Source organism: Mercenaria mercenaria, chromosome 18 (genome assembly GCF_021730395.1).
Source record: "Mercenaria mercenaria strain notata chromosome 18, MADL_Memer_1, whole genome shotgun sequence".
Classification (NCBI taxonomy): Eukaryota; Metazoa; Mollusca; class Bivalvia; order Venerida; family Veneridae; genus Mercenaria; species Mercenaria mercenaria.
Genome location: NC_069378.1, coordinates 26,119,052 through 26,191,140, shown reverse-complemented (window position 1 = coordinate 26,191,140; position 72,089 = coordinate 26,119,052). Strand labels below are relative to the sequence as shown.

General features: G+C 34.6%; 4 protein-coding genes across 4 annotated transcripts; 1 reads left to right on the top strand and 3 right to left on the bottom strand.

The window, feature by feature from the left end:
* The first annotated feature begins 6,876 nt into the window (after nt 1–6,876).
* Nucleotides 6,877–9,096, top strand: LOC128550704 (uncharacterized). The gene is made up of 2 exons (XM_053530275.1): nt 6,877–7,034; nt 7,603–9,096. Exon 2 carries the CDS (start codon nt 7,634–7,636, stop codon nt 8,624–8,626), a length of 993 nt encoding a protein of 330 aa, XP_053386250.1. The 5' UTR covers nt 6,877–7,034; nt 7,603–7,633; the 3' UTR covers nt 8,627–9,096.
* A 25,388-nt stretch (nt 9,097–34,484) lies between these two features.
* Nucleotides 34,485–36,514, bottom strand: LOC123539033 (uncharacterized). The gene is made up of 2 exons (XM_045323501.2): nt 36,310–36,514; nt 34,485–35,756 (listed from the first exon to the last, which is right to left on the bottom strand). The coding sequence occupies exon 2, from the start codon at nt 35,683–35,685 to the stop codon at nt 35,014–35,016; it is 672 nt and encodes a 223-aa protein (XP_045179436.2). The 5' UTR covers nt 35,686–35,756; nt 36,310–36,514; the 3' UTR covers nt 34,485–35,013.
* An 18,447-nt stretch (nt 36,515–54,961) lies between these two features.
* Nucleotides 54,962–58,254, bottom strand: LOC123538952 (macrophage mannose receptor 1-like). Its single transcript, XM_053530538.1, has 2 exons — nt 58,178–58,254; nt 54,962–57,627 (listed from the first exon to the last, which is right to left on the bottom strand). Exon 2 carries the CDS (start codon nt 57,553–57,555, stop codon nt 56,743–56,745), a length of 813 nt encoding a protein of 270 aa, XP_053386513.1. The 5' UTR covers nt 57,556–57,627; nt 58,178–58,254; the 3' UTR covers nt 54,962–56,742.
* A 6,584-nt stretch (nt 58,255–64,838) lies between these two features.
* LOC128550530 (snaclec coagulation factor IX/factor X-binding protein subunit A-like) lies at nt 64,839–65,276 on the bottom strand. Its single transcript, XM_053529741.1, has one exon. The coding sequence runs from the start codon at nt 65,274–65,276 to the stop codon at nt 64,839–64,841; it is 438 nt and encodes a 145-aa protein (XP_053385716.1).
* Nucleotides 65,277–72,089: the final 6,813 nt, after the last annotated feature.

Sequence of the window (72,089 nt, the reverse complement as noted above, 5' to 3'; positions counted from 1 at the left end):
ATGAAAATGCTACCTACATGTCAAGCATAGATCTGTTATGTGATTTTAGCCAAAAAATGCAAAGAAAATAAGGAAAATAGCTCTACAGAGCAAAAACACTGAGGACTATTTGTGTCCGCCATTATGCGACTACCATTGTTTTCGCGCCATTTTTCTATTTAGTGTCTGTATGCCTATTAGTCATTACACTTACGCATAATATAGAGGATATTTGTTTGTTTTCAGTGTGATATTGATTTATTGATCGCGGCCGATGAGGCCGCGATTATTTTGAATAGGACAAGTATTTGCACGCTGGGGAAAATATTTCATGATGGACCTGTCAGTTCTTTACTTATGGGTGAAACAGGTCTCATAAGCGTAAATACGACTAGCTTCTACTGATTATAAAAACATACCGTACGATTTGTTGTGAATTAACTGTTGTTGTACTTTTAGTAGTTCAAACGCCACCCTTGTTTAAGAGCAACATTTAAAAAACACGTTTCTTTCATCCTCAAGTAATAAGTAAGTAGACTCGCCCAGTTTAATCAATCTAGACGCATAATCTAACTATACGAGCGTCAATTTCACCCGATTTACATTCGGAACATTTTCACGCGTTTCGGGCTTTATCGTATGTTTAACATGGGATTTTTGAACCGTCCAAAGATGTTGGAAATGTTTGTCTCATTGTTTATTCTTTTTAATAAAACTGTTACTGCTTTTATTGTTTACCACTTTCTTTCCACCCTTGCCCGAAAAAACAGTAATGAGTTTGTACACTGTTCAGACAACTGTGCTCTGTTGAAATTTAACCAAACACAAGTTTACCTGCATAAACAGAAAGCATGATATGTCGCCATGCGCGGATCAAGAGGGGGGGGGGGGTACCGGGGGTCCGGACCCCGCTGGAAAATCTTTAAAAAAGGAAAGAAGACAAGAAGGAAAGAAAATGTTTTCCAAAAAGGCAACATTAGGACTGCATGTAAAGTATATGCGGCTGCTGCTACATACGACCCCGACATAATTCATATTATTTATCTAAAAGAAACTAAGAATTTTACCTTCAAGAAAGCTTGATTTTATCATTTTCCCAAATTTAACAAGTTAGTCCATAAAACTGTCCCAGAATGCAAAAAATGAAGTGCTAAATTTCAAAATGTCCAGGGTGGGGGGGGGGGGGGGGGGGGGCAGGGGATCGGCCCCCCTCTGGGAAAATTAGCTGTGCCCGTGCATGGTCACTATACCTGTCCAGTACTGGACATTACGGTAAACGCTTCTTTCCTGCACAAATGACAATTTTGCAACTTCTGTCCGGTTTGTACAAATTTCTGGCCGCGATAAACCATTTGACTTGTATCTTCACTGGTAAGGGAGACAATCCAATATTTTCATGAGCGCGGAGCCATCCTTGACTATCTGTTACTGTAGACGCTATTCAAGGGAGGTTACTGACAACGTCATATTGGCAAGGGAAGTAATCCCGTTTTGTTTACATTTCAGAAAAAGTAATCCGGCAACAACAACAACTGTGGGTGATATTGATTTATATCTCACTGCAATTTTCCTGTATTTCACCAATAAACATAAAATAAGATGTTTATAACTACTGCCACAATGATATATTTGAAAGTTGGGTATTGGGTGATATAGATTTTATTCCGGACCTACAAAAATGCTTTCAATTGACATTTCTAAAGAGATAATTTCATTTTCTTCCCCTTGTGTAGTATAAAAGTGTATCCCTGACCATTCCAGTATTTTCCTTCATATAAGAAGGACATGTCTTTCAGTGACGTAATCATTTTATGTTTTTTTTTTTTCATAGTGTTCGAAGCATTTTACCCGAAAGATTCATCCTTTTTCCATACCAGTGTACTTTAGTCATATATTTGAATTGTTAAAGATTATTGGTACTAATCATCTCAAATTTTCACTTTAATGTGTGCATTCTTGATAACATTATTGCAATATAAAAATAGGCCTTACTGAACACATGAACAAGTTTTCTTTGCAGAAACTGGAAGAAAATATTCAATAATAGTCTGCATAAATCTTTGGAAATGTTTTAGTACTAACATCAATATAGGATATTATAATTACACTTCTTATTTCAAAATAGACAATACTGATTATCAATACACTTTCACATGCGTTCTTATTTTTCTCAGATATTTGTAAAATATGTTAAAAAGTTTATCAAAAGAGGATACCATGTAAAATTGTGAAGCACAGTGCATGTCTGGTGATTGACCCATCTGCAGTTAAATGCTACGCTTTCCTATTTGATGGTGTGGTGACTTATAAAGTGTCAGACTCCTTGATGCTTTTTTTAATCCTACAAGAATTGACGCAGGGATTGGAATTTTGTCTGGCAGCTTTCTTAGTCGTGCCATTAAAAGTAAGACTCTTGGTGCCCTGACTTCAGACCTCAGTTTTATGTTTTACTTGATATGATCTGGTATGTTGTCACTAATGTTTTCTCAGCGAGGAGTGCTTTTATTTACATTGCATTGTATAGCTTGTTGAAAATAGTATAAGTGCGAGGTAGGCATGTCCTAAACACGTTTAAAACCCAAGTTTCTTTTATATAGGTTACTGACCGTTCCGAAGCAGTGCCACTATTTACAACTTGTTGTCTGTCCGTCTTGTATTTTGTGTCGCGTATGGTGACTTGTTTGTTGAAAGCGTTTCTTTCCTCTTCTCCTCACTACCCCAATCATCCCCTCCAATCATTTCCCTTTGCATAAGCGCTCCCTTCATTTTACTATGAGTGAGCTATAGTGCCCACCCTAATTTTGGCTGCCGGCATTCCTTAGGTGGTGCCCGACTGTTGTCTTTTCCTGCTTATGTTTGTGCGTACGTGTGTGCTTGTGCGTTTGTGTGTCTCGGGCGGTGCCCAAGAGAATTCTTATATCTTTCTTGTCTGTTTATTTATCTATGTATGTTAGTTATGTGTGAGTATATGTGTGTGTGTGTGTGTGCGTGTGCGTGTGTGTGTGTGTGCGTGAGTGCGTGCGTGCATTCGTGCGCGCGAGTGTGTGTGTTTGTCTTTTGTACGTATGTGTCTGCGCTGCTGTAGTTGTAGGATAACTGTGTTTTAGGAACGTAGCATTCCCTTTTTGAGTTTTCAATCTTGTTTCACTTTTCCTTCTACCCTCTCTTCCCACATTTTTCTAACCCTAACCCTCCTCCCCCTTGCCTCTTCCTGTTATTTGCTTTTATTAGTTACAACTGGCCTACTTTGCAAATGCTTGGCACTATAGGTGTGTTTTGGGTGCTCAGTGCTTCCGGGAAATCTACTCCTACCTTTTATCTTTTGGAGTTATCTTTTATTACTTTTAATTTCTTTTTGCCATTTTTATATGCTATTTCGGAATTCTCCGGCCTCTTATGTAGTTCAAACGAACAAAAAATCTTGATCGCTTAGGGACAATATTAAGTAATCTTAAGGTAATTGCCAAATGTCATTACTGTCGATCTATTCTAAATGGGTTGTATCTAATAATCATCATGGAAAATTCATATTTTATTCAGATAGAAAAAAAGAGGAAAATATTATTTGTTTCACAATTTGCTCGTTCCTGTGGCGGTAAGATGCGGTAGTTTTCCTTAACAATGATGTTTATGATGAAAATATAGTACTTATGTACTTCATATACCGGATTTAAATGAGGTAGGTAAATCAAGCTGTAGAAAGTTTACTAAAGCATTTACCACAGGGGGTGGGGGTTGGGGGTGGCAAGACATTGACTATCAAATAGACTTTCATGCAGTGGCACAATCTAACAGTAATCTTGGGTTTCTCGGACGCCATGATTCACTTTGAAACTGACCCATTCGATTTTCTTGCATTTTGCACCTACAATATTCTACAAAAAACTTTTATTTTAGAGGAACTCTCACGCACAGATAACCCCGTCTGACAATGAATAAATGTAACCAGACTCCATTCGAGCCTGATGTTAACAAAATAAATTTTCAAGGGGATTCTTTCGAAGCATAAAAGCAACCAGGTGAATTATAAAAGAAAAGTCTGATTGATTGATGCTGGCTAAAGCGCAACACACCTTACGCCGATTTGAAGAATAACTCTTTTAAAAGGACATTGAATCGACGCCATGAGTAACACAACAAAATTAAATTAGAGTGTTCACGCCAAATTCGGTGCTAGCCGACGAGAGTGATATTGCACGTTTATTACCTCAAATCAACATACTCGATCAAACCCAATTATATTGCTTGGTTTAACTTGGTATGCTTTCAAATGATCTATGGTATAATGAAGAGCTACACGAAGCCAAACATTTGAAACGAACACTTGAACGCAAATGGAGAAAAACAAATATGACAGTAGATCATAGGATATACAGAAATCACTCTGCTTCAGTGAAAAATTTGTTAAAACAAACACGTGTTAACTTCTATTCTGAAAAGACAGAGTCCTGCGGACGCAATCAGAAAACTTTATTCAAAGTGACAAAGAATCTTCTTGGTAGAGACAAGGTGACCGTGCTGCCAACATCTTCCTCTTCCAAATAACTAGCGCAAAATTTCAGCGATTTCTTCATCGATAAAATTGATGGAATAAGACATAAAATCAGGTCAGAAACAGAATTACCAACCGGTGCGGTTACCAGCGAGGATATTTCGAACACGCAAATAGATAAACTTATTGATTTTACTCTAGTCTCACAGGATGAAGTGAAAAAAGTTATTTCAAAATCTGCAAGTAAATCGTGTGAGCTAGATCCACTTCCGACATGGCTTTTGAAAGAATGCTTAGTAGAACTGCTACCATCTTTCACTAAAATATTCAATTATTCTTTGGAGAAAGCATATGTACCGAAATCCTTCAAAAGTTCGTTGATCAGACCACTCATCAAAAAGTCAGATCTAGATGCAAATGTTCTGAAGAACTATAGACCTGTCTCTAATTTACTGTACGTGCCTAAAATACTTGAAAAGGTAGTCGATGCTCGTTTGGAAAGCCACTTGTCTTTAAACAGTCTCCACGAAGAGCACCAGTCTGCATACAGAAAATTTCATTCCATTGAGACTGCAATACTGAAGGTTCAAAGTGACATTCTTAACTCCCTTGACCAAAATGATGTAACAATGTTAGTGATGCTTGACTTGTCAGCTGCTTTAGATACCATCGGCCACAAGACACAATTGCACCGCCTCTATAACCACTTTGGTATCGCTGGGAAACCACTCGAATGGATAACTTCATATCTGAGCGACCGCTACCAAACTGTGACCATGGATAGTGAATTGTCAAAACCAGTGCAAATGACATACAGTGTCCCACAGGGATCCGTTTTCGGACCGAAATTTTTCACAATGTACACTAAATCAGTTGGTACAATATGCAAGAAACATGGACTAAATCACCATTTTTACGCCGACGATGGACAGCTTTATTTATCTTTCAAACCAACAAATCCTGTCACCCAGAAAAATGCTTTACGCTGTGTTGACAACTGTCTCGTAGAAATTGTATCTTGGATGAACAGCAACATGTTGAAAATAAATGCCGATAAAACTGGTCATTGTATTTACCTCTCAATGAAACAAAAAACATATTGAATCGGTTTCTGTGAAAATTGGAGATGAGAACATTAAACCATCGAAGTGTGTAAGGAATCTTGGTGCTTTTCTAGACTCCAAAATGAGCATGGAAAACATATTAACTCAGTTTGTAGATCAGGATACAGACAGGTACGTCAAATAGGCCACATCAGGAAATATCTAAATACAGATGCTACAAAATCGCTAGTAAATTCACTCATCACTTCACGCCTTGATTATTGCAATGCGCTCTTGTATGGTGTTCCGAAGGCTTTGCTGAATAGACTTCAAAATCTTCAGAACACTGCAGCTCGAATCTTAACGAGAATATCGCGTTATGATCACATTACACCGGTATTAAAAGAACTGCATTGGATACCAATTACTCACAGAGTGGACTTTAAGATTCTAGTTCACACATACAAAGCATTGGATAACCAATCACCGATCTATGTTAAATACTTGCTAGAACTCCATCAGCCAGCAAGAAATTTGAGATCCAAGAACAACTCGAAACAACTAGTTGTTCCAAAAAGCAAAACTGTGGCTTACGGTGATCGTAGATTTTCATCAGCTGCACCGAAGTTATGGAATGCTCTTCCGGCTACCATTAGAGACGCTAAAGGCTTGGATGCTTTCAAAAGATCGTTAAAAAACACCTTTTCTTTAAAGTCTATTGAAACTAACTTTGCACTGGAAAACAAGCTGTATATGACTTTGCAATAGAAACTATTTACTTTTGCTTATTATTTATAATATGTAGTACAATTTTAATGTATAGTAAAATCAGATTCAGGCTAAATACCTTTTATTGCTGATATATTTTGTTTTGTATTGTGTGTCCATATCATTCTCTGATATGTAGTTTGTACAGCGCTTTTGAACGTTTATTTTATGGATGAAAAGAGCGCTATAAAATATCTTGTAAATAATAAATAATAATCTATCTTAAAATCATTGTACTTACTATTGAAACAAATCTTTAAGTGACGTTTGCCTGCTTTAAATCTTCATCGATTTGATTTAATCTTGATATAAACTAACAGAGTTCTGCTTAGGCATATTCTATGGGGCATGAGTGATGTAGTTCCTTTCACGAAAAGACCCTAACTGAATCTGACATTATTCAGATTGATTCCATTCTAAGTTAACCACTGCGACACAGATGCCTCATTATGTCTATTCAATATAAACATATCTTCAACTCTACCTACAAATCCCCCTAAATTTATGCACAATACAGTGCAGTTTGTCGTTGAAAAATAATATTTATCGTATGATCAACTTCTTTAATCTCACTAGAAAATCACGAACTAGTTTGAGCTTTAACCTGACATACCTTGTACATTACTTATTACATATCTGTTGTTACGCACAAAGTTAAAGGTTTAGATGATATACAAATATTTCAGGTCTCTTAATTACCATTTGTATATTTACGGATCTAGGAATAACAACTTATTTTTTTCTGATTTCTTGTGAGTATATTTTATTTATGTTTTCAGAACAGAATAAATTTTAGGATGCCAAAAAGTTAATCCGTCATTCAATAGTGTTATTCAAAAAGTTTAAGGTTTTGTTGTACAGTTTCTATTGAATCAAATGTTCTGTCATTATGTTTTTTTGGTTGGTTTTAACGTCGCAACGACAAAATTTTAGGTCATATGGCGAGTTTTTAAGAATAGATGATAAAACATTCTAAACACGAGCGTTTAAAACAGGGTATTGTTTCTAAAATGAAATATCAGATCTGATTTTACTTACAAGATGTATCAATGCTTCAATTTTATCAACTAAAATGTTTTATCAATAAAGTTGTCTTAAACACTTCATAAATAGACATAAATGTAGATGTTAAAAGTGTAGATGTTAAAATGTTACTGTGTAATAAACAGGTATAACATCTGAGTACAGGAAAAATATAAAACATTAAAAGAATAATAACAAGTGTTAAGAAAATAGACCGACGACTATACCATATAAAAGACAATGACAATAGTACTAAAATGACTTAAAATAATTGTGCCTATATTTCTCTAACTTCAGATATTAAATTTCACAAAGAGACGGTTTAGCTATGCAAGAACTGGTTATCACCTCGCTAATTGTAGCCCATTCTTTAGCCTTTACAGCTGGTGCCACGTCTAACTTGAGTACTACTGCACCATACGGTAGCAATGGTACAATAAGTGGACAAACAGTAGTTGATTTAGGAAATCAGTCAGATCAACCAGTTCTTCGACTAATTGGTACACTCATAATGAACTTGGAGAAGGAGGTCCATTCTCAAAAGAACATCTACTTACTAGAGTTAATATGTCGTTTGCATTACTGTACAGAATGGGGCGAATGGTCAGAATGTAGTGCCAGCAACTCCGGTGAATTTGGTGTCCGAAACCGTACCAGACTTTGTGGATTTAACACAAGCTATTGCCGACGCCTTTCAGTATCCGAAGTCAAGTATGAAACAGATGTGTGCCAGAACCCTTGTCGTCCACACAACTGCACAGAATGGGGAGTATGGTCCAGATGTAATGCGATCGACAGAAATGCTTTAGGAAATAGTACACGAAGCAGACGATGTGACTTTCCATCTACACTCTGTGAACAGTACCTCGAATCGAAAGACGAGTTCGAGTCAAAAGTATGCGAAAACATCTGTCCTAACGCTTATACAACCACAACTCATGGATACTGTTTCAAAATCTTCGCCCTGGTGTATACACGTGATGCTGCTGAGGCTACTTGTCGAAAGGATGGTGGACATCTCGCCAATGTTGACTCAGAACTTGCAATGCAGGACTTGAACAATTTCATTCTCAAAAGTTATGGGAATAAAGGGTTTTACTGGATTGACGGCCATAGATCTGTGCAAGCAGGGTCGTGGGAGTACGGATACACACCAGAAAACTCTAATTTCACCATCTGGGGAGATAACGAACCTACTAATGGGCCTTATGATCTGTGTAGACGGTATCAATGGATGAACTACAACGGAACTAAAGCTTGGCGGATGAGAGACCTTAGCTGCAAAATTACTGCCTGGTTTCTCTGCCAGATCATATCTTAGAAATAAAACAAACTGTAATTATTCAAGAGATTATTGATGAAATTTTGTATTACAATGAATTAGTTAATTAATATTTCCGAAACACATTTAAACGTTAGTGTATGAAACAATTTTGTTAGAAACATCATATATGATTTTTTTAAATGAAAGGTAACATTAACCTATTTATAAATCTTGTAATATAGCAAAATATCAATGTTCAGTTATATAATAGAACCCTCTGTACATGATCAAAAAGAAACATTCATGAAAGTTGGTTTTTGGCCAAAAATGTGATCATAATGACCTCTTTGGTCAAATAGTTATGGATGCTAACTGAGAACCACCTCTACAGCTTTGGATTTGACTCTTGTCAGCTAGGTGCTGAATTCTTTCACCTACGGAAGCTCACATGCATAAGATTAATTTTCAGTGTCAACATTTGTTCTGTTTTGGTTTCTTTTTATTCTGAATAAATATTTGTAACATTCCTTGTTGTCTGAATCGTAATTAATGTATGAATTATTGTTGGGTTTTCAATGTTTTTTTATTTCTCTGTATTTTTTTGTTATTTTGTTTAAAGTATCATTAAATATCATATTTATAATGTGTTAGTAAAACTCTTGCATTGCACGAAACTCACAATGATGCAACAACATAATCCTTGACTTCCTTTAACCTTATACATGTATATGTTCCACTAATGTGTGGCTGAAAATCGGTTTAAATTGCCTGTGATAAAAAGTAACCATATTCTGTAAACAAAACAAAGAAAATAACCAAAAATGCTGTAGGTCCCTCCAACTCCATACTTTGCCATTTATAATCGTTCACTGTTACGATGATATTTTTGATATATGTATTCAATCCCGATTAAACTTTGATTTTAGGCAGAGGAAAAGAGAAGTTTAAATGAAGTCATTCCATGTGAATTCCATATTTGCCGATTTCAGATGTTGGTTTACACGTTCATGGAAGTTTTTAACCATAAACGGAAGAACTGCAACAAACAAAACATTATTTTGATAAAAGTAATTTAACTGCTTTGTTTTCACCTTGGACAGCCTAAAGGTATCAGAAAAATGTATGTTTTGACATGGAAACATAGTTTTCTTATTATTAGCAATGATAAAAGCAATCATTAGTTATTACATTCAACGAAAATAACCCCGTGGAGTGAAAACATGTAAGGATAGTTTTCAATACTTGGCAGCCAGCTTGGATTTTTTGAACCCGTACCATTGTTCGACACCATCACCCTCTATTTTATTGCATTCCTGACCTTTCTTGCACAAAGACACGTCATTTAAGACTGTATAATAAAGTACGTTTATGGTCGTGAATCCGTTTAATTCGCAGGGACTTGCTCCTTGAAACTTTTTTGAATGCTATCGACCCCAAATATCGAATCGGGATTGGTTTAACGTGAAAACGTTTAGAAATCTTGGGTTTGGCCTCTTTATGCAGGGTTAATGTTACAGTTACAGAAAATTTTTTTCACCTAAGCCGATGCTAGGGGAATGTGAGGAGTGTTGCACTTTTCACAACCTCTCATGAGCAGATTTAATTAAGACGAGTTTGCAATTATTTAGCGATCAATGCATCCATACGAACTTCTTATAGATTTTATCATCTACACAATAGTTGTTATGCCATATGATATATTTGGTTCGATTTAACATTGCTACGACACTATTATAGGTCATATGGCGACTTTCTAGCTTTTATGGTGGAGGAAAACCCCAGGCGCTCCTCCTTGCATTATTTCATTACGGACAGATACCTAGGTAGAATCACCATGCTTCATCATCTTGAGACTTCAACGCCCAGAGTAAGGCTTCAACCCATATCGGGTTAGGGTCATGTGCCAGTGACCTCAACCACTCGGTCACGAAGTCCCCTATATAATATTTTTGTTTCATTGCTAAAAAAATAATAATAAAAGAGGTTTTCTTTTTAATATTGACCACCTTGAGGCAAAACTAGCAAAAATCTATGCTAAAGTCGATCGGGCAGAATACGGGAAAACTAACTCCCATTATACATACGAGGAATCTTTCAAAATCTTTCTGAAAACTTGGCTTTTCTGAAACATATCGCGAATTGGCAACTGGTGCATTTTGACACTGTTGAATGCATTTAAAAGAATAAATACTAACAAAAAAGAACAACACAAGGGTTAGAATGAATTTTTTATCATGTACTACCAAAACAATGACTGTCAGTAAAATGTCGAATAACCAACTGCCTACCAGTAGGCAGTTGGTTATTCGCATGTGAATTGGCAACTGGCTCTCCAGAGTGTTTCCAAGACTGACCTATACGTTGAAAGTGTCGGATATTGATAAGAAAGAAACAAATATATGTAAAATTGAATTATTTTATTCTGATGTGTCTGAAAAATTGGCTTTTCTGAAACATATCGCGAATTGGCAACTGGCTCACCTGGTGCATTTTGAGACTGTTGAATGCATTTAAAAGAATAAATACTAACATAAAATAAAAAAACAAGTGTTAGAATGAATTTTTTTCTCATGTTCTACCAAAACAATGGCATTTTGTAAAATGTCGAATAACCAACTGCCTACCAGTAGGCAGTTGGTGATTCGCACGCGAATTGGCAACTGGCTCTTCTGAGTGTTTCCAAGACTGACCTTTACGTTGGAAGTGTCGGATATTGATACAAAAGAACAAAATATATGTAAAATTGAATTATTTTATCCGTATGTGTCTTAAAATCGGCTTTCTGAAACATATCGCGTATTGGCAACTGGCTCTCCTGGTGCATTTTGAGACTATTGAATGCGTTGAAAGAAATAAATATTAACATTAAAGAACGCAACAAGGACTAGCTTGATATTTTTATTATTATCGGCCTAAACAATGACTGTCTGTAAAATGCCGAACAGCCAACTGCCTACCAGTAGGCAGTTGGTTATTCGCACGCGAATTGGCATCTGGTTCTTCTGAGTGTTTCCAAGACTGACCTATACGTTGAAAGTGTCGGATATTGATACGAAAGAACAAAATATATGTAAAATTGAATTATTTTATTCATTTGTGTCTGAAAAATCAGCTTTTCTGAAACATATCGCGAATTGGCAACTGGCTCTCCTGGTTCGTTTAGCGACTGTTGAATACAATTGAAAGATTAAATACTAACATAAAACAACAAAACAAGGGTTAGAATTAATTTTTTATCATGTTCTACCAAAACAATGACTGTCAGTAAAATGTCGAATAACCAACTGCCTAACAGTAGGCAGTTGGTTATTCGCACGCGAATTGGCAACTGGCTCTCTGAGTGTTTCCAAGATTGACCTATACGTTGGAAGTGTCTGATATTGATATGAAAGAACAAAATATATGTAAAATTGAATTATTTTATGCATATGTGTCTGAAAAATCGACTTTCATGAAACATATCGCGAATTGGCAACGGGCTCTCCTGGTGCATTTTGAGACTGTTGAATGCATTTAAAGGAATAAATATTAACAATAAAGAACGAAACAAGGACTAGATTTGTTTTTTTTATCATTTTCGACCCAAACTATTACTGTCTGTAAAATGTCGAATAACCAACTGCCTACCAGTAGGCAGTTGGTTATTCACACGCGAATTGGCAACTGGCTCTCCTGAGTGTTTCGAAGACTGATCTTTACGTTGAAAGTGTCAGATAGTGATATGAAAGACCATATGAAATGTCATATTGAATGATTTTATCCGTTTGTGACTGAATAAAAGAAGCTTTTTTGAATTATATCGCGAATTGGCAACTAGCTCTCCATGTACTTTTTGAGACTGCTGAATGCATTTTAAGAAATGAAGATTAATATTAAAGAACAAAACATGGATAAGAATGATTTTTATCATTATGTTTTAAAAGGTAATCAGACTTGCTTATACATTTTGAATAACCAACTGGCAACTAGTAAGTAGCTGGTTATTCGAATGTTCAACTACCAACTACCAACTGCCTACCAACTTTACTGTCAATTTTTATTAAACTTAAATACAACTATGGCTGATTTTTGGCTTGAAAATTTTGTATAATACGCATGGAATTGAAATTCTAAAAATTTTGATACCTCAGTTTTATATCATTTTATATATTAATGCAGCGGATTACACGCCATAAACGCTATTAATTCGCTTCCTTTTTCAATACATATGGACAATGAAGTTAATTAATAACGCGTTAAATATCGGCTTGGAATATTTAATGTATATTATTTGAAAAACAACAAAGTTTAATTAATTGTTGGAAAACATGTGGATAAATTGTTTTTTTGACATTGCCTTTTGTTAGCTGTCAGTATTGTATAGATACGCTTTACATATTATAAAGCATGCATAAAACTGTTCCCTTTTTCGTTGATTATTTCACTCTTACCGTTACCAATATTTTAGATTTGATTCTTTTATTACTTTAATAATTAATCATATTACCGGAACTTCTCTCCACAATTCAGCGGAACCATAATGGGAGTAAATTTTGCCTAGAGTAAAGGCTTCCAGTGTGTGTAGAGCTGTTCTACTTAAGTGATGCTAATGTTCATGTGGAAAGAATGTACGATAAAATTTGCGAAATAATACTAATGCTTTGCGTATTTCTAATTTTTGGGTTGGGTCACTTATTGTTACTCTGTTGAAATCTCGTATTATGCAATAAACATTCCGGAGATATCATCACCATTGGTATGTTATCAAGTACACTTCATATTTTGTATATAGCCCGGATGGAAAAAATCAAAGGAAAATCCGATGTTTTTGAAGAAAGAGTATGACTTGTCTGTGTTTCTTTTATGCACATTTATAGTAGCAATATACATCCTCTGCATGCAGTTATGAAGAAAACACATATGCTAAAGTGTCAGTTTGCAAAAGGATGGTCAGTAAATATTTTCTTTATACGTTTTCATTCCGGCTCCGTTACTTCAATAAGTCGCATATTTCTAGTTATTTTATGTACAAAAACGCTTTACAGTTTATTGACAAAATGAAAAACAAAATGAAATCCAAATGATAGTTTTACTATGATGCCTTACATTCTAAACATTGAAAAACATACATATACCATAATCTCGTTTTAAGAAGCAAACAGAGTTTTAGTATAAGACTATGTATTGAAGTGTTAATGAATAACTCCGGATGGCCAAACCCCGGATCCCCAACCCCAACGCACTACCCTTTACTCAGTTTGAGCAACTTGAATAAATCCTAGACGTCTCAGTGCTAGGATAAACTTATAAGATATCTTTGTACGGCTATTCCGGTACTTATCAATATGCACACTAGATTAGAATCAACTTGCTTCGAGTGAAAATACCGAAATGGTACATGGTTACATTCTTCCTTTGTTTCATATAAACAATTAAATCTTGAGACTTCATTTTTAGTGCTTTACAGCAATTCAGTGACATAAAAGCACATATATAGCCATTAGATATAGCATGTTTTCTCACCAAAAATTATATATATATTGAGATGTTAGGTTACATATATTAAAGAAACATTATCTGTCTGAAAAACATCATTCTCTGAACATATTCCCATGAAATTTGTCATTTAGCGGAATTCACAGTGAAAGTGATCTAGAACTTCTTTCAGTACAATAAGCAATAAAGCTAAGCCAAAGCTATAACTGTGACATCCTTATCTGACTCATATACAAGATCTCATCAACAACATGGAACTACATTTTGAATTACAAAACCAGATCATCTAACATCATCTTAAATGCTTGGTGAACTTCTCTTTTCGTAACACTGGTGCTCATTGTCCCTGCACAGTTAGCGGGGACCGATGCTCTATGCTAACTGCCAAATGCTAAATAAGATGTTGTTAATGCTAAATGTCAATAGCTTAATGTTAATGTCACATTCTTAATGCTAAATGCTACATATAAAATACTATATGCCGTATACAAAATGCGAAATGTTATAAAAACTCTACATGCAGCCACAGGAAAACACTGCAGCAATTACAAGACAGAGACTGAAGAACTCACGAAGGCCGTCTCAATGGTTGAAGAATCGACAGAAGAAAGCTCCTCAGTCGTCTTTCTCACAGATGCACTGTCTGTTACGGAAGGTCTGATCAACAATAAAGCTCTGCAGCTAGCGTGGAGAATGCAGAGCCTGAGTATAACCTGCAAAGTAGCACTTCAGTGGATTCCATCCCATTGAGGACTTGAATGCAATGAAGAGGCAGACAAACTGGCTAAGCTAGAAGCTCAGTCAGAACAACCAACAAAACATGTGAGTTACAAGGAGAAAGTCACCATCATCAAGGCCTAACGATACCAAGGATAGAGGAATATGTTTTTCATCTCTTTAATCAGTCTGAACAAGTAATGCTGGTCAGGCGTCGCTCAGGGCACAACAAGCTCAATGCTTACATGTACAAGAAACACAGACTGGCACCATAGCCAACTTGTCCATGTTGTGAGGAAGTTCAGACTGCGGAGTATATACTTCAGAGATGTAAAAGGCATGCCCATGAGCGAGCGGAGACTTGGCCGATAGATACCTCAATGGGGTATGGGGGCATTGAAGATCTGGTCTTACAATGTAGTTGGGAACGAGAAGATGAAGATAAAAACAAATTATTTTTATCAAATGATAAATGGTTATTCTCAAATTATCAATCTTTATGACGAATGCAACTTTTATGCCAGTGTAATGTTTTGCCAGTCTAATTTAAAGCAATAACGTTGCAGATGTTACGAGGACATGGAACCGAAACATTTTGCTGTTAAATGTTTATTATATAATAGACAAAGATATGTAACAGAGACAAGGTTATGTAACGAAGGGCAATGATTATATAACATATATATTCAGCTCTTTATTTCAATGAAAATTTAGCAATGAGCATTTTGACATTTATTGTTTAACAAAAGAGCATTTATCATTGACAGTTACCGTTTGAAAGCCATATTTGAAATTTAACAGTTCGTAAATAGCATTTTTCATTTTGCATTAACATTTTTGCAGTTACCATTGCGCATTTTATAGGCATATAGCATTTGGTATGTTGCATTTTATGTAAAGTATTTGACATTTTGCATTAAGTAATTGGCATTTAGCATTAAGTATTTGGCGCTTAGCATTAAGTTATTGCCATTTAGAATTAAATATTTGTCATTTAACATTTAGCAATATTCATAACGCACCGGCCTTCAATACATATCAAATGCCATATGCCATATTCTATGTGCTAAATGCCTATAATTATTGTCAAATGACAAATGCTACTCGTCTAATGCTGTAACTTTGTGAGTTAATGATCTGTATCCCTTACACTAATGACTGTTGCTTTTAATCACGTTGTGGTTTTGCCACTGACTGTTCCAAGGCGGTGTCCTATTGTGTTCCTTCATTTGTTCCTTTATTTATTCGAAATACTTAAACTTACAACCAATAAAATAAGATGCAAGACTTTAGTAGTTAGAACTACGAAGTAAGAATTAGGAAGTTAGAGGCCGGAAGATTGAACTAGGAAGAACAAAAATTACTGGCCCTTTTTTGTTTGTTTCCTTTTACGAGAGAGATAGGGAATTTGCCTCTCCAGATTAATTAAAGGATAAAAGTCAGCTCGAATGTACCTTCACTATTGATGTTTTTCATATGACTAGAGTAAAAGCTTACCCAAACTTTCAGACAACTTCTTAGAATATACCAACACTAGAGTTTCATATTGTATCTTCATAATTTCAGCATATGCTGATTCGTGTAAAATGTTTTTCTTCTTTCTTGTCATCTAGTTATAGGACTAAATGTCTGTCCTAAACCTACCTCCAACGTTTAATATTAGGTTATTTAACATTGTTCTGTACAATACGGAGATATATTTGGACGAGTACCCAGCTGAGAAAACCATATTCTCAGCTGGGTACGAGTCAAAATATATCTCGTATTGTACAGTACAATGTTAAATAACCTTTTTATTCTATATCTATTCTATCTTTAAGTTAGTTTAAATTAAAAATGTTTCACTGAATATAGTATTCCTGCCTTTTCTGTATTTTCCCAGCTTGGTATTATTGCAAATATATATTATACAGAACAACGTTAGGCCCTAAATAACCTTTTCATTCTATATTTATTTCACTTCATACGTAATATACGTAATTCATTGAATGTTTTTTGTGCATATCAGTATAAAATAAATTATATGGTGCAACCTCCCTACAACAGTCATTTGGCGATTTGGGTGGTTATAATACTTGGCTGGGATATTATCCCCACAAACATTGTCAGCAAGTTTGGTCCGATGAAAACTGAATTAGAGAGCGGGCATGCTTTGGATGCCGACCACCCGCCCGCTGCCACAGGTGTTCCCATAATACGTCGAGATATTATGCCCACAAACATTGTCAGCAAGTTTGGTGAAGATCGGATGAAAACTGTTGGATTTAGAGATAAGAGCGGACAAGGCTAAATTTGTAGTCTTCCTGTACGGGTTGTCTAGAGGTCCGGTTACCAGACCCCTAGCCACTGCCACTCAAAATTTTCTCAACCTGTGACAAAATGATAGATTTTTCCAATCAATAAGATTGTCTCCCAATTATATCTGTATCTAGATCTAGATCTATATATTTGTGTTTGGGAATACCTGTTCTTCTTCTTCTAAAACAATTAAATCCTGATTTCAAGACGCATAATCAAACTCTGTACATAGAGCGCCTACTTCATCCGATTTACATTCGGAACATTTTCACGCGTTTCGGGCTTTATCGTATGTTTAACATGAGACTGTTGAACCGTCCAAATACAGAAAATACAGGATTTTTTTTGTACGCACGTGCGTCCAAATACAGAAAATACAGGATCTTTTGTACGCACGTGCGTCCAAATACCGTAATATCATGTACGGTCACGTGTTGCAAATGAACGTTCGCGACTGGATAGATACAATAGATGTAGAATAAATATTGTTATATGACGTTGACGGGGTTCGATCCTGTTTAATTTGTATTAATCCAAAATCTAACTATGAATTCAAAAAGTACGTTTTGCAAATGCTGTATGAAAAGTCTGACTAAATGTTCAGAATAAATTCGTGTAAAGATCAAACATAGCAGTCAGTGATTATAATACTGCATAATCGAAGTTAGTGAGTATTGCCCTCGTCCGGTCTGTATACTCGAATACTTAACTCATCATCAAACAATAACTGTTTGACAATTACGTGAACTGGAACGATTTTTGTTTTGATAATAATGAGTATGCTGAGATTTTGATGTATTCTCTTGGCTAATCGATAAAAATATAACGTAGTTTTCCCAACAAATTTGACTAAAACATTTTGCCAAAATATCTCTTACATCTTCCGTAGAGTATGAATTTAGTAAAAATTGTATTAGAATAGTAACATTAATATTTGTATTTCAGCAGATACCAAACGACACCGACCGTTATTAAATTTTCAAGCATGTTTTCTATTTTAACATTTAGAGAATCACAGTTGAAAAACTATAAACTATATACATGTAGAAGTATCAATTACTACAATTGTGTAATACATGTCCATAATTTTCCTTCTTAAATTCGTATAACGACACTCTCATCTGGATATTTGTTTCTGAGTGTGTGGTGTTCCTGATACTCTTTTGTAAAACTGATATCAAAAGCCTACAGCGTAGTTGATCAACTGTTAACAAGTTTAATCTATCATCTAACCTTAAAACAGCTTGACAGGTCGGGATATATCTGTGTTATTGACTCACAAGTTGAAACAATTTTTACACAAAAAAATGAATAATTTTTTTTATGGATCATATTGATATTTCCATTTCGACTTATGACTTGACCGCTGATTTAACAAAATCAGTCGCATTTCGTCATACGGATTAAATTCTTATATCTTAAAATCATCACGATGGGCGCCAAAAGTCAAGAGAAATCCGTGAATGCATTTGCCGCGCCTTCGAAACTGTTGTGAGCTAAATCGTCCGAAGAACATAAATAGAACAATTTCCTCCCACTATCCACCTTAGTGCTAATAACACTAATATATTAATATATTGTATGAATTTGACACATTTCTGCTGTAGAATTTGTTTTTCAGACCTAGACTGTTATAATTTAGAGTCATAGCCATGCCAATACGCTATAAAATGTCTTTATCTAATGTATTATACAATAATGCGCTATTTCATATATTGGACCCGTAATACCACTCTCCAATTTTCCTGTAAGGAATATCGGCATTCTTTGAACGTAAAGTAGCCCAACGCGCACGAAGATAGCTTTTCTTAAAACAGGAAAACGCAGAAATCGCATACGCAGGATACATGATTTGCCGTCTGTCATCACTGGTTCTAATACAGAAGTTAGAAATCTAATCATGGAGGTCTCCTCTGCCCAACCTTATGTAACGAAATGAACATTTCTAGTGTAGGAATTGTCTATAGTGATGGGCGGACAATCGGCGACAATCGGATAATTGTCGGCGTTGCATTCATGATCGCGATCGGCGACTTCACTTTTCCCTGACCGATTAATTACTTAGCACCCTAAGACGGATAATTTAGTTGTTTCTGACCTTTTTCTTTCTGGTATTTACGATTCTTTGGGGCAATTACATCAAGGGAAACTACTCTACGTAAAAATGGCTTCCTCCAAAGTCTCCGAAGAAATTGAGGTCATCTATGATCACCAAGATTTTGGAAGAGATATGGCTTTTACAAAATTTAGCAGGGAAAACTATCATCCCAAACTTTTAACATTAGTATGGCAGTATGCATAGCATGCCGTAAGACTTAAGCAAGTAAATGTATTTTGAATTTTTGATTTTGTGGGATTGAAAACATTCCAGTCGTTAACTAAAAATGAATAAATCCTTACTAGTGTTACTGTTTTGCTCCAATTTTTTTTAATTAAATAGCACAATATCACTGGATAAGCCCTGGTGAAATTAAGACGAGTACTTGATCTTCACAAAGATTTTATATTCAAGCTGTTAACCTACTAGCGTTTATGATGAGATCCATTAGAAATAGGATATTCAATCTTTGTATGGTGAAATAAAACATACATTGTGAAGAGAACTTATAGATATGCAACTAGAATAACCGATTGGCTTGTCCGATTATGCCTATTAATCGGTTGGCAAATCTAACCGATTTGCCTATCACTAGGAGTAGATACGAAATCTGCTTATTACGGTTTAAAACCTTAAACTTCCAAACAAAATTGAGCATCAATATCATTTTCAATGCTCAGATATTTAACTTGGTCAAGAATGTTTGCTGAAAACCTTCGCTATCGAATGACATTTTCGTAAATTTGTGTTGCAGGGATGAAACAGCTGAAGCCTGGCAAATGGGAACTGGTACCAAGATAACAAAAACATGGTCGGCATTCAATTATATCCTTGCATAAATCTTCTCAAGCTTAATATAACCCTGTACATCATGGTACCACCATAATTATCCTTCGATGACAAATATATATTTATACATACACCTATGTTCACTGATATATCCATCAATGTGACGACGATAAACCAGTCAAAAGGGCTGAAAACTCCTCAAATACGATGAATGTTTTAATATATTTAATGTCGAGATGCTATCATTACGTCATTTCTGATGTCATAATTCACTTCAAAACTTAAACAAGTAGTCCCATTATTGGATTTTTGTCTGTTTCATATGGGACGGGTATGTTTGCTAATTACAACCGTTGATTAATGGAAAGGAATGAAATTTATGTTCAGTGTAATAATATAAAGCTTTTACGCAAGATTTTATTTGTATCATACAATAGAACTCATTAAAAATGAATGGTAGTCGTAATATCCAGATACACACTGAGACATACTCCGTAATATATGATTATATCCATTTTCAAGCGTTCCTAGGTTTATACCCGTTTATCTTTCGCTCTACTGAAATAATTCAACGCTTTTCTTCATTGAGATAAATTTTATAATTCAATCATAGCAGAAACTTTGAATTATTTCGTAAATAATTGTTTTCAATATATATAAAGCAAAAGAGCCAATACAGAGAGAAAGGGAAGAGAAAGAGCGTACATAATATCAAAAGTTATATCTGAAGGCGCTTGGTTTCGAATTTAGGATACATTTTATCAATACTAGTAGCAGAAGTTGCACCGTGTTATTAATACTAATCAAACTGAAATAAACAGGAACATATCAATTGAGCCGATGGAGACATTTCGAAATATGATTATTGCATCGTAAAGGCATATAAGTTGAATTCGTCTTTTGGGCAGATATTTCGTCTTAATAATGACGCCTAAATAGAATTTTCTCAGAAATCCAGAAAGTTGTTGTTGAGGCAATGCGTGCATATAAGCGCTTCTCTTGGCAGTGAAACTTTCATACACAGGACAAAGGTGGCACTATAGGTTACTAGTGTATCATTGATAAATCATTTGACCAGAATATGAAGATAACATGCGCATCTCCTCCTCAGAATGAAACATATTATGAATTTTCGCTGAATTCCTGTCTCCGGTTGTTGTTGAGAAATACTCGTGACAAGGATGGCGCTTTAGTTCACCAATGTTGCATAATAAAATAATGTGCATTTACTCTTATGGGTAAAATTTCCTGTGAATTTTGCTGAATTCTACATAATGGGTGTGAGACGTACTTCGAAGAAGGATTGCGCTATAGATTACTAATGGCGAGTAACCTGAGGGTAATGACTCAGTGAAAAACGTCAGTCCGGATTAGGAAAATAAAAGACGCATTTCCTCTCGAGAGTTAAACTTCCTATAATTTTTCACTGATTCCAAGGCATGCAAGGGTTGCTGAGGAATGCCCTGGACAATAAATGGTGCTATAGTTACTAATGTTTGAAAATCAAAAAGCAGTTATTCGGTGTATAATCATCAGACCGAAACAAGAGGATTATACGTGCATTTCTTATAAGTGGTATCTTTCAAGTATTCAGTATTTTTCCATTCAATTTCGCTTAATGCCGAGAATTACTGCGGACAATAATTGCGGGAAAAAACAGACAAAGCGGCGTCACAAGCTCACATCGGATTCCATTGATGTATCGGGCGATATCGGTGTATATAATCGGTCGATTAAGGTTACTGACTTCGAATCACTTTCTTTAAAATGGCGTTGGCTCGAAACCTTTCATGGGGTATAGATTTATATGAGGAAACCGTCTTGACTGATGGTTCTATCAACTTGGCACTTTTGGTTTAAAACCGGTTGTCACATAATCCTTTGTCAGTTTTGTCCATTATATAGGTTATTGTACCTATACCGCTCTATACACTTGATTATTTTACTGTAACTGTCCATTCTTAAATTAATGGATACTTTATGAAAGGACAGTTACAGGTTAATAATGGACATGCATAGTAAAATCCTTGTGCGTAGAAGGGGTGAGTACATCAACCTATGAAATTCAAAAGTTTCGAATATAAACTGCAATGTTTTACAGAAAATGTAGCTGCAATAAAAATTTAGAAAGGGAACGTATGACTTTGACCCAAATCGGACCCGAGATTATCAGTTAAATGAAAATCAAAAAATAGGCAAAAAGTAATTACAGAAAGTGAGTTAAATCTTCAACGGTAGAAAGTAGAAAAGTTCTATTTGTATACCCCGAAAGTAATAGAAAAGTATCGCAGAAATACATCTGGTATGGCATTTTCAGCTGAAAATAAGCAACGCAGTGTACAAAAACTTAATTTTCCTTTATTTTTCAAATGCTGCATACCCACATTTCTTACAAAGTGTTCGTGTACAATTATTATCATTATCATTATTTTGCCATAAAAGACATTTTATAAAATTCTACCCAAAATGTGCAAATTCACCTTTCTTCTGCAAAGGCATAGAAAAAATAAAAAAGTTTTAAAAATTACTACACGTTTCGGTATTACAACATGTATTACCAGAAAATTTGACCGTAATGATCTTATCATGAAGGTACACTTTTCTTGTAATAACAAAATATATTGTCGTTAAAATCGTTGCAATGTTTTTTTCCAGGAGGCGAAGGGGCCCAGGCCTGTGATTTTGGGAAAATAGCTCGATATTTTGGCAAAGGGGAATGAAAAATCTGAGGTAAAGTCAATTTTTGGGGACAATTGTATGCAGTAAAAGAAATTTATTTTCTTAGTGGAAAAAACCTTTTAATGCCCCCTATTAAAGAACAATAGCGATATACTTTTTGTAATAACGAAATGTTTTCTCGTAAAAAACGAGACATGAAGCCATAGATTTCGATGTAATGCGAAAAGGGTAATTTTCTTATAATAATGATATTTCCTAATATTTCAGCGGGCATATTCTAATGCCAGACATATGTAGTTTTCTGACAACACAGAAAAAGACGTCATTCGACTTTCAGCATTTTCCGGAAGTAAAAACATGCTAAACCTGAAAACAAAAGTCACCTTTGGATTGGTCAGTAGTCTGGGGTCAAGCGCAGGGGCCACCCCGTCAAAATGTATGCGCGTGGACTTCTTTTGTTTTATTTTCTTTTGCTCATGGGTATCAACGGAGCAAGGGTACATGGAGATTTTTGGAACTTCATCAAATCGCTTAAAAAGGTCCTTTTTGATGTGTCTGAAAGTGTCAGTATATGCCTCGGGTGTAAGATATTTCAGTATTTGAGAGCTGCATACCTAAACATTTCAGAAATATTTCAAAATGAATTTCGTGTAATAAATGTTGATTCTACGGAAGTGTGAAAGGGCCATAGGACGCTTAAATGTTTAATTACATTACAGCTGCGGAGAGGTTATTAGAGAAATTACACGATATCACGACCATCTTGGCTTTGCGTGAGCACCATGTTTAAAGTCAGAGAAAAGCCTGAAACTATCAATTATGTGGAAAAATGGAAAATGTCGGCGCACTGCGCCTCAGTTTGTGCGTTCTTTCACATAACTACCAGTTTGAGGCTTTTCTCCTTCATGTATATAACTGAGAAAATGAAGAAAATATAACAACGAATTGTCTGTAAAACGCACTAAATTCTAGAAGGATACATAACATAAAAATAGAATGATAGAATATGAGAAAATATATGTTAAAAAATTGTCAAAAGTTTTACTTAAATTCGGGCGCTTTCTGTTAAAAAACAAAACAAAACAAACCCATTTTAAGGGTAGGATGAATCAAAAGAATAATGGTGCATTTACCGCAAAAGCATTTCGATATGTAACGTGGCTACATCTATCCTTTCCTTTAATTACTAAGAAGGACGTGATATGCACCTATTTTGATTTTAGAAATGATGATTCTGACCAGGTGGTTTATCAGAAAACAATCACTTCTAGTAACGAGAAAGATTTCAACAAGTATACACAACTACATTAGTTTTATTTGTTGGAGTTAAGGTAGTTCTGCACGTTAGGATAGAAATTTTTTCTACAATATAGAACTTTGGAATATTCTTAGAAAATTTAGCAAAAATAACAAATGTAGGGTTGTCTGCTTAATATTTTGCTAGACTGATTTGAACAATTTTGACCTCACGCAATATTTTATAGTTGGAGTCTATGGGAAAAACGCAACTTTCATAACATTTTTGCGAATAGAAATTTTTCTACAATGTGGATTTTAAGGAAACTTCTAGCTGATGTAATTAACATATGGCCTATAATTTGGTGAAATAAAATGTATAGGTCCATGTGCTTGTTTTTGAGATATTTGGCTATGAATAAAGAGAACCGCCGTGTAAAATGTTTAGCATCATATTTTTAACTTTAGAAACTTAGTAACAGTGCCATTTTAATACATTTACTCACAGGTTGACCTTAAGGTATTAGGCCACTAATAGTAATGTTTACAAAATGGCCTTTGCTTGGTATATTCTGAAAGGTAACCGTGTTTTGTACTATTTTGCAAATTTTAAACAACTTTTACCGTGCCGTTTTTTATAAATTTTGAATAACTTGTGGTATCTCCTCAAGCTCAGGTAGAGACAAATTTCAAAGTGATAGCCAGTATTCAAAACGTTTGCAGAGAATTCATTTTACCGTTAATTTCAATAGAAGCAACATCAAACTATTGGTAAACAATTTTAAAACACAAAATAAAAATGTCAGTATCATTTTTCCTATGGTGCCTCAAGTAAACTAATTTAATGGGACAGAATTCATACTTCAGCATTGAAAAAAATAAGGTGGAATGATGTGTTTCTGTTTTGAATTTTGCTTACTCCATTTAAAAATAACCTTAGGGAAGATGTAAAACCTATCTAGATTTCTTCCACAATATATAATCTAAGAGTGAAAGCAAAATAGAGAACTTTCACCGCGTGTAACTCAATATTTTTAGAGATGTGTAACTCTACCCCTTCTGTTTAAGTAGTAAATTTACTTTGAACACCAAGAAATCGCTTATAAGATTCATCTTTTTCCATTTTTGTACAAAAAATCAATAATAAGTCTTGAAAGAAGTAAAAACTTACTAGTAAAAAAGGAAAATAAGGAAAAAAAAATTTGGTCCCAGTAGGGCTTGAACCTACGCACCCCTAAGAATTGCAGTAAAAGTAGGTTTATGATAGGAATTGAATACTCTTCAAAAAGGAGGTTCTCTATTAGTGATCTAATACCTTAATTCATAATCTGATTTTCGTTTCCGTACGTCGAATCCAGGCATTATTCTACGTGTTCCGGATAAATGACGGTATGCCAACACATCCGGTTTATCAATCGTACAGAACTACCTTAATACAAAAATAAATATTTGATAAAACAAGTTTAAATGGAAATTGAAAATGTTAAAATTCTACAGAAAACGTTTACTCTCCCCAAAAGTATTAAATACTAACATACAAACTACATAATTAGATGTTTCCATAAAATTCCCGTAAAATGAAATATTTCCATTTCGTAGAAGTGGACATGTCACGACTATCATAAAGAAGGAAGGTATTTCCTGTATTAAAAATGCCATTCAAATAAATATTACGCTGTTTTCATTAATTATTTCAAGCATTTGTGATTACTACGCACGGCAAAATATATCTACACAGACCTGAATGTCTGGTCGGTATTTCATTGAATTTGTCAGTGGCCCGGACATCAGGTACCGGTACATTAATTGACAATGCAAACGTGAATATTCGTTAAATTACATGCTACTAGATTTATTCAGTTATCATCATTATAATTATTCTTGTATATCGAAGATCTTAAGACGGTTAAAAGAACGTAATATGCTTATCATAATGGAATACTCAAAAGTTTTCTTTTAAAAGAAGAAATTTAAAGACGCTCGCGGCAGTTTCGTCATTTTCTTCGCAAAAATAGATTTTGATGAAATGTTCTACATTACAATATCATGTTATGATCACTGTTGTATTGAAGAAAATAAAAAAAAAATTCTAGGTCACCATCACTGTCAGTTTTATTTGTCCTCAGATATGTTTTTCTTCGCAATAATAGATTTTGATGAAATGTTCTATATTTCAATATCATGTTATGATGACAGTTGTATTGAAAAAGGAAACAAAAATAGTAGGTCACCAGCACTGTCAGTTTTATTTGTCCTCAGATATGATGCTATGTTGAACATATTTCAACATTTCCATACTCCTACCATGTATTTCAGTAAAGTACAATGACTAGCAATAATTTGAAATCTATGCATTCTTATAACAGAAAACAATATTTCTAGTAGAGACATGCTCAGAAAATCAAAAGAAATAATTGATTTTGTAAAATAGAACTATAGTTGTTCAGCAGATCGATGGTTATTTTCAATATTTTTGCTTATCTTAAGTTGGTATTTCTGCTATTTTATCGACTTTCACATATTAGAACTAAATCAAACTCTGCACATGTACGAGGGGTGTTCCAAAAGTAATGTCACTTGCATCGGTTCTCCTATACTGCAAATGTTCTGATCATTTTAACTTGCTCTGCCCTTCAAAATACTCTCCGTCAGCCTGAATACACCTTTTGAGCCGGTTAATCCTCTTTTGGAAGCATTGTTCACACTCTTCTATGGGAACACCCATCAGATACTGATAAACAGCAGATCCAAGGGCATTTCTCGATTTGTATCTCTTTCCAGACAGATGATATTTAAGTTTGGGAAACAGAAAAAAGTCGCAGGGGAGCCAGGTCTGGCGAAAACGGAGGATGTGGAAGGACGGTAACCTCTGACTCCAAAAACTCGGTCACAATGCGTGCCTTCTGAGCGGGTGCATTATCATGCAAAAGTCGGAGGTACTTAAGTCCTGTTTTTGGGCGGCGACTTTTGTAGTAGTTCTTCAATTTTCTTAGAACAACATTTTTTATAGAATTTTCCTATGACCGTACTGCCTTTTGGTACCGGAATTTGAATGATTGAAAAAAATACATACAAAACCTTCTTCACCGTTCGTATTCGTTTGGCAATACTTGGGCGTCTCGCATTTTTGGTGACCCAAATTCGGTTGGAATACTTCCGCTTTGGTTCAAAATAATAAACCCAGGTTCCATTACCAGTAACTATATTATCAAAAACCTTTTTGCTGTATTTTAGGTACATGTTCAGAAGTTTTTTTGCCATTGTTACACGGGTCCTCTTTTGTTCATCTGTTAACAAATGGGGTATCCATCTTGCATTTATTTTTCTAAGTTTTACGTGTTTCTTCAAAATTCCATGAACTCGTGCTAACGACAAGTTTGTCAGTCGGGCCAATTGCCTTACGGTGAATCGGGCATCCTTTTTTAGCAAACTGAGGTTTTTTTTCGATGTTACCTTTCGACGTAGTTGTTGCAGGACGATCTGTGCGAGCAGCATCTTTGAGTTGCTGCTGTCAGGTCCTAAATTTAGCTACCCACCTACAAATAGTCCTATGAGACATTTGACCTTCCCCATAAATGTCGCACACCTCACGGTGAATATCTACAAGCTTCATGCCGAGTAGCGACCTATCTTTTATGTAGGCCCTAATTTCAAGCACATTTTCAGCTCTTTTTCCCAGTCATTTTGTGTAAAGTGTAATGAATACGCTATAAAGCAATGTACACTGTACCAAAGTCAGTGAACGTGTGAGCGCGATATTTACCTATGTTACGATTCAGTGATCGTTCTATCGACACGAGGTGGTTTTGTGTACACATGACACGATTTCCGCGAAATAAAACACAAATGACATTATTTTTGGAACACCCCTCGTATTTGCTTATGTCTACCTTATCTAAAACAAAAAGATATTAGATTTGACTTAAATTAAACTACAACGAAGTTGGGTGTGGCGGGCATTTATAGAACGCAGGTTGGTACGAAGTACGTAATCAATACTTATTTCAAACAAGGGCATATATATCATATTTAGCCAAAATCTTTGACAGTATTCAGTTTTTGTTCATAGCTTAAGGCAAAGATAGTTAACAAGAGAATCAATTGGCCCTAGGTCGCTCACCTGAGGAACACCTGGAATAAACTCGCTGAAAGCGTGACTGAAGAAACTGTTTTTTCCCCTTATTTCTAAAAGAAGAAACAAAGAGTAATCAATCCAGCTGCAGCATCCTTAACCTTAAACGTATTGACCTTAAAAGAGATAGGGGTTATCTACTCCAATTTGCCAATCACCCAACTAAGTTTGAAAGGTGCAGGTTAAAGGCTTCTCTGTCAACAAATGCTATGAAAATTCTTTTTAGTTTTTAGACGTCAATGATTTGAACATGTGACCTAGAGATATATCAAATTATCAAACGGCAGATTTCTTAATAAACGGATGTTTACGTGTTTCCGATGTATTTTGATGTCATAGATGTATGTTTCCGCCATTCTCTGAACATAACTGATAGTTCCCGAATACGGATGTACGGTACGAGAACGGTACGGGGATAAGGAACAACCAAATTTGCAAGGTGTTGGGGTAAAAATTGACCCGTCCGAAAAACTTCCGCGAGCGCCTTTAAAACACATACTCGTATAGCTCATGTATATTTTAACTAAATGCTTGCATGTAACAAAAAAAAATAATATTTTAGTATGATTTTTATTGCCTGAAATACTAATACTGTAAAACAGAACTGTTTATCGAAAACTGAATAATACACAATATACTATTTACACACGAAAAAAAAAATACACATATGCATTTTCTACTTCATCAAAATGGTTAGAAAATTAAGGAGAAATTATATGAACAATGTTCTGTTTATCACGTTTAAATGTTACAAGTAGTAAATAGATAAGCCAAGACAGGTTATCATTTAATAAGGTATCACAGTGATATATACAAACATAGTTCTTTTACTTGAAGCAGTAGCACATTCAGTAAACAACCTGACAAACAAACTGGAATCTGTAAGAACAAGGAAAATCGTACCAACGCCACATTTTTGAATCTGCGTTTGATTTTTTCTGATACATCATACACAATTCGGTAGGTCCATTATCAGGATCATTGTCGCCCCAGTATACGAAGGCTCATCCGCAGATCTATATCCATACGCCCAAGAACCACCTTGATGGGTAATGCATGGTTTTTACTATTGATAGGGTTGTAATTTTCTTTTTATCAGAGACGAGTGTCAAACACAACCGGCAGCCACTAGAAAAAAAACAGATACTATATATATATATTTCACATGAGAAGGCTATATACTATCAACGTGATAGACGAATTCCAATAAGTTATTTTAATCATGTGTTTGTTTCTTGCCATAAGCCAGGAGCTAAACTAGTTTATAGAATATATGGATACGTTTTTAAAGCTCTCTTGTAATCTTATTTACACTTTTTAACCGACAACAAGTTTATTTTGTAATTTTTGTTTCGTGTTGTAGACACAAACAAAACATGGTTGAAATGATTTCTTAAAATGAAATATTAAAAACTCATTTCTGTTAATGAATCTAAGCAAATGCAATAGTGTTTTCTCATAAATAAAACCTTAGCATTTGAATAACAAAGATAGGAATTCGATAATTAAAATGACAATATTAATGTTTTTATGCTAAACCCGTATCCTTGTTAGCAATGTCAATTAAGAACAGTTGAAATGTTACAACAAAATGCATAGAACACGATTTTATCATACGAGAGAGTTAATATCAAACTATTTTAGGACTCTTACCTGAAAATCGAACATGTTATCCTTTTTGTTTGCAAATTCTGCAACGATAACTCTCGGCTAAAAATATCGGAGTGTCAAAAACAAAGAGCAGTTCATTTTTAAAAGGATCAGTTTGAAAATTATCACCAGTAGAGATGTTATTTCAGATTTGATAATGAGGTAAAACAAAAGATATTGTTTTTCAAAGATTGAGAAAAGAAACAATGAAACTATGAAAGGTACTTTTACTTAAATTCCAACAGGAAAAGAAATCTACAATGTTTCAATTCAGTTTCATAGTTAACATATTCAATTCATGTTAACCTTAACAACCATTTGCAATGCTCAGTTAGATCTGTATTCTTATTTGCAGTAATTTATTTTCTCTTCATTGTCTTTATTCTATACGCATATCATTCTGGTCCGTCTCGACTTTTGTTTGAAAAACAACAACAATGAAACAAACAAACAGAAAAACAAAACAAAAAACGAACAAAATGCGGTAGAGATTTGTACTTAAGTTTAAACTCATTTGTTGTCGCTCGAGTGTGGTGATAATATCTTTAAATTATTTTGTAAAACTCTGGAGTCCACTTCCTTGAAAAACAGTAAGGATATCGTTAGAGAACGTTCCAGCAGGGTCATTGATTCTGTAACCAATGTTTTCCCGCTACGCATTCCTCTTTGATTTTGTGTGACAGAACTTGCCTCAATAATTGGTAGGTCTTATATCCCACTTCCCACTGGGATTGAGCTGTTTTGTTTTCTGTCTTCTGGCCTGTTTAATCAGGCCCTTTAGTGTGTTTTTCTTGTTGTCCTGTCTTCTGTAAGGGCCTTGGATGCATACGACTATGGTTCTTAAGGATTTCGTTGTTCAAGCCATAAGCTGCATGTTGAAACTGGTAGGCACAACAATACCCCTTTTGAATCTCGTATCTGCCAATTTTGTTATAATAAAAGTAACACTAGTATTGTTGAATGTGAATATCATGCTTTTTTTCAATGTGAGAAATTTAGTGAGATCCGTAATCAGTATCTTCTTAATTGGTATTCATCTGACAGAAGTATACAAAGTTTTTATAACATACTTAGCTCTGATAATGAAAAGGTGTTATATCAAACAGCATTGTATCTTGAGAAGCTTTTAAATAATGTTTGATCAGTTAATTATGATATTCAGCAGCCTAGAGAACTATTATGTTAAGACATGTTTGCTAGTCGACTGTGTGCTGAATTTATGAATATGTGTCTCAACTTAATCAGTGTATATGTATACATTTTGTGGGATCACAACTATCTGATTGAACCAATTACTATATATTATGTAGTGTATTTTGGGCCGGAGGCCTTTGTTACATTTAATAAACTTTTGACTTGACTTGACTTGATTGCCTTTTATATGAATATACAAGAGCATTTTGTCCCTTCTGTTGCCAATGCGTATATTAGGGATTCGCCTGGTTGAGATAACTGTTTACACTGTCCTGTGAGTTGATTTACACTGTCCTGTGAGGTAAGATGATGTTAGGTGCACTGTTGCAAGCTTCCCAGTGGTGGTTTTGTCACTGAATGTTCCAAGGCAGTGCCCGATTGTATTCCTTTATTTGTTCGTTATGTCCTATTGTGTAAGCTTTGAGTGAGTGTGCGTGTTGTTCTATTTGATATTTACCCTTGTTTTGGTCCAAGAAAAACGAAATATTTCCATAGATTTTCATCTGATAACATGTCGATTCACCGCGTAGTTAGAGCGAAAAAACATTCAGTGCTTCTTAAATCATATGCTTTCGAATTCCGAGGACAATATGTGCTATTTTCACGATTATTGTCTGTCAACCTAAAATACACAAATGTTCTATGACTGGACCTAATATCGAAACTTACAAACAGTAAAATTAGAAGTACAGATTAAGTAGTTAAGATTACGAAGTAAGAATACGGATGTTAGAAGAAAACAGATTGAACTTAAGAGAAATAAGAAAGAAATTAGATGTCCCTTTTTTTGGCTTCTTTCCTTTATCGAGAGAGACAGGAAACTTGCCTCTCCCGATTAATTAAAGTATAATAAACAGCTCGAATGTACCTACTCATATGACCAGACTAAACAGTCACCTAAACATTCAGACAGATTCTTACAATATACCAACACTAGAGTTTCAAAAGTTACCTTCAGATTTCCATCATTTGCTCATTCATTTAATGTAAAATATTTTTTCTTCTTTCATCTCTCCAGTTATAAGCCGAAATGTCTGACCTAAATTTTAATATTGCTATATGACATTGACAAGGCTCGACTATGTTTTGTTTTAATCCGAAATCTAACTATGAATTAAACAACAAATATAAACAATACGTTCTTAGGTAAATTTTATAGGAAGAGTTTGATAAACTCCTATAAATATGTAACATAGTGGTCAGTGATTATGATAGTGCATTATACTTCCAGGGTAGCCATAAATGGAACTGCTAAGTTTATTGACATGGTCAAGGTGATATATTAACTATTGAAGTCAGTGAATATTAACCTCTACCGGTCTGTATACTTGAATACTTACCTCATCATCAGAAAATAACTGTTTCACAATTTCGTGGCCTGGAACGATTTTGTGATAAAAATAATGAGAGTATGCTAGATCGTCGGTGTATTTTCATGACTAACTGCAATTGTCTCGTCATTGAAAATATAACATATTTGACTCTTTCTTTTTGCCAAAATGCTTCTTACTTTTCCCTCAGAGTACGAACTTAGAGAAAATACTATAACAGAGGGACTTTTATTGCATTTAAGCAGCTACCAACAGCACCGATTGTTATACAAATTTCAAGAATGTTTTGTGTTATATCTTTTACAGAGAATCGCGGTTATAAAACTGTATACATGTAGAATGTATGATACGTTGCCTGTTATCATCTCTCAGTCGATAAGTCATATAGAATAATACAGTTCATTGTTTGACTTGTAGCACTTGTGCTCGTATAACAAACAGAAATTACCAAAACTGAAGTAGGCATAGAGTACTGGGTATATGTACAGTCTCTGTAAATTATCTAAAGCATGTTATAAGTATCAATAGTCTTATAAGGCATTCATCAGCATATTTACAGTCTGAGAAAAAAACACCCATACATTTTAAGCACTTATCCATGTTATCAGAAAGTTTAATTCTTATAAGTTCTTAAGGGGAATAGCAAAAAGATGTCAACTAACACGAAATATCTATTTCTAGGGTATTCATGTTGGCAGGTGCGAATATTCTATTCTGGTGACCTTCGTTTCTCTCGCTGTCGTTTTGCTTAAGTTTGTTCTCAAGTCGGAAAGTGTGACGGAACGACATTTGTATATTTAGTTAATTAGACAAGTTGAAAATATGAATTGCTAATTAAAAATATTGTATGAGAAGAATCTTTTTATCATAGATTTGCTTTCTCTGCTGAAAAATGGAAATTTCGTTTTCTTTACCGTTTCATAATCCACAATTTGGCCAACGCCATTTACACTTGAAAGGACGTCACGTAAAAATATTACCATACTAGTGTAATAGACAAATATTGTAAGTTGGTATGTCGACACTCCTATCAAGATTTGTGTTTTGATTGTTGTGTGTTTTCAATGTGCCATTTGTACAAGGAAGAAAAATTTGCTTACGATATGAAAGTGTATTTTGTTCCTGCTTCTGTTTTGCAAAAGTGACACCAAAGGCTTATATCCAAAGTGTAGTTGATAAACTATTATATTTCTTATCTATCACCAAAAATTTAAACAGCTTCAAAAGACGAGATACGGTGTTACTGCTCATGTTAAAATGACTTACAAGTTAGAAAATATTTGCACGGAGACGTAAACAAAATTGTTCCTTTTTCATACCTTTACTTGGATTTGGTTGTAATAAAACAAAGAGATATGTGTGTAGTTAAAAAAAATATCTACAGCTTTTACGAGCGTATGCGTGCTAGTGAGATTAAAAGGGCTGATTTTGATATCATTTTCTAAATCAACAAAGGGAAACTTTGAATAATATACATTCTAAACATTAATGATTAACGTCTCAAACTCAAAAAAATAATACAAAAGGCATTTCTTCAAATAGTTAGATAAAATGTGTGTGTGTTTTTTTTTAATAAATAGAATTAAGAAGTCATTATTTTAAGCATAGTTGACATGTAAGTGCCTGACAAGTTTAAACACTTAAGGGAGGGTATTATTTTCTGGCTTCCTTTAAAAGAAAAATGATTTAATCTGTTAGAAAATATGTTGTTTGAATTTCTTTAAGGTGAGCTATGTTTAGATTTTATCTTAGATAGACACAAATAGCAAGTTGAAGGGCTTTTACCAATTATAATTTTCAATTAGGTGCATTTAACATGACTCGTTTCTCGCCCTAGATACGTTTGTTTGGAGAATTTGTGAGGGTATTACTTCAAATACTTATTGTGATATCTTGCTCAAATATGTAATGACAGATTCAGTATATTTGATATACCGTTAGTCCCATAGTGCTATTCACCGGACACTTTAAAGAACCAGACTGTCTATTTGAAAAGAGCTAGTTACGCCTTACATTTATCTAAAAAGGATTTCTCTCTATCTGTCTGGGGGCTTAATCTTACTCTGTTCCTCTGGTCAGATCGCTCTGTGTCTGTACTAGTAGAGGATGAGTGGCTGCGTTTGCTATATGTCAAGCGCTTTTGACAGTGTTTATTATAAAAATGTCGCTATATAAATCTGGTATAATAATGATTATAACAAAAATAATAACAATATATAAATCTTATACTATTATTATGATAATAAAAATAACACAAATGATAATAAAATGATAATTAAAACAACAACAACATTAATAATAATAATAATAAACAGAAACGTAAATATAATAATAACAATAATAATAATCATTATCAAATAGGGTTATTATAACAGTAGCTCGATCTGGGATGCAGTATTCGGCTCGAGCGGACATTGTCCAAATCGAATCTCATGAGTCGCACAAATGCCGAATGTGATTCGACCTGGCAAAATGTATGAGGGCCGAATACAAAGTGTATGATCTAACTATTTTCATAATGACACTTTTATTATATACTGTATCATTTTGTTTGTTGTTTTTTAATATATGAAATCTTTAATGTTTATCAATATCTATCAAGTATCAGAATTTTCAAATGTTCAAGCTAAATGCGTATCCATTTTCTCTACATGCAAACAACTCTCTAAACGGTTGTGTTCTTTTTCTTGCAGCAGTTAATCATTTACTTAGCGACCTGACACACAAACTGGAACTTGTTAGGACAATAATGATCGTACCAACGCCACATATTTGAGTCTGCATTGGGATTTCTTTGATACGCCATACACAAGTCGGAAGGTTTGTTATCTGGGTCATCGTCGCCTCAGTATACAAAGGACGAATCTGTTGATTTATATCCATACGACCAAGCGCCACCTTGAACGGATCTTCGGCCATCTATCCAGACCAAATTAGCATATGTACCAGATAACGAATTTGCTTCGAGAGTCATGTTTACGTCATGCGCTTTGATTTCAGAGTCAACATTCACGAGATGCCCTCCATCATTTCGGCACACTGCTTCAGCATCGTCCCATTTTTTCGGTCCAGCGTAAAATTTCAAACAAAATCCATATTTGGTTACAGTATAATCTATTGGACAAAATTTCTCACACACCTCATATTCATACGCAAGTCTTGATATCCCGTACCGCTCACAGAGTGTAGTATTGCCTCCGCAATTTCTGGTGCGTGATTTAGCCCCAATTTGTCCATATTTATCAGGGCTAACATCACAGTCAGACCACTGACTCCAGTCTGTACAAGGATGCAGCCGACAAAGCTCCATTGCTGCCTCCTTAACATCGTTTTCTATATTCTTCATTGCTTTGCCAATCACTATCAAGATAGTAATATTGAATTTGGATCCAACGTCGACCAAGGTTTGGCCATTTATGTTGTCAATTGTCCTGTCATCGTAGTTTGTGGCTGGTGCGCACGTAATGTGTGACACTATGGTAGCAAAAGTAAAAGCAAGAATGGTTGGGTACTGCATGGTTTTACTATTGATAGGGTTGTAATTTTCTTTTCATCTGAAACAAGTGTCAAACATGCAACCGGCCGCCACTGAAATAAACAGATACTATATAAATATCACACATGAGAAGGCTATATACCATCAACGCAATAGAAGAAATAGTTATTTTAATCATGTGTTTGTTTCTTGTCATCAGCCAGGAATTAAACTAGTTTATAGAATATATTAATACGTTTTGAAAACTCTCTTGAAACTTTATGTACACCTTTTAATCAACAACATGTTTGTTTTTGTATTTTTTGTTTCGTGTTGAAGACACAAACAGAACATTATTGAAATTATTACTTAAAATGAGCGATTAAAAACATTTCTTTTGCTGGTGCTGTTGATAAAATGTATTTGTGATGTAAATTACCGGAATAATCAAACACATTCAAAAGTGTTTCTTCATTAATTAAACTTTGCCGTTTGAATTACAAAGATACGACAGTTAAGATGACAATATCGTTGTTTAAATGCTTAACATATATCCTTGTTAGCAATGTCAATTACGAACAGTTGAAATGTTACAATAAAATGCAAAGAACATGGTTTTATCATATGAGAGAGTTAATATGAAACTATTTTACGACTCTTTCTCACCTTAAAATCGAATATGTTATCCTTTTTAAAACAGGTGCATTTTGTTTACAAATTCTGAATGCAACTAAAACTCTCAGCTTGAATTATCAAGTAACAAAAACAAAAAGTAGTTTGTTCTTAAAAGGATCAGTTTGAAATATTAACAATCAACAGTAGAGATATTACTTAAGATTTCATAGTGAGGTAAAACCGTTTTTGTTCAAAGTTTGAGAAACAATGAAACTAGGAAAGATAGTCTTACTTAAATTCAAACAGGTAAATAAATCTACAATTTTTCAATGCAGTTTCATGGTCGTTTACAACCATATATTCAATATGTGTTAAACGTAACAACCATTTCCAATGCTCAGTTAGATCTGTATTCTTATTTGCAGTAGTGTATATTCTCTTCTTTGTCTTTATTCTATATGTATATAATTCTGATCTGTCTCGAATTTTGTTTGAAAACAATGAAAAAGACCGAAGAAAATGCGGTAGAGATTAGTACTTAAGTTTAAACTAATTTATTTTCGCTCGAGTGTGATAATCTTTAAATTAATTTGTAAAACTCTCGAATCCGCTTCCTGGAAAAACAATAAGGACATCGTTAGAGACGGTTCCAGCGAGAGTCCATTAATTCTGCAACCAATGTTTTCCCGCTACGCATTCCTCTTTGATTTTGTGTGACGGAACAGGTCTCAATAATAGGTAGTTCTTAAATCCCACAGAGATTAAGCTATTTCATTTTCTGTCTTTTGTCCTGTTTTGTTAGGTCCTTTAGGGTGTTTTTCTTGTTGTCTTCTGCAAGGGAATAGGGTACATACGACTTTGGTTCTTAAGGACTGCTTTTTATATAAAAATACAAGAGCATTTTTGTGGTTTACACGACATGCCTTCTGTTGACAATGCGTATATTAGGGATTCACCTGGTGGGGATAACTTATTTTTACACTGTCCTGTGAGTTTGAATCATGGTTGGGGTACGAGTGATGTTAGATGCACTGGTTTAAGCTTCCCAGTGGTGGTTTTGCCACTGACTGTTCCAAGGCAGTGTCCCATTGTATTTATTTATTTGTTTATATGTCCTATTGTGCAAGCTTTGTGTGAGTGTGTGTGTTGGTTGTTTGCATGTCCGCTTCGTATTTTAAGCTTTGTGGAGGCTGCGTTTATGGAACGTGGTTTTCATTATGATATTTACTCTCGTTTTGTTTTTAAGAAAAACAAAATAATTCCATAGATTTCCATCTGATAACATGTCGATACACTGAGGAGTTACAGCGAAACAGTTTTCAGTGCTTCTTTAATCATATGCTTTTAAATTTCGAGGACTATATTAGCGCTAATTTACAATTATTGTCTGTCAACCTAAAATACACAATGTTCTATGATTGGACGAAATACCGAAACTTACAAACAGTAAAATAAGATGTACAAATTTAGTACTTATGACTGCGAAATAAGAAATAGGAAGTTAGAAGCCGGAAGATTGAACTAAGGAGAACAAAGAAAGAAATTAGAGGTCCGTTTTTGTTTCCTTTTACGAGAGAGATAGGGAACTTGCCTATCCAGATTAATTAAAAAATAAAATTCAGTTCGAATGTACCTTTACTGTTGATTTCTGTCATATGGCCTGAGTAAAAGGTTACCAAAACTTTCAGACAACTTCTTACAACATACCCACACTAGAGTTTCATATTGTACCTTCACATTTTCAGCATATGCTGATTCGTGTAGAATGTTTTTTCTTCTTTCTTGTCATCCAGTTATAGGCCTAAATGTCTGTCCTAAACCTCTCACCATAGTTTTAATATTGCTATATGACGTTGATGGGTCTCGATCCTGTTTTGTATTAATCCGAAATCTAACAGCGAATTAAACGAATATATTATTTTGCAAAATTAATGTTGAAGCACACACTATGTCTGATTACTCATTCAAAATAAACTCGTGTAAAGGTCACACTTAGTTGTCAGTGATTATACAACTGCATTTGTTTCAGTGTAGCCATAAACATTAATGAACATTACCCTGGTCCGGTCTGTAAACTTGAATATTTACCTCATCATCAGGCAATCACTGTTGGACAATTGACTGAATTGAAACGATTTTGTGATATAAAAATGCTCAGACTATGCTGGGTCATCGGTATATTCTCTTGGCTAACAGCAATTCTCCCATCAATAAAAAATATCACTCAGTTTTTCCAACATATTTCAAATTTTGTCAAAGTGTCTCTTACTTCTTCCTTAGAGTATGAACTAAGTGAAAATACTACATAGAATACTACATAGAAACTTTGATACTTGCATTTTAGCAGCTACCCAACGACTCCGACCGTTATAAGAATTTCAAGAATGTTTTGTATTTAGACTTTTAGAGAATCACAGTTACAAAACTATATACATGTATAACGTATCAGTACTTTGTCTGTGATCATAGTTTAGTCGTTAAGTCGTGTAAAATAATACATTCATTGTTAACCTTTTAGCACTAGTTCTGGCATAACAAATAGAAATTGCCAAAATTGAAGTAGGCACAGAGCACTGGGTACAAATGTTCGATCTCTAAAACATTTTTACAGCATGACGTAATTAGCATATCACTAATACCAACATATCAGATAAAAGACGCACACACGTTAAGCATTAACCCACGTAAATCTGAACGTTTAATTCTAATACGTTCAGTAGGGGAATAGCAAATAGAGGTCAACCACTCGAAATATCTATTTCTCGAATACTCTTGTTGGCAGATGCGAAAATTGCATTCTGGCGACCTTCATTCCTCGTGCTGTCGTGTTGCGTAAGTTCGTTCTCCAGCTCGACAGTACTACAGAACGAAACTTTTTATATAGAATTTATTAAACGAGTTGAAAAATATAAATAGCGTGTTTAATAAATATAGTATGGAAATATTCTTTTTCTTGCATGTTTGCTTTCTCAGCTGAAACATCTAAATTTCATTTTCTTTACCCTTTTTCCCCAAGTCGATTCGGCCAACGACGTCTATATTTTACACGACGTCACGTCAAAATGTTACTATCCTAGTGTAATACATAAATTTTGTAAATTCGTATGTCGGCACTCCGATCTGGATTTTTGTTTTTGAATGTTTGGTGTTTTCAATTTGCCATTTATACAAGGAAGATAAATTTGTTTACAATATGAATATTTAAATAATATCTACTACCTTAGCAGTAACAAATATTAACGATATTACTTTAAAGTCCCAACTAAAAATAATACAAAATTCATTTTAATCTTCAAATATTTTCGTAAAACCTATTTTTGTCGCAATCAATCGCATGACGAAGTCTATATTTTAACCATTATTTACATGTAAGTACCTGACGGGGATGAACACTTCACAGAGGGTATTATTTTCCGGCTTCCCTTCAAAGAAAAATGATTTTATCTGTACGAAAAGTATGTTGTTTATGTATCAAAGCGATCAATTTAATCTTATTTAGAAATCTTGACAAAAATAGCAAGAGGAAGGGAAACACATGAGTCTTTAACCAATTATTAGGGGTCTTTAATCAGTTATTACCGTTAGTTAGATGCATTTAATATGACTTTTCTTTCTTTCCTCAATTTATGAGGGATTCACTTCGATACATATTGTGATATATTGTTAAAATAAATATAATGAAAAATTTGAAGCTTATTTCATATTTGATATACCGCGCTAGTATGATTTCGACACACAGCAATAATATGAATGTCTACGGAATGCAAAACTCTACTCTATCTATTTGACGCACTATCGAGACCAAGGCGGATCGACGGAGTAATAGCCATGCCAATACACTATGATATTTCTTTATTAAATGTGTTGGACCCGCAATGCCACTCTCGAATTTTCGTGTAATTACGTATTCTCGTAACGAAATTCGGCATTCTTTGAACGTAAAGCTCAACGCGCACGCATATAGCATTCCGTAAATACAGGAAAACGTCGAAATCGCATACGGAGTATACGTGTGTGTGTGTGTGTGTGTGTGTGTGTGTGTGTGGTGGGTGGGTTGGGGGGGGGGGGGGTTAACGTCTTTTTCAACAATTTTTCACTCATATAAACGACGGTGTCTGCTCGTAGCAGTGAACAGAATGCTCAACTTTATAGTGCTGCCTCACTGGAATATCACGCCGTAGACACGTGGCATGATACCCCACCCAGTCACATTATATTGACAATTGGCTGACCAGTCCTAGCACTATCCTCTTAATGTTGAGCGCAAAGCGAGGAAGCTACTAGTAACATTTTTACGTCTTTTGATATGACGCGGCCGGGGATAGAACCCACGACCTCACGCACTCGAAGCGGACGCTTTACCACTAGGCTACCGAAGCGGTCTGACAGAGGATACGTACTTTGCCGTTTGTCATCACCGGTCCACAACCTTAAGTTAGAAATCCTACTATGGAGGCCTTTGCCCCACCATAGGTAACCAAATGCACATTCCTGGTGTAAGAATGGTTACGAAATCTGCTTATTACGGTATAAAGCTTTTTTTCCGTTCAAAACTAAGCAATATCATTGTCAAAAATTTAACTACGGGCATTACAAAATATAGACTGCAGTTTCAGTGATATATTGAAGCATGAAGGAAAAACAGAAAACAGGGCTTACATTAATTTTTTTGCAGGTATCTCCAAAAGAGATTTTTTTTTTAAATTGTGTTGTATCCATGGTAGCTCTGTATTGAGGTTAAGTGTAGTTTTAGTAGGGTTAAGCACTTAAAGAGGACCAGAACGTCCCCTAAACAGTAACCGTCTAGGCAGAGGTATTGTTGCGGAAACAAAGACAAACATTGATGCTGTTAGGGATATGGTAGAAAAAGATGGTCGATGTATATTTCACATATAGTTCACATTATAGGAATTTAAGAAGGGATCGTTTATCATATTCCGACGGACCATTTGAAATTAAAGAAAGAAGGTTTATGCTAGATGGGTCCATAATTTGTTGACACCAGACCAAATGACCAAGGTTTAGGTTGTTGAAAAAATATATAATCCCAAGCATTTCTCAAAGTTGCTCACCGGAGATGAAAGTTTGGTTATCATTTTGAGCCCAAACAATGCATAAATAGCAAATAATGGCTGAGTTAAAGTCAGACAAATAAAAATCAGAAAGTGCCGAAAAGGTTTTATAGATCATTTTCTTCAATTCCAGTGGTGACCCCATTTTGATATTTCTTTGTAAAGAGGGCAAAACTATCACATGGAAGTTCAACTAAAATATATTACATACAGCTGTCAAAAGATTCTGTCAAAATAAATGCCAAAGTAAAGTTTTGAAAGCTACACATCTTATTCATGACATTGCTTTAGTAAATACTAGAAGTGCCTTTGGTTTTGCATTATTTTTCAATGTCTTAACGGGGTACCAAGGGGAAACTAATTTACAGCATTATGATCATGAAAAGCCAGTATCTAAAAGTGTGCTTCTGTGCAGGGCGAATACTGTGTAGGGACGATGTAAAATCATTTTGATCTGATTGATAATTCTGGCATACGAAGACAGATTTATTAAACAAAGATAAATGTGCATTTTTTCCTGAATGATTCAGACATATCATTTTACAATACCAGTGTACTTTAGAAGTGCATTTGAATTGTTTAAGATAATTGGCACTAATCATCTTAAGCACTTACTTTTTATGTGTGCATCATTGATAGCAAAATGGCAGTTGTATCAAAATAATCCTGACTTTTAGAAAACTTAGGAAAGTAATCCGTTTAAACCTTTGGAAATGTTCCAGTACTTACATCAATATAGGTTATTCTAATGACACTTCCTACTTAATAACAGATAATGCTAAACATTACTACACTGTGTCACATGCGTAATGCAGAAAAGAAAATAGAACAATTTTATAATTTGTTCCATAAAGCTGGTGTAAATTATGTGACTAATAATGAAGTAAAACCTATCAGAGGACCCCTGTGCAGCATCTAATGATGCCAAGCAAAACAATTATAAATTCGTTTTGACTTTAAGTCACCTTTTATTATCTTGACAATTAGGCAATTTTGTGATATGCTATTTCGAGATTTTCCGGCGGAAAAAGTATTTCAATCGAACAACAATGCTGGAGAATGCCGTGATCACATAGGGAGAATATTAAGTAATTTGATGAAAATTGCCGAATGTCATTACGGTCGATCTATTTTGCTCAATACTAGTTTGATTGGGTTGTATTTAATAATCATTATGGAAAATTCATATTTTATTCAGAAAAAAAGAAAGAAAATATTAATAATTGTTTTATATTTTGATCGTTCCTGTGGTGGTATGTTGCGTTATTTTCCTTGATAATGATATGTGTATGACGGAAATATAGTACTTACTAGGAATACTAGTAAATCAGGATGTAGAAAGTTTACTAAGACCAGTTACTACATGTAAGCAAGTCATTGGCAATTAAATAGATATATATGCAGCGGCATGATCTGGAAGTAATCTTCTGGCACCTTAGATAACCACCTACAATATTCTACTAAGAACTTTAGGGGAACTCTCATACATACATTAAGTCCCCTCTGATATTTTAATAAATGTAACCAAAATGTTTTCGAGCCTTCTTTTAACAACGTCAATCTCCAAGAAGATTCTTTGGCAGAATAAAAGGAACAAAGTAATTAAAACAGACTCTAAATGACTGATGCGGTCTTATGTGTAGGTGGCCCACTGATCTAGTGGTAACATGCTTTACTGTCAATCCAGAGATCCAGGTTCGAAATTCGGTCTATTCATTGGAAATATCCTAACGGAGTGACCAGTACTGGTTCTTTCCAGGAAAGACTGATTTGCCTGTATCGGTGCTATACATCAGGCACCTTAAAGAAGCAGCCTGTCTATTCGTATAGATCTAAGCTTAGTTAGACGGATAGGCCTTATCTAAAAGGATTTCTCTCTCTGTTTTGGGAGCTTTGTCTCACTCTATCCCTCTGGTCAGATCGCTCTGTGTATGTACTAGTAGAGGATGAATTTAATGCCTTGTGTGGCATCCTTTTCGCTATGTAAAGCGCCATTGAACGTATTTATCATGAAAAGGGCTCTATACAATGCTTGTATAATAATGATAATAAAGTGCATCATACCTTACGTCCAGCTGAAGCTAGTTCTGGTTGAAAAGGACATTGAATGGACGCCATGATCATAAAGGGCTAGTAACATAACACTATTGAATCACTGATTCTTTGGCATCATAGAATCTATTCAATATTGATGTGTACTAATAAAGTTCTGCTTAAAGGCGCGCCACAAAATAACTGTATTCTTTTGTATTTCCATGATTGTAATTATACAATTCAAGAAAAAAGAGAGAAATAACAAATATCTAGTTACAAATTGCCAGTGCCATATATAAGGCAAATTTGTTTAATATCTAAAAATATTATTAAATTAAGGTAGTAGAATGCACAGTACTTGATGTATTAAGGTGAGTTTATACCACATTTTCTTTCTACAGTGTAAGATAGTTATTATTCTATGCTTATAAAACTGTAGTGAAAAGAGAATGATTGAATAAGTTTGCAAATGAAGTTGTGAAAACCATTAATTAAAGGGAAAGCCTAAATTGTCCATCTGTCATTTTGTAGAACAGTTGTATTATACCAGTATTATCAGAATGATTTGCACGAAGTTTATGTGGGAGGAAAAAGTAGGCCACTAGGTCGTGGTGCGTCTTTAAGTCTATTCTATGGGGCGAGCGTGATGTGGTTCCTCTCACGAAGAGACTTAGACATTATTTAGCTTGGTTTCATTCTAGGTTAACCACTGGGCCACAGATGCTTTATTATATCTATTGAATATATACTTATTATCCAGTCTATTTACAAATACCCTAAATTTATGCATAACACAGTGCAGATTGTCGCTGAAAATTTATCATTTATCGTACGATCAACTTCTTTAATCTCACTGTAGAATCATAAACTAGTTTGAGCTTTAACCTAACATACCTTTAATAATACCTGTGGCATATCTATTGTTTAAATTTTCACGCCCAGGATAAAAGGTTTAGATAACATATATATATAACGTTACATTTATAGTACACAATGCACGTTTCTGTGTTGAAAAATCAGCCAGACTTAAACACGGTTAAAACAGTAATAGTTTGTAGGGGCGAAAACTGCCATGTAAACATATTCGACCCTGTAGGGTTAAACAGGGTTCTTAATCTTGAACAGGACATACACAGCTGCGTAAACTGTAGTACACACCGTAGCTTAAACCTAACCAGTTGAAATTATCGAAAAATAGCATAAAAAGACTAGCATTATTTCTCTGCCGTATGTTTAAAGACTTAGAACGTATTATAAATGATAGGAAACAAAGAGCACATTTTCAAGTATGTCTTTAAGATCTTTTAAAAAAACATCTGCAAAAACATTACATGCTGTAAGGTTACTCTAAAGTGGCACCAGAATACGGTTCACAGACTTAACACGATTGCCATCTGATAAATTGTCATTATCTGTTTGAAAGTTCTGAAAAGGCCAAGTGAAGTTGCTTTATATGTTTGTCCATCGTTAAATCAAATACTATTTCAACAGGTTTATCATCGTGCTTGCAATACTATGAAAAACAAAAACTAGATTATACGATACTTTGATACTTTCGTTAATCAAGAGCTTTGAATCCTATATAAATGTAAGAAACAAATTTATATATCATAAAATCCATACAATTAGTCTGTAGAGAAAAACAGTTTAAACGTACAAATTTCCAGCACAGGATACTTAAGTTGACAATTATCTGAGAGTTATTTTTGAACTATTTCACCAAAACATAAATGGTAATAGTAGTCAACCTGGAAACTGGAAACGGATAGCATCGGGAAAGGTAAAAAAGTGGGAACTGTGGAAAAAATAGGAACTTAAAACCTGGCGAGGAATGTTGAAAATAAGTAAAACAACAAACATACAAAAACGGTATATACAAAAACAAGTTCAAAATAGGGGCACGGCACTGGAACAGTCAGTAACATACTATAATAACTTCAAGTTGAGTTTCAATAGTTGTACACATTGTCATTAAAACACATTACTACATTTACGGTAAATTCTTATAGCTACATGTAAATTTTCAAAGCTAACCGATTAATTGTAGCAAATACATATATCTTTTAAGGCATAAAGTCGACTGAGCACAAACTGTCTCTTTCTGCATGTACACAACAATTACTAATACAAATAAGATATATATCACTTTGATTATCGTATCATTATGTTCGCACAGGATCGGGTGATGCAATGCACGTGTAGTTGTAATACAGTCATTAATTAACTATACCTCAGTGCAATGGTTGAAACTACCCAAGGCAGTTACTTTCTGCGGTTTGGATCTGGTAAAGGTGGTAATCCTTGACCCAGTGTTCTCGCTCCTTCTAAAGGTTCTAAGTCTAAAGCTTGTATTGTAACTACATTGTAATCTGTCGGTCGAGACTGGAAGGTAGGAGGCCGATAAGAACGTCTTCCATACGTACTTATAACTCCATCTAAGTTTTCTACTGATATTCCACGATCTAAACTAGTAGGGATATCGTTATAGTTCGTGCCGTTTTCTGAACTGTTAACATAGTCCCGTACCGGATAGACAAAATTTGCACTTTTTCTGCCTGGCAGTTTTTTCACTGGTGTTAGTGCATCTTGATGTCGAGGTGACCAATGATTGTTTGGAATCCCGGTTACTTCTTGTTTCTCTTTCATTTCGATCTTTCTTTGCTGATTTCCTTTCGCTATTGATATCCTGTGATATGAGCTAGAAGGGTTTTCGTTATAGTTCGTGTTGTCTTCTATACTGTTCACAGAGTCCCGTACTGGATAAGCAGACTTTGCACGTTTTCTGCCTGGCAGGTAATTCATTGGTGATTGTGTTTCTTGACATCGAGGTGTGCCATGACGGCTATTGTTCGGAATTGCATTTGTTTCTTGTTTTTCTTGTATTTCGTTCTTCCTTTGTTGATTTTTTTTCCGCTAATAGTATTCTACGATCTATGCTAGTAGGGGTTTTGCTAGAGTTCGTACCGTCTTTTGAACTGACAACGAATTCCTGTTTGTGATTAGCAGACATTGCGCGTTTTCTGTCTGACAGCTTGTTTCTTGGTGTTTTCATTTCGTCACGCCGAGGTGTGTTTCGAAAGCTACTGTTCGGAATGTCAATAAATTCTTGCTTTTCTTGTATTTCGGTCGTTCTTTGCTGATTTCTCTCCTCGCATTTCGGGTTACGTTTCGACACGATTTTATCACTTATATTTGCCAAATCGCATTGTAATTCTGATACAGTCTGCATGAGGTTCGTTGAGTCTATCGACGTAATAACATCTTCAAACGACTGCCAAAGATCACGTTTAGATTTAGAGATATCTGTGTTGCATTTTATTTGAGCATATATATCTTTTGACTCATTAACTGTGCTTTTTAATTTTTTAGATCAGTTGAACACATTTGAGAGTTCTTTCTGTTTTGCTTCGGCATCACTTATATTTTTCTTCACACGGCATATAGCACTATTCAATTCTGTTTTACATACTTCATGTTTTGAAAGTGTGTCAATATTTGTGCTGATAAGTTTCTGCACCTTGTTTAATTGCTCATCAGACTCCTCTTTTAAAAATTCTACATCATTCTCATTCAATTTTGAGTATATTGGCTCGTACTCTTTAATGCTTTGAACATTTTTACATTGTTTATGATTTTCCCGTAAACAGTCACTACAAATCACTTCTGAATGGTTAACATATACGTGCTCGTTTAACTTATTTTCATGAAGTTTGCAAAATTCATCCTCCGTCTTAAATTTACTCATCATTTCAGACACAACTGGGTGTTTTGGAAAACAACTTACCCATTTTCACGTTCCTTAATTTTGGTGAAGAATGTCTTCTTTATATTAAGGGGAATTCTGCAGAAAGGCCATGCTATGTCATTTCCTGGACTATTCAACAAATTTTCTATGTAGTTGAGAATACATTCCAAGCAAAACATGTGCTGACACGGAACTAAATACACGCGGATCTTTAAGAATATTATGGCAAATTGGACATTTTAAAACATAGTCTAGTGCCTCGCCATATAGGACTTGCAGCCATCTTCAAATGAATAAAAGTAAAATGATCCAGATAATTCTTTGTTCACGGATATCAAATGACAATGTTTTTTTACTTTTTAGAATTGTTGAATAGCGGTAGCCACCTATTTCTGACAATACTAGAAGTTATCAGCTGACATCTCAGTACTTTCGCTGTCTTGAAAATATTCCAATGCAACCCCTTATGATTAAAGTGTTTTTAAATCAGTAAATTGGCAAAACATGAAACATTTGCACGGGTAACTACATTCAAAATAACACCTAACCAACACATATATTTACACAACTTTGTTGATTGAAAGATTTATAATTGTAACTACATTCAAATATTCTTTACCTACAGATACATTTATACCAATATTTGGACTAAAGATTACACAGAATTGAATGGAAACCACTAATCGTCATGTCTCCAATGTACACTTGTTATCTGTTTGATTTTACGTTATTTTTGTTACATATGAAGTACGCAGAAACCTGTATTTTATTCATACAAAGTGTATTTTAGTTCAGTATTATCGAAGTGTATTTCAAGTGTATCGAAGTGTATATTTTTATATATATTTTATAGAAACTTTTCGTATCTTACTGATCCGATAGCCTGATATTACAAATATACCTTTTGCTGTATTTTTGTAAAATGCATTTTGCCGCTTATGTACTATGTAACGTTATTTAGCGCGTTGACACTATTTTTCACGCTGACGTTACGTCAGTTCCGCTATTTATGTATTACCCTGATGAAGCCTTTCGGCGAAACGTCGGTATATTATTTTTTTTTTATATAGTTTTTCGTGTTTAGTGGTATTTTTCTACTATATTCGATGTGTATTTCCGTATTCTCCGACATCCGGTGACATCATGGGTGGGTAAGACATCTTACGCACGTAAGACTCCATGCAATTTGAAGTTGGAACATTTGTTATGTAAACTAATGAATTATGATATAATATATACAGTTTATTACAAATTACTCGTATACGATCAAGGACACAGCAACATAACACATTCACATAATTTATAGTTTTATTGCTGTTTAATGAATTTTACAAGGATCTCATGCTTTGTCTTTTATAGATTATTTATTTTAAATTTCCTTTCATTAACAAAAACATATATCCGATAAATAAGCTCTCATTTGTAATCATGAATGAAATACATTTGACCACACCAATTGACCTTTATAGCAATAAGATTAGCGATGGTGTATTGGCTACTCAGCCAAAACGACGTGGGTTTAAGTAAAATCTCTCTTATGGTATTAGTATTGTTTTCCAGGAAAGCGGACTAAACGAAGCTTAAAACAGTTTTGTCACCGCTGAGCTAAAGTAAATGTGTTTAATCTGTCTGGTCAATCAGATAGTAGTCAACACTTGACTATATGGATTGTTCAAAACTTCACAATGTGTACGCTTGTACTCTCAGTATGCAGATAACCGAGCAGGGTGTGCTTCATTTCATTGAAAAATAGTGTCTAAAAGCATAACAAGCAACAATGTCTTTATTTACAAAAGTATGTACTTACTGCTATGAAGGCATTTGGCAAAATATGCATTTCGCGACAAAGAATGGAATTTGTTTTTCAAGAGCCCACAACCAAGAGTGCGAAAAGCAGTATGTTTGCTATACAAGTTAAGCTTTAAAATTTACAGTGGCCCGAATAAGCCTCCATATAATACAATAGTATAGGTTCTAAGGTAACACGTAAATATGTTTCAAAGTCCACTTGGCTTCGATTATTTTTTTTAACACATTGGTATTGATCACGTAAGCCGCTTGATAAAAATGTAATTTGTATTATTTCCTGATTCGCTACGCTCAAACATAAATAAATCATATACCCTATAATCAAAGTAAATCGAGGGAAGAAAGGATAACAAATACATAAATCCACATTTAGGATTTGTTATCAGCATTGCCATGTATTGAATTCCCAAACCGTGCTCTAGTCAGACGGTATGTACTGATAATATTCGAAATAACGTTAAAGGATCATAATACATTTGTTTAAAATGTGGCTGTCATACTTTCATGAACAGTAAACATATAAAATTAATTGTTAGCTCCTATTGTCTTTCTTTGTTAATTGTTTTCTCCAATATTTGAATATTTGTCAGGGGTCTGATCATTGATTAATATACAAATTCAATTGAAAGTATTATTGAATTTATTATTTCTGATAACCTCCCTATTATGCTCTTGTATAATCTTATTCAAAGTATTGAAATAAGTGCCACTTAAAAACAAACAAACAAACAAAACAACATATACCCAATGCACATCATGTATATAGACAGCTTCTAAATCGGTTTTAATTTTCAAAGCCTTTTGGGACTTACTTTACTGAAATTTAAAAATGACGCATTTTTAGACTTTCAATGGGATGGGCGAGATGGGATCCAGTTTGTATACATGTAAGTAGTGTGTGTTGTGTTAAAGAATGCAGACAGCCTCGAATAACTTAATTGACTATTCAACTCGGCTAAATACTAACTGAAAAAAGCACGAAATAATCGTGCATCAAACACTTCAATTACTTCACTACTGTAAAATATAGACTTCATTAAACCTAGGTTAAATACATTAAAATATAAATAACCCCATAATCAAAGTAAATCAATGGAAAAAAATGAGAACAAATACAAACATTCACATTTAGGATTTGTGATCTGCACTTAAAACAAAGAATTTTGTTTAAAGTTTGATATTCAAACAAGTTTTCTTTTACATTTGAAATGATTTTTCTTTCCACCGCAGCATTTTTTTTTTTTTGCTTAACATTTGAAAAATTTAATTCGTGTCTGTGTTTATAAGTTTATAAGAAAGAAACATTTCACTGATTCGAATGCTAGTCCCGATATGCAATACCATTCACTGGTAAGCACAGAAACCTATGTTTCAAAACAAGTAGAATGATTCTGCGAACTGACGGGAATGCAAATATTGCGTTTATATAATCGAGATGGTTGAGTGAACTTTGTTTTAGCCATGAATATTAACCACAATTTTCCGTCTGTTGTTGACCATTTATATTTGTACATTGTGTAGATTTATGTCTAAAGACCTTATCAGATGCCAACCAGTTAGGCGGATTTTCTTTACCAGACAGCTAAACCTACTGTATACATATATTAAATCACATCAAAAGTCAGATGATGCTTTTGCTAAAAATAACAATTCCATAAAAGTAAGCAATTCTCCCGACCATATGGCAACGACTTAATTACTATCTTTGGTTGCTATAAGCAACAACCATATTTCCATTAAAAAATAATCGTTTGGGAATCTTGCTCAACCTCAAATAGTAGCGAAGGTTTTTTCAAGAAACTGAATGTTACAAGCAGTGTCATGTCTGAACAAACAAACTGTAAAGGAGAAATGTATATAAGTATTATTTCCAGACTCCGTTCAAGAAAACTGGTTTGGAGCAGTTAGGGTAGGGCTTGTGCCATTAATCAGCGACCTCTACCTTCGGCACTAAATGCCAGGTTTTGTGTTGAAGGGTCCGAGCCAGGTTGGTTAGGGGCACAGTTAGATTAAACGCTAATTGTCATTGAACAGCAGAACACCAAGGTTGTGTATAAATATCATTATGGCTTTTATATACATCTTTGTAATTGGAACAGAATTTCATTGAGGTTGTGTACTTACATACACCATATTAGAGACAGGCTTCGGTTTTTGAATAGTAGCTGTCCTGAGTCTTGAATGAATAGTTCAGCTTGAGGTGCATTGTTCCCCAATCTGACTAAAGTACTTGTGGATCATCTTTCTGTATATTTGGATTTCCGATATTGCTATTTTTATTTTCGCAAATCTATTTTTATTTGAACCATTCAGACGACTCGTTTCAACAAGCATTTGGCTGAACCATCAAAGTGACGTCAATGAGGTATTATAGTGATCCATTTCTGTGACATTAATCTATTAATTCTAATTCGATATATACCTAAAAACAGGTGATAGACAAAAGAGCTGTAGTGAAGTAAAAAGAAAACTGTCATAGCCGTAAAAGCGCTCATGATAGACAATTGTACCCCTTTGATACTTATTGTAATTATAAGTCTGCAGATAGTCTTTAGGCGTTAGAACCAAGGTGGTAGCCGTAAGAACCCAGATGATTGCCAGATATCACAAAACCGGAGATATCACTAAGAACCTCGGTGATAGGGATTTGAACCCCGTTGATAGCAGTAAGAACACCGGTGATAGGCATTAGAATCAACCACGGTGATAACAGTAAGAACACCGGTGATAGGCAATAGAACCTTGGTGATATTCATTTGACTCCCGGTGATTTACATTACATCCCCTGTAATAGCAGAAAGAATCCACCTTGATAGACATTAGAACCATGCTGATTGTATTAAGAACCCCGGTATGTATGAAACCATGTGATAGGCACAAAAAACCTGGTGATAGTCATTACACCTCCAGTGTTAGACATAACAACCAATGTAATAGCGGAAAGAATCCCCTTTGATAGACATTTGGACCGTGGTGATAGTAGAAATAACTTTTAAGAAGCCCGATGATAGATATTTCAACCCCAGTGACAAGCAACAGAACCCCTATGGTAGCAGTAATAACCACGGTGATAGCAAAAAGGAGCCCGGTGATAGGCATTAGAACCCTGGTGATAGGCATTAGAACCCTGGTGATAGACATTAGATCCCTGGCGATAGACATTAGAACTCTGGAGATAGATATTAAAACCCCAGTGATAGGCATTACAACCCCGGTGATAGCATTAAGAATCGAAGTGATATGCTTACAACCCCGGTGATAGGCACAACAAAATTGGTGATAGATATTAGAGCCCTGGCCCCGATTTTACGAAGATACTCAAGTTTGATAATTGACTTAAGTACGTTACTTAAGAAAAGTAAAAACGTAAGCAAATTAACGTACTTAGGTCAATTAACAAGCTTAAGTATTTTCATGAAATTTGGGCTAGTGAAAGTAGAAAGAATCCCTAGTGATAGGCATTACAACCCCAGTGATAGTTGAAGGAACCCTGGTGATAGACATTAGATAGACCATGCATGGTTTTCTTAAATATCACAAGGGTTGTTACCGGGGTACTAATGTCTACTAATTACCGGTGTTCTTACTGCTATCACGGGGTTCTAACTACTACCACAGGGGTTCTTACTGCTATTACCAGAGTTTTTCAACTACCACCGAGGTTCTAACGACTATCAACGGGGTTCTTATGTTTATTACCTAGGTTCTTACTACTATATAACCACATGACTATCACCGGGGTTCTTACTACATTTGTACTATCACCGGGGTTCTAATACCTATCACTGTGGTTCGTATGCATATCAGCGGGGTTGTAATGCCTATCAACTGGGTTCTAATATCAATCCTCTGGGATCTAATGCCTAACATCAAGGGTCAGGGTTCTTTTTACTATCACCGGGTTTTAATGCCTTTCACTGGGTTTTAACGTATCACGGTTTTAACAGATATAAATATTACAGAAGTGTAGATATAACGCTAGAAAAGTCTCCCCGCGCATGCGAACTGAACAGTGCTTATCCCGATGACTAGGTATACCTCTCAAAACACGAGGGCGCAGTCATAATTTGGTCGTCATAAGATGAACTATCAACGTGAAAAAACCAGGCTTAATATAGATGTTTTAAACTTCTACTTTCACTTTCAAAATGTTGAAAGCAAGGCTCTGATTGGCTAGTGGAAGGGTCGTCAGAACGAGTCTATCAATAGCACGTCTTCAGATCCAAAGCGTAGTTAATTGGAGATGTACATTAGTCAGATTGATTGTTCCCATATCTCGCATTGTTTCCTGTATTTTAGACTGTCTCAATGTGACTATGAAACAAGCTACGATGCACAGAAGTCTGAAGCCTGTAGAAGTGAGAACAGAGGTGGAAAAGTTGTGAGAAGTGTAGAAGTTGTGATCGGCCAAGCAGTAGGTTGAACAATTACCTTCCGTCTTCTCCTGGTATCCACCTGTACAAATATGTCAATGAAACATTGCCTCGGTTTCGTCGAGGGATTCAGTTGTTGATAAATAATATGAAATATTACGATGGAGCCAATAACATTATTGGAATTATAATGTAACATTGATGTTAAAGTAGTTTAAAACATAAATCAGACTCAACGCTTTCCTCAGACTCCAGTCTCAGATGCAAACACATTACTACAGGAAATATTGCGAATATACCCCAATACCGGCCACTATATTTGGCGACCAATAACACAGGTTATTCATAATGCATTTCGCATAATCATGTGATTATGAATTATCGTGGATTTTGCAAGACCGGATCACATTTGGTGCAAGCGCCTGAGGGTACTGCTATAATGACACTTTAATTGTATACATATACCTTTTTCTACTGAAATATCAGTCAAAGTCTTAACGCACTGAATGAGACGTCATCCTTACGTTATTTCTGATGTCATATTTGACGTAAAAACTAAAACAAGTAGTTCCACTATTGCATATTTTTCTTATCTAAAGGGATGGGTCTGCTTGCTAAGTGCAGCTATTACGTAATGGAAAAGAATGGGTTTTATGTTCCCCGTAATTATAGAAAGCTTTGACCCATGACATATTCATATTTTGGTTGTTAAATAGAACGTATCAAAAGGGATGATAGTCATAATACCCAGATATACACTGATACAGATGCCGTAATATGTTTGTGTCAATTTTCAAACAGCCATTCATTGAAACCCATTAATGCTCACTCTACTAAAATAATGTAAAAAAACTGAGACGGATAAATTGTATAATTTGATCTTTGCATAACTTTTGAATTGCAAAATGTATTTCGTAAATTGTTTGTAATATTTATAATGCGAAATAGCAAATACAGAGGAAGAGGTGTCACTGGACATTTAACAGAGCTCTGAAAAGTGAGAAAGAGCCATATCTAAAGGCGTTTGGTTTCGAGTTTAGGATACATTTAATCAATACAATAGTAAGCTATTGTATACTAATGTTGAATAATCAAAGAGCAATAACACAGTGAATAATCCTCAGACCGAAATAAGAAGATAATATGTTTTATTCTTTTTAGGAGTGAAGCTTGTTATGAAGTTTTGCTAAATTCCAGTAGGTGGTTGCTGAGAAATACTCCAGACAAAAATTGCGGGACAGATGAACAAAGCGTCGTCACAAGTTCATATCGGATCCTATTGATGTATCGGGCGAAATCGGTGTATATAATCGATCGATTAAGGTTACTGACTTCGAATCACTTGCTCTTAAATGACGTTGCCTCGAAACCTTTCTTGGGGTATATATTTATGAGAAAGCTGTCCGGGTCGGTGTTTCTATCAACATGGGCACATTGGGTATATATCACGGAGAAAATAAAGAAAATATAACATAGAAACGTCTTTAAAACACAGCGGATCCCAGAAGGATACATAAAATAAGAAGTATCTTTAAAACAAAAACACACTGCCGAATTAGTCAATGCACACTTTAAGCTACGAAACGTGCATGCACTGTGCGCTTTTACATACGATCAGGTTCTATAAAGCAAAACAAACTGTAGTTTTTAAAGTAATGTTTTTATGCTTCATATTTATGTAGAACATATATTACAGATCACATATATTACATCATAATTATACTTATCATAAGCTAGGAAGCTTTGACAAAAATGAGACTAAAATGGAGGGGCCGAAAAGTGGACTTTGATGGCGAAATGACCATTTTTGAAATCGTAAAGGGATACGAAATGACCAAAATGGGGACGAGTTGACTTGGGGACGAGTTGACTAGGGGACGAGTTGACTGTAAATCGTATACTCCGTATCAAAATGGCAGAGGTGAACGCAGGGGATTCAGGTTTATTACGTTTTACAAGCTATTTCTGCTCCGCAGGAGCCTTGCAGCGGATTACTAACAGTACAGCCCAGAGCACCTGCACACCCCATAAGAAAATATTATCTATTCCATTCGGAAACCTGTGGAATATTTCATCCACCAATCAAAATGTACAGTTTTAATCAGCTGTTAAATGACATTCACTCAGATATAAACAGGAAGTAAAAGATGAAACCAATACAGACCTTCGGCCGGAAAAATCAAATGATAGAATATGAGAGAATACATGTTCAAATAGTGTCAAACGTTTCATTATAAACCCGAGCGTTTTCGGCTTAAAAAACCTTTTCAAGAGAAGGATAACTCAAAACAATAAAATGGTGTATTTTCCGCCTGTACATCTACGGAAACTATCCTTGTTTTCATTTACTAAGAAGGACATGGTAGGTATATGATTTGATTTTAGAAATGATGATTCTCAACCATTGTTTTGAGAATGGTTTATTTGAAAACAATCACTTCTAACAAGAATGAGTTCAACACGTATAAGCAACTACATTAGTTTAATTTGTTAGAGTTTAATACAGAAATTAATATTTGTTAAAAAAGATTTAAACGGTATTGAAAATGTTAAAACTCTACTGAAGAAGTTTGCCCTCGAAAATTTCCACAAAACACTAAATAATTACATACACTCTGCTTATCAGATGTTACCATAAATTAACTGTCAACATTATAGTTCAGGCATTACACTTACATTTCGAAAGCACCGGAAATTGATTAAACTATATTTCGTAAAACTGGACACTGTCGCGACTGTTATAAAATAGGAAGGTATTTACTGTTTTAAGAATGCCATTCAAATATGCTATTTTAGTAATTTTTTAAGCATTTGTCATTATTACGCTAAAAGATTATTATACATATATGTATGTCCGGTCGTTATTTCATTAGTTTTATCAGTTGCCCGGACATCTGTAACATTGACAATGTAAACGTGTGTATTTTTTAAATTGCATGCTACTAGATTTATTCAGTTATCATCATTATAATTGTTCTTGCATATCGAAGATCTTAAAACGGTTAAAAGAAAGTAGTATGCTTATCATAATGGAACACTCAAAAGTTCTGTCTTAAAAGAAGTAATTTAAAAAAAGAACTCGCAGAGCTTGTATATTTTCAACTAAAATGCTTGCATGTAACGACAAATATAATATTCAATGTATTTTTTTATGAAAAATGTGAATGAATTTTAAACTTTATTGCCTGAATACTAATTGAATACTAATACGGTAAAACAGAACTATTTAGTTTAATCAAATGGGTAAAAAACGAACGAGATATTTTGCTACTATTTTCAATTTCTTTCAAATTCAATTTTACAAGTAAAAGATAAATAAGCCCAGACAGTTTATCATTTAAGAAAGTATAAGAATTTTGATATTTACGGACTGCATGTGTATCCATTTTCTCTTTATAACGAATTATCTCAAAACGTCTTTTTTGTTCTTTTTATTGAAGCAGTAAATCATTCAGTAAGCGACCTGACACACAAACTGGAACATCCAAGGACAGTTCCCATCGTACCAACGCCACATATTTGAGTCTGCGTTGGCATTTCTAGCATACAGCATGCACAGCTCGCTAGGTCCATTATCAGGATCATTGTCGCCCCAGTATATGAAGGACGGATCTGTAGATTTATATCCATACGCCCAAGAACCACCTTGAACGGATCTTCGGCCATCTATCCAGACCCGGTTGGCATTGCTTCCAGATAACGAAATTGCTGCAAGAGTCACGTTCACGTCATGCGCCTTGATTTCAGAGTCAACATGCACGAGATGCCCTCCATCAATTCGGCACACTGCTTCAGCTTCGTCCCATGTTTTCGGTCCAGCGTAATATTTCAAACAAAACCCAAACTTAGTTACAGTATAATCAGTTGGACAAAATTTCTCACACACCTTATAATTATACACAAGCCTTGATAGTCCCTTCCGCTCACAGAGTGTAGTATTTCCACCGCAATTTCTGGTGCGTGATTTAGCCCCAATCTGTCCATATTTATCAGCGCTAACATCACAGTCAGACCACTGACTCCAGTCTGTACAAGGATGTAGCCGACAAAGCTCCCTTGCTGCCTCCTTAACATCGTTTTCTATATTCTTCATTGCTTTACCAATCACTGTCAAGATAGTAATGTTGAATTCGGATCCAACGTCGACCAAGGTTTGGCCGTTTATGTTGTCAATTGTCCTGTCTCCGTAGTCTGTGGCTGGTGCGCACGTAATGTGTGACACCATGGTAGCAAAAGTAAAAGCAACAATGGTTGGGTACTGCATGGTTTTTATTATTGATAGTGTTGTAATTTTCTTTTTATCTGAGACAAGTGTCAAACATACAACCGGCCGCCACTGAAATAAACATATACTATATAAATATTACACATGAAAAAGCTGTATACCATCAACGTGATAGAGGAAATAGTTATTTTAATCATGTGTTTGTTTCTTGTCATCAGCTAGGAACTAAACTAGTTTATAGAATATATGGATACGTTTTTGAAAGCTCTCTTGAAATTTTATTTACACTTTTTAACCGTAAACAAGTTTGTTTTTGTAATTTTTGTTTCGTTTTGTAGACACAAACAGAACATGATTGAAATGATTACTTACAATGAGATATTAAAAACTCATTTCTGTTAATAAAGTGTATTTGTGACGTAAACTACAGGTATAATCTAACAAACTCAAAAGTGTTTCCTCATTAATAAAACCTTAGCGTTTGAATAATAGAATTACGACTTCGATAGTTAAGATGGCAATATCTATGTTTTTAAGCTAAACCTATATCCTTGTTAGCAATGTCAATTAAGAACAGTTGAAATGTTACAATAAATTGCATAGACCATGGTTTTATCATACGAGAGAGTTAATATTAAACCATTTTACGACTCTTGCTTACCTTAAAATCGAAAACTTTATCCTTTTTTAAACCCGTTCGTTTTGTTTGCAAATTCTGAATGCAACTGAAATTCTCGGCTAAAATTATCGGAGTGTCAAAAAACAAAGAGCAGTTTGTATTTTTAAAAGGATCAGATTGAAATATTAACAATCAACAGTAGAGATGTTACTTCAGATTTCATATTGAGGTAAAACAAAAGACATTGTTTTTCAAAGTTTGAGAGAAAAGAAACAATGAAACTATGAAACTATGAAAGGCACCCTTACTTAAATTCGAACAGGAAAAGAAATCTACAATGTTTCAATTCAGTTTCATGGTTTACAATTTCAATTTGTGTTAACATTAATAACCATTTCCAATGCTCAGTTAGATCTGTATTCTTATTTGCAGTAATTTATTTTCTCTTCATTGTCTTTATTCTATACGTATATCATTCTAGTCCGTCTCGACTTTTGTTTGAAAACAATAAAAAATAATAAAACAACAATAAAGAAAGAAAATAAAACGAAGAAAATGCGGTAGATATTTGTACTTAAGTTTAAACTCATTTATTGTCGTTCGAGTATGGTGATAATATCTTTAAATTAATTTGTAAAAGGCTGGTCTCTACCAAATAGAATGTAAGCCTCCGCTGGTCTAGTCACAAGTAGTCCAAATATAAATAGTGCTTAACTTTTTTCCTTTCCTCGTGCCTTTTCTCAACAGCAATGTGCTTACATTTACCCTAACGCGTTTCAGTATGTATCACTTTGCATTCTTTCGAAATCGGCATGTCCCTATCACATGCTAGGTAAAATGGCGGCGTAAGAATTTAATGTCTCGAAAAAAGAAATTGAAAGAAGCGAAAAGTAGTAAATTCAGCGGGTTGCATTTAACGAACCGTAGTATTCTTACATAAAAGTTAACACCCCCTTTTCTTTTTGTTTTTTCTAAAGTAGCGATCTAGTTCTTTAAGGGAATATTAGTCTCTGAAAATCTGATATGCTAGAAAATGTCGAGAAAAACCGTTATGAAGTAAGTGGATTTATATGAAATAAAGAACAGCCGGATTAAGTGGTGTTCAGCCTAAAACGGTCGAGTCCGCTTCCTGGAAAAACAGTAAGAATATCGTTAGAGAAGGTTCCAGCGAAACTCCATCGATTCTGTAATCAATATTTTCCCGCCACGCATTCTTCTTTGATTTTGTGTGACAGTACATGCTTCAATAATAGGTAGGTCTTAAATTCCACTCCACAGGGATTGAGCTATTTTGTTTTCTATCTTGCCAATGCGTATATTAGGGATTCGCCTGGTGGAGATAATTTTTTAAACTGTCCTGTGAGTTTAAATATCTTTTCTTCTTTTATCTCATCTAGTTATAGGCCGGCATGTCTGACCTAAATTTTAAAATTGCTATATGACATTGACAAGGCTCGATTATGTTTTGTTTTAATCCGAAATCTAAGTATGAATTAAACAACAAAAATAAACAACATGTTCTTAGGTAACTGTTGTAGGAAGAGTTTGATAACTGATCAGAATAAACTCCTGTAAGTATCTAGCATAGTGGTCATTATACTTTCAGGGCAGCCATAAATGGAACTACTATTAATAAGTTTATAGACATGACCAAGGTGATATATTAACTATTGAAGTCAGTGAATATTACCCTCTACCGGTCTGTGTACTTGAATACTTACCTCATCATCAAACATTAACTGTTTCACAATTTCGTGAACTGGAACGATTTTGTGATAAAAATAATGAGGTAATGCTGGATCGTCGGTGTATTATCTTGACTAACGGCAATTGTTTCGTCATTGAAAATATAACCCAGTTTATCCAACATATTTTACTATTTTTTTGGCCAAAATGATTCTTACTTCTCCCTCAGAGTATGAACTTAGAGAAAGAACTATAATAGAGGGACTTTTTTGCATTTAAGCAGCTGCCAACAACACCGATCGTTATACAAATTTCAAGAATGTTTTGTGTTATATCTTTTACAGAGAATCGCGGTTATAAAACTTTATACATGTAGAATGTATGATACGTTGCCTGTGATCATCTCTCAGTCGTTAAGTCATATAGAATAATACGGTTTATTGTTTAACTTGTAGCACTTGTGCTCGTATAGCAAACGGAAATTACCAAAACTGTAGTAGGCATAGAGTACTGGGTATTTGTACGGTATCTATAAATTATCTAAAGCATGTCGTAAGTATCAATAGTCTTATAATGCATTCATCAGCATATTTAGAGTCTGAGAAAAAAACACCCACACATTTTAAGCACTTATCCATGTTATCAGAAAGTTTAATTCTTATAAGTTCTTAAGGGGAACAGCAAAAAGATGTCAACAACCCGAAATATCTATTTCTAGGGTATACATGTTGGCAGATGCGAATATTCTATTCTGGTGACCTTCATTTCTATTGCTGTCGTTTTGCTTAATTTTGAAAAATGGAAATTTTGTTTTCTTTACCGTTTCAAAATACAAGTCAATTTGGCCAACGCCATCTACACTTGAAACGGCGTCACGAAAAATATTACCACACTAGTGTAATAGACAAAGTTAGTTGGTATGTCGACACTCCGATCTGGATTAAATTTTGTTTTTTGAGTGTCTTGTGTTTTCAATATTTGCCATTGTACAAGGAAGATAAGAAATATGAAAGTGTATTATGTTCCTGCTTCTGTTTTGCAAAACTGACATCAAAGGCTTACATCTACAGCGTAGTTGATAAACTACAAAAACTTTTTATCTATCACCAAAACTTTTAACAGCTTCAAAGGACGGGATACGGTGTTACTCCTCATGTTAAAATGACTTACAAGTTAGAAAATATTTGCACGGAGACGTAAACAAAATTTTTCCTTTTTCATGCCTTTACTTGGATTTGATTGTAATAAAACAAAGAGATATGTGTGTAGTTTAAAAAAATTATCTACAGCTTTCACAAGCGTATGAGTGCTAGTGAGATTAAAAAGGCTGATTTTGATATCATTTTCTAAATCAACAAGGAGAAAGTTTGAATAATATACACTCTAAACATTAATGATTAACGTCTCAAACAAAAAAATAAAACAAAATACATTTCTTCAAATAGTTAGATAAAATGTATTTTAATAAATAGAATTAAGAAGTCGTTATTTTAAGCATAGTTGACAAGTTGTAAGTGCCTGGCCAGTTTAAATACTTCAAAGAGGGTATTAATTTCCGTCTTCTTTTAAAAGAAAAATGATTTAATCTGTTAGAAAATATGTTGTTTAGATTTCTTTAAGGTGAACTATGTTTAGATTTTATCTTAGGTAGAAATCTAGACACAAATAGAAAGTTGAAGGACTTTTACCAGTTATAATTTTCAATTAGGTGCATTTAACATGACTCGTTTCTCGCCCTAAATACGCTTGTTTTGTGAATTTGTGAGGGTATTACTTCAAATACTTATTGTGATATCTTGCTCAAAAATGTAATGACAGATTCAGCATATTTGATATACCGTTAGTCCATTGGACCCACATCCCTAAATGATATCGACTCAACAAGTAGGATGGTACTTATGGAACGTTTTTTGATTAATTTGTCTGAAGATCAACTAATGTTTTAAAACTGAAAGTAGGAGTAGACTCTAACAGTAGAAATATATAATACACGGAGGATACGTAATTTGCCGTTTGTCATCACCATTCCACAGCCTTAAATTACAAATCTATTTATTGAGATGTATGCCTCACCTTGTGTAACAAAATGGACATATTTGGTGTAAGAATTAGAAATAGTGCCTAAGTTTTTCAGATCATAGGTATGAAGTTAAAAGGCTTCGAGATGAAGATATATGTATATATGTTTCTCAAAAATAGATACATTAACAATATTTTTACCAGAATCGTAGAGTTATGAGCATTTAATATTTTCATGTAAAAGAAAATTTTGTGATGAAGGAAATGTAATTCTTCTTGGACCTGGAGAGCAGAAACATTAAAGGGACATAATAAAGCGAATATTTTCTACTTGGGTGGATTTGATTTAACATTCAACTGTGATCTGAATTTCTAAATAATGATCCATGATACTGTTTCCTAAAAATATAGAACAACTGGAACAGTCCTTTAACAGCAAAAAGATGCTGTAGCAGATTGAAAATTGTTAAGCTTAAACTGGGACTCGAACCCAGGACCTCTCACACCTAAGGCAGACACTCTACCACTTTCCTATAACAGCAGTAGCTATAGCTAAGCAGTTTAAGTGCACAGATTACATTACGTGAACTGGAACAGTTTTGTGACAATAACACATAATCGGCCTACTCTGGATTATCGGCTGTTCGCTTTGTTACCTAACGGCAATTTTCGTGTAAAGAAAAAATATAATCTAATGCTGCAAACGTTTTAATCGGTCAAAACTGCCCAAATTTCTCTGACGTGTTTTTTAGAGTATGGACTTACTAACTGGTAGTACCAGTGAAATATAACTTACACTTAATCTTATATATTTGCCTTTTTAGCAGCTGGCGAATGGCAAAGACAGCGGGTTTTGTCCAAATATAAGCAATTACTTTACCAGTTTCGACAGGATATCAATTGATAGGAAATTACAGTTACAAACTAAATACCTTTCTGCAACACATGGAAGCATTAGCATTCACTGTCAATCGGTATTATGACTAAGATCGACGATCATTTATTCATTCATATAATTTATAGACAACTTCCATTGTTTACATTTTTAATCGTAACCGGTGCTTTTGTACAAACCACTTTTTTTTGAAAAATCGAAGTATGCGAAGAGCTATGGTACGGTCTCTATAGGAATGGATACAAAATTTGCTTATTTCGATATAAAACCTTCGCTTTATGTTCATAAGTTAGCAATATTATTTTGTATGACATTGTATTAATCATTGCTACAGGGATAGAACAGCTGCAGCCCGTTAAGTTTTACCCGTCGATGGATGTGCCATTGCTTAACTCGGCTCACGACTCTACGTCAAGTTGGTGTAATGCCATGCGGACATTCAACATGTACCAGTAGGGTCGAAAATATGTGGGCCAACTTTACCACATAGTAATAATAGATGTGGGTCTTATAAATATAACTTGAGCCTTCTGCTAACTGGCAATGCCTGAAAACGACTGCAAATATCTTGTGTTACTACGAGGTTTGATGCTTCCGATAGCCCGATCGTTAGATTTAGCTTTAGGTTAAATGATATTTAAAATCATAGCAGCTTTACCGGCCAGGCAATCAAGCCCGTAATTTATTTAGTCGAAACATTGTTAGAGTGGAGCGACAGCTTTAGTTTTTGTACTAGAAAACAGGAAAAAGTATCAACCTTTGTATATACTCTCTAACAAAATGGGTCTTATTATTAATATGAGGGTGGTTCAATAATTTCTGTAAGTAAGTCTCTTCCATAGAAATAATTGAACATAACAGAACTGGAGGTTTTTTTACAGTGCAAATCGGGTCAAAATGGTATACCGGGAGTAATCCTCGTAAATAGGCGAGCCGATTGAGCGGTAGTTCGTTAAGATATTGTCATCTACTTCCGAAACACTTGCTTGTTAACGATGGTGCTTTCAAACCTCTATTTAGGTGTACAATAACTGATATGATGAAGCCATCTAGCTTGGTTACGGAAGATCGGTTGTTATACCAAGCAAGATTAGCCCGCCCATGCATGAAACAATGCTTGGAGTGGCACATTGGGTATCATATATACCGCTACAGGAATGTGTTGTGCATGTGGTACATTTTTTAATTTGGCTATTCTGGTAAGATCTATTCTTATTTTTAACTATTAGGAGGTATATATTTTGATTTTAGTACTGAAAAATTTGAACATTGTCTTTAGAGTATTTTATTAAAAAATATCTCAAGGAAGTAGAATTATTTGTACCAAGAGGCCTGCACTGGTTCTTTCTAGGAAAGATCGGTGCTATTCACCGGGCACGTTAAAGAACCAGGCTGTCTATTTGAAAAGAGCTAGTTACGCCTTACATGTATCTAAAAAGGATTTCTCTCTATCTGTCTGGGGGCTTAATCTCACTCTGTTCCTCTGGTCAGATCGCTCTGTGTCTGTACTAGTAGAGGATGAGTGGCTGCGTTTGCTATATGTCAAGCGCTTTTGACAATGTTTATTATGAAAATGTTGCTATATATAACTGGTATAATAATGATAATAACAAAAATAATAACAATATATAAATCTTATATTATTATGATTATAAAAAGAATACAAATGATAATAAAATGATAATTAAAACAACAACAACATTAATAATAATAATAAACATAAACATAATAATAATAATAATAATAATGATTATCATTATTAAATAGTGTTATTATTTCAGTAGCTCGATCTGGGATGCAGTATTCGGCTCGAGCGGACTTTGTCCAAATCGAATCTCACGAGTCGCACAAATGCCGAATGTGATTCGACCAGGCAAAATCTATGAGGGCCGAATACAAAGTAACTATTTTCATAATGACGCTTTTATTATATACTGTACCATTTTGTTTGTAGTTTTTTTAAATATATGAACTCTTTAATATTTATCAATATTTATTAAGTATCAGAATTTTCAAATGTTCAAGCTAAATGCGTATTCATTTTCTCTACATGAAAATAAGTCTCTAAACGGTTGTGTTCTTTTTCTTGCAGCAGTTAATCATTTACTTAGCGACTTGACACACAAACTGGAAGTTGTTAGGACAATAATAATCGTACCAACGCCACATATATGAGTCTGCGTTGGGATTTCTCTGATACGCCATACACAAGTCGGATGGTTTGTTATCTGGGTCATCGTCGCCCCAGTATACAAAGGACGAATCTGTTGATTCATATCCATACGACCAAGCGCCACCTTGAACGGATCTTCGGCCATCTATCCAGACCAAATTAGCATATGTACCAGACAACGAATTTGCTACGAGAGTCATGTTCACCGTATGCGCTTTGATTTCAGAGTCAACATTCACGAGATGCCCTCCATCATTTCGGCACACTGCTTCAGCATCGTCCCATGTTTTCGGTCCAGCGTAAAATTTCAAACAAAATCCATACTTGGTTACAGTATAATCTATTGGAAAAAATGTCACACACCTCATATTCATACGCAAGTATTGATATCCCGTACCTATCACAGAGTGTAGTATTGCCTTCGCAATTTCTGGTGCGTGATTTAGCTATTGTCGTCTACTTCCGAAACACTTGCTTGTTAACGATGGTGCTTTCAAACCTCTATTTGGGTGTACAATAAATGATATGATGAAGCCATCTAGCTTGGTTACGGAAGATCGGTTGTTATACCAAGCAAGATGAGCCCGCGCATGCATGAAACAATGCTTGGAGTGGCACATTGGGTATCATATATAGCGCTACAGGAATGTGTTGTGCATGTGGTACATTTTTTAATTTGGCTATTCTGGTAAGATCTATTCTTATTTTTAACTATTAGGAAGTATATATTTTGGTTTTAGTACTGAAAAATTTGAACCATTGTCTTTAGAATATTTTATTAAAAAATATCTCAAGGAAGTAGAATTATTTGTACCAAGAGGCCTGCAGTGGTTCTTTCTAGAAAAGATCGGTGCTATTCACCGGGCACGTTAAAGAACCAGACTGTCTATTTGAAAAGAGCTAGTTACGCCTTACATGTATCTAAAAAGGATTTCTCTCTATCTGTAAAGTATTGCCTTCGCAATTTCTGGTGCGTGATTTAGCCCCAATTTGTCTATATTTATCAGCGCTAACATCACAGTCAGACCACTGACTCCAGTCTGTACAAGGATGCAGCCGACAAAGCTCCATTGCTGCCTCCTTAACATCGTTTTCTATATTCTTCATTGCTTTGCCAATCACTATCAAGATAGTAATATTGAATTTGGATTAAACGTCGACCAAGGTTTGGCCATTTATGTTGTCAATTGTCCTGTCATCGTAGTTTGTGACTGGTGCGCACGTTATGTGTGACATCATGGTAGCAAAAGTAAAAGCAAGAATGGTTGGGTACTGCATGGTTTTATTATTGATAGGGTTGTAATTTTCTTTTCATCTGAAACAAGTGTCAAACATGCAACCGGCCGCCACTGAAATAAACAGATACTATATAAATATCACACATGTGAAGGCTATATACCATCAACGCGATAGAAGAAATAGTTATTTTAATCATATGTTTGTTTCTTGTCATCAGCCAGGAACTAAACTAGTTTATAGAATATATGAATACGTTTTGAAAACTCTTTTGAAACTTTATGTACACCTTTTAATCAACAACATGCTTGTTTTTGTATTTAATTTGTTTCGTGTTGAAGACACAAACAGAACATTATTGAAATTATTACTTAAAATGAGCGATTAAAAACATTTCTTTTGCTGGTGATGTTAATAAAATGTATTTGTGATGTAAACTACAGGAATAATCAAACAAATTCAAAAGTGTTTCCTCATCAATTAAACCTTGCCGTTTCAATAACAAAGATACGACAGTTAAGATGACAAGATCAGTGTTTAAATGCTAAACCAATATCCTTGTTAGCAATGTCAATTTAGAACAGTTGAAATGTTACAATAAAATGCATAGAACGTGGTTTTATCATACGAGAGAGTTAATATTAAACTATTTTACGACTCTTTCTTACCTGAAAATCGAATATGTTATCATTTTTAAAACAGGTGCGTTTTGAATTCTGAATGCAACTAAAACTCTAAGCTAAAAATATCAAAGTGTCAAAAACAAAGAGTAGTTTGTTTTAAATGGATCAGTTTAAAATATTAACAATCAACAGTCGAGATGTTACTTCAGATTTCATAGTGATGTAGAACAAAAGACATTGTTGTTCAAAGTTTGAAAGAAAAGAAACAATGAAACAATGAAAGATACTCTGACTTAAATTCAAACAGGAAAAGGAATCTTGAAAATTTTCAGTTCAGTTTCTTTGTCATTTACAACCAGCATCAATACTACTTTGTGGTAACCTTAATAACCATTTCCAACGGTCAGTTAGATCTGTTTATTTATTTGCAGTAGTGTAAATAATCTCTTCTTTGTCTTTATCATTCTGGTCCGCCGCGACGTTTGCTTGAAAATAAAGAGAACGACCGAAGAAAATGCAGCAGAGAATAGTAAGTTTAAACTAATTCATTTTCGCTCGAATGTGATGATAATCTTTAAATTAATTTGTAAAACTCTAGAGTTCGCTTCCTGAAAAATCAATAAAGATATAGTTGGAAAAGGTTCGGGCGATTGTGATCCTGACGTTAATGGTCACAATGATAGGTAATTCGTAAATTTAACAGGGACTGAGCTATTTTGATTTCTATGTTCTGACATGTTTTATCATGCCCTTAAGGGTGTTTCTCTCGTTACTTTGTCTTCTGCAAGAGCATTGAGTACATACGACGTTGGTTCTTAAGGATTGCATTTATATAAATATACAGGTCCTGGAGCATTTTTGTGTTTTACTCAAGATGCCTTCCATTGCCTTACGTATATTAGGGAATCACATGGCGGAGATAACTTCTGTTTACACTGCCCTGTTAGTTGGAACATGGTGTTGGTAAGAGTTATGTTATGTGCACTGATTTAAGCTTCGCAGTGGTGGACTGTTCCAAGGCGGTGTCCCAATGTGTTCCTTCATTTGTACGTTTTGTCCTAGTGTAAAGCTTTGTGTGAGTTTGTGTTTGTTGGTCGTTTGCACGTCAGCTTCCTACATTAAGGTTTTTGGAGGCTGCGTTTTTGAACGTGGCTTACCCTGTTTGATATTTACCCTTGTTTTGTTCCAGAAAAAAAATAATACCACGGATTTCCATCTGATAGCATGTCGATACACTGAGGGGTTTGAGCGAATCACTTTTCAGTGCTTCTTTATTCATTTGCTTTTAAATTCCGAGGAGTACTAAGTACATGCGCTGTTTTCATTTTTTTGTCTGTTAAGCTAAAACACTCTAAGTTCTATGATCGGATGAAATACCGAAACCTACACACATTAGAATAAGAAGTAAACAGACGTAGTTATGTCTACGAAGTGAAATGTAGGAGGATTGAAGGAGAAAGAAGAAAGAAATTAGAGGCCCTTTTTTGGCTGCTTTGTTTTATCGAGAGAGATAGGAAACCTTCTTCTTCGGATTAATTAAAGGATAACATACAGCTTTAATGTATCTTTATTATTGTTGTTTGTCATATGGCCAGAGGAAAAGGTCACCCAAACATTCAGACAACTACTTACAATATACTCACACTAGAGTTTCATATTGTACCTTTATGTTTCAAGCATATGCCGATTCGTATTATGTGGAATGTTTCTTTTTCTTCTTTCATGTCATCCAGTTTTAGGCAAAAGTGCCTGACAGTGTCCTAAACCTCTTAACAAAGTTTTAATATTGCTAATAATATGACGTGACGGGGTTCAATCCTATTTTGTATTAATCCGAAATCTAACTATATGAATAAAAACACACGTTATTTTACAAAATTTTCGAGTACTCTTGTTGGCAGATGCGAAAGTTGCATTCTGGCGACATTCATAAATTTTGTAAATTCGTATGTCGGCACTTCAATGTAGAATCTTGTTTTTGAGTGTTTGGTGTTTTCCATTTGCCATTTGAACCGGAATGATACATTTACTTACAATATGAAAATGTTTTATGTTCCTGCTTCTGTTTCGCAAAACTGACATCAACAGCTTACATATACGGCGTAGTTGATAACTTTAAACAAGTTTTCTCTAGCATCTAACCTTAAAACAGCCTTAGAGGTATGGATATATCTGTGTTACTTCTCATGTTAAAATGTCTAACAAGTTAAAAATAGTTTTGCACGGAGACGTAAACAAAATTGTTCCTTTTTCATACCTAAGAGTAGTTTGTTTTAAAAGGATCAGTTGAGATGTTACTTCAGATTTCATAGAGAGGTAAAACAAGAGACATTGTTGTTCAAAGTTTGAGAGAAAAGAAACAATGAAACTGAAATATGCCCTTACTTAAATTCGAATAGGAAAATTAAGTTGCATGGTCGTTTACACCAGCATCAATATTCAATTTGTGTTAACCTTAAAAATCATTTCAAATGCTCAGTTATATCTGTATTCTTATTTGCAGTAGTTTATATTCTCTTTTTTTTTGTCTTTACGTATATCGTTCTAGTCCGTCTCGACTTTTGCTTGAAAACAAAGAAAAAACTCGTAGAAAATTCGGAAGAGATTAGTACTTAACTTAAAACTAACTTATTTTCGCTCGACTGTGATGAGAATCAGCGTTTTCCCGCTATGCTTTCCTCTTTGATTTTGTGAAACGGAAGAGGTCTCAAAGATAGGCAGTTCTTAAATCCCACAGGGACTGAGCTATTTTGATTTCTGTCTTCTGACCTGTTTTGTCAGGCTCTTAAGGGTATTTCTCTCGTTGCTCTGTCTTCTGCAAGGGTATTGAGTAAATACGACTTTGGTTTTTAAGGTTTGATTTTTATATAAATATACAAGACATAACACGCCTTCTGTTGTCATTGTGTTGGTTAAGGAATCACATTGCGGAGAGAACTTTTATTTACACTGTCCTATGAGTTTAGAACATGGTGGGGGTAAGAGTGATGTTAGTTGCTCTAACTAAAGCTCCCCAGTGGTGGTCTTGCAGCTGTTCCAAAGTGGTGCCTTTATGTGTTCGTTATGTCCTAGTGTGCTAACTTTGTGTGATATGTGTTGGTAGTTTGAACGTCTGCTTCCTCCGTTAAGGTTTGTGGAGGCTGCGTTTTTGGAACGTGGCGTTCCCTATTTGATAGTTATCATTGTTTTGTTTAAAAAACAAAACAAAATAATACTATGGATTTTCATCTGATAACACTGAGGAGTTAGAGCTAAACAGTTCTCAGTGCTTCTTTATTCATATGCTTTTAAATTCCAAGGACTGTATGCGCTATTTTTATATTTATTGTCTGTTTACCTACAGTACACAACGTTCTATGATTGGACAAAATACCAAAACTTACAAACAATAAATAAGAAGTGAAGACTAAGAAGTTAGGACTAAGAAGTAAGAATTAGAAGTTAGAAGTAGAAAGATTGAACCAGGGAGAAAGAAGAAAGAAATAAGAGGTCCCATTTTTGGCCTTTCTGCTTTATCCAGAGAGTTTCCAGATTATACAGCTCGAATGTACCTTCACTATTGTTTTGTATAGTGAAAGGTCGCCAAAACATTTAGACAACTTCTTACAATATACCCACACTAGAGTTTCATATTGTATCATCATATTTCCAGCATATGCATCGTATCATATTGAATGTCTTTTTCTTCTTTCATGTTATCCAGTTATAGGCCTAAATGTCTGTCCTAAATATCTCACCAATGTTTGAATATTTCTATATGACGTTGACGGGGCCCGTGTTAAGATCAAACTTAGTGGTCAGTGATTATGATACTGCATTTTTTTACAGTGTAGCCATAACGTAAACTACTAAGCTTATGGACCTTACCAATGTAATATTCTCCTTGGCCAGCCGAAGTTTGTGAATATTACCCTATTCCGGTCTGCATACTTCATCAACAGACAATAACTGTTGGACAATTACGTGAACTGGAACGATTTTGTGATATAAAAAATGCTCAGACTATGTTGAGTCGTCGGTGTCTTCTCTTGGCTAACGGCAATTGTCTCATCGACAACAATACCTTCTAGTTTTTCCAACATATTTCACAAGTACATTTTGCCAAAATGTCTTTTACAATTTTCGTAGTGTGTGAATTTAGTGAACATACTTCTAGCACAGAAACATTAATATTTGCATTATAGCAGCTACCAAACGATACCGATCGTTATCAAAATTTCAAGAATGTTTTGTATTTTAACTTAAAAAGAATCAGAGTTACAAAACTATATACATGTAGAACGTATCAGTACGTTCTCTATGATCATCTTTCAGTCGTTTAGTTTTATAAAATAATACAGTTCATTGTTTACCTTTTAGCACTCTTTATGTCTCTATATATTATTTTAAGCATGTCGTAAATATCAGTAGACTTATTGATTTATTAGCATATTTACAGTCTGATAAATCATACACATACATTTTAAGTACTAACCAACGTACTCTGAACATTCAATTCTTAAAAGTGTAATAGGGGAATAGCAAACAGAAGTCATCTTTTTCTCGAGTATTCATGTTTTGAGATACAAAAATTCATTCTGGTTACCTTCATTTCTCGTGCTGTCGTGCTGCTTGAGTTCGCCCCTCAGTTCGACAGAACGACATTTTTTACATGAAGTTATTAAACTAGTTGAAAAAAATATAAATTGCGAGTCCCTAGTTTACAGTATAGGCGCATGTTTGCTTTCAATGCTGAAACATTTACATTTCATTTTCTTTACCATTTTATAAGCCACGTCGATTCGGGAACGCCATCAATACTTTACACGACGTCACGTCAAAATGTTATCACACTAGTGCAATACATAAATTTTGAAAATTCGTACAAGTATGTCGAAACACGGATCTGGAGTTTTGTTTTTGAGAGTTTGGTGTTTTCAATTTGCCATTTGTACAGGGAAGATAAATTTGCTTACGATATGAAAGTGTTTTATTTTCCTGTTTCTGTTTTGCAAAACTGACATGAAAAGCTTATAACCATAGCGTAGTTGATAAACTGTAAAGACGTTTTATCTATCATCTAACCTTAAAACAGCTTGACAGGTCGGGATATATCTGTGTTATTTCTTATGTTAAAATGTCTTACAAGTTAAAAATATTTTTACACGGAGACGTAAATAAAATTTATCTTTCTTTCATACTATACCTGTTTTTGATTGTAAAAGATGAAAGTAGGTAATATTAATCTAAAGCTTTTACATGTGTGCACACGCTAGAGAGAATAAAAGGTGTCATTTTCTAAATTAACATAGGAAAACGCTTATCGGTAGATGTACAATGCAC

What these genes read in the sequence shown, in the direction of transcription:
- LOC128550704 (XM_053530275.1), top strand. Translation starts at nt 7,634, where the DNA reads ATGCAAGAACTGGTTATCACCTCGCTAATTGTAGCCCATTCTTTAGCC.
- LOC123538952 (XM_053530538.1), bottom strand. Translation starts at nt 57,555, where the DNA reads ATGCAGTACCCAACCATTGTTGCTTTTACTTTTGCTACCATGGTGTCA.
- LOC123539033 (XM_045323501.2), bottom strand. Translation starts at nt 35,685, where the DNA reads ATGCAGTACCCAACCATTCTTGCTTTTACTTTTGCTACCATAGTGTCA.
- LOC128550530 (XM_053529741.1), bottom strand. Translation starts at nt 65,276, where the DNA reads ATGAGGTGTGTGACATTTTTTCCAATAGATTATACTGTAACCAAGTAT.